General features: G+C 35.7%; 1 protein-coding gene across 1 annotated transcript; it reads right to left on the reverse strand.

Moving 5' to 3' along the window:
* Positions 1-11,953: 11,953 nt before the first annotated feature.
* Positions 11,954-44,390, reverse strand: LOC150105273 (transmembrane protein 177). The gene is made up of 4 exons (XM_090394054.1): positions 44,376-44,390; positions 30,282-30,435; positions 21,444-21,495; positions 11,954-12,838 (listed from the first exon to the last, which is right to left on the reverse strand). Exons 2-4 carry the CDS (start codon positions 30,431-30,433, stop codon positions 12,080-12,082), a joined length of 963 nt encoding a protein of 320 aa, XP_090250180.1. The 5' UTR covers positions 30,434-30,435; positions 44,376-44,390; the 3' UTR covers positions 11,954-12,079.
* Between the last annotated feature and the right edge of the window lie 27,699 nt (positions 44,391-72,089).

Here is a 72,089-nt window from a genome sequence, read left to right on the forward strand (position 1 = left end):
AGAAAATAATTTATCTTAACTAAAATATAATTACACCTTTATGGCATTCGTATAGTGAAGGTATGCAAGTTCTTTTCACTAAGCTTTGATATCTTCTAGGTCTACCTACTCACTGATGAGACCTCAAAAAAGGTTGAACCCGGTCTGGGTAGTGACCTCTCCTCATAATGTAATGACAGTATTACATCTCCTAGGAGCTGTGTTTTACATTATGAGAAAATATCAAGAATAGTGAGGGAGCTTGCTCCACCTTTACTTCGAATTGCCTTCACTGATAGTTTTTCGGCATGAAACTTATAGATCATAGTTATCGATCTTTAGTTTTGCTTACTGGTTATAAAACAACAAAGGATGTTTATCCCCTTATTTTCTAAAGTTAACTACTGTCATTATCATGTAATTTGTTTATAGTCATGCCACTGGCACCTTTAGAGATTAAAATATACAGTTGGTTGCTGCTATAGATCAAGGGATGTGAAGGATGATACAGATAGTATCCATTGGAAAATAAGTTCAACGAATAGAGGTTAGGTAATTATTTTGGGAGATTTCAGGATTGGAAGGAAGAAAGGACACATGGGAAGAAGGAAATGGAATTCATTTAGTCACTAATGGATGATTATCTAAAGCAGCATGTGATGAAAAGTACTAGGGGATTGAGAATGCAAGATCTAGTAAATGCATCAGAGAATTTGTAATAACGAACGTCACATTGCCACCAATTGGTGAGAGTGGTCATATGGTCTTGACCTAGAAGGTAGTGAAATGTGTGGTATTTTCAGTTAAGAGGGAGGTATATGTAGAATTGCAAGGCTGGTAAGTATGACAAACTGCTAAGAGCAATACTATGAGAAACTGCAGTAGCTGGATGTTGACAGTGCCAGGGAGATGGTAAAAGGACTATTCGAGGTAAGTAATAGCAGACTGCATACCTCGAGTTAGAAGGAGAAATCAAGTGGGAGTTAAATGGATGAATACCATTATTAAGCAGGAGGTACAAAAAAAAGAAAAATTTGTGGTGGAAAATAATCACCAGCAGGCACATGAGCAGTACAAAGCACATGCCAAAAAGGTGACCACTAAGGTAATTAAAGCAAAATCAGAGTATGAGAGGAAATTAGCAGCAGGCCAAAGGTAATCCCAAAGAGTTCTTTTGGTATGTTGCAAATAAAAGGAAAATTGATCATGGGAGAATAATTTTAATGAATGCCGATGGTAGGGAGGTAACTGAAGCAGATGAAATAGTTGAATTACTAAGTGAACACTTTTTAAGTGTATATCATCTAGCATCTAGGTGGAGATAAGTTGCAGTAACAAGAGAGGCCAAGGCCAAAACAGAGGTAGATGAAGTGGAGATGCATAGGATATTACAGAACCTTGATACGAATACAGTTCTGGGATTAGTTGGTATACCAACTTGAGTTTCATAAGAAGGTACTAAGGAATTGGCAGTGCCTTTGACTACATTGTTTAAGTCTCAGCTCTAGGTTAGTCCGAAGAGGATTATCATAAAGGACTTGAAGCCTCCTTTATGCAACGGAATTGTTTTTCCCCAAAATAGGGGGAAAAACAATCCCATTGCATAAAGGAGGCTTCAAGACCAAGGTAGCAAATTACCAACTGATCAGCAGTCGTGGTCAGGGTACTGGAGAAGTTGGTTAAGAGCAAAATACAGGAATGGAATGCTATATATGGGGAGAACAACATGGCTTTGTGAAGGATAGAGCATACCTCAACTGAGTTGGATAAAAGGAATCAGTTTTTATAGTGATACTGCTGAACAAAGGCTTTGACAGGATACTGCATGGAATTCTATATGGGGAGAACAACATGGCTTTGTGAAGGATAGAGCATACCTCAACTGAGTTGGATAAAAGGAATCAGTTTTTATAGTGATACTGCTGAACAAAGGCTTTGACAGGATACTGCATGGAATTCTAATCAATAAACTGCAGCATATGGGGATAGATATAAAATCTTGAAGTGGATAAGAGGGCAGAGATAGCAGACAGTTTATTCAAGAGTAAAGTCCAGTAAGCATATAACTAGTGGCACGCCAGAGCGGTCTGTTCTTGGGCCAATACTGTTGTTTACCAATGATGCAAAATTGGGTAGAGCAAATAGTCAAATAATGATAATGTTAAAATTTTGCAGGATTTAAGAGATTGGCAGCATGGGCAAAGGATAATGGATATCAGTTTAATGTGGCAAAGTGTAAGGGTATGCATTTTGGGATAAAAAAGATTACCAGCCAGGTACCATATTGATGGAACTGTACTCCAGGTAATCAATGAAGCTAGGGATTTTGGGGTGTTAGTGGACAGAGTTGAAATTCAGAGGGTATATTGCAAAAGTGGCTAAAACAGTTCATCAGATTACTTGGTTACTGAAAAACATCCTGACAGCAGAGATAAGCAGGTTATTGGACTTGAGAACCCATCTTGACTGCTATGCAGAGATCTTGTTACCTGGGATCTTGGAGATGAGGAGGCAATGGAGAGGATCCAGAGGAAAGTCACCAAGATGGGGACAGGTCTATGGAATGCACCTTATGTGGATTGGTTGAAGATTTGCGAGTTATAAAAACTGGTTGATGTGATTGAGACATACGAATTGCTTAAGTGTTTTTACAGGATCAGTACACAGGAAAATTTTCAGGACAGATCTAGGGACCATTCTTTGAAATTATACAAGAGCGTGGTTGGCAAAGATGAGGGGACTAAATTTTTTTTGCTTGGAGAGTGGTGAATGGGTGGATAAGTTGCCAGTCTGTTAGGCACCAGGACTGATAAGAGCTCAAAGCAAAGATGATAAATATTGCACAAACGTTGGATAGTGTTTGGAATAATCTTTAGTCCTTCACTGCATGGTACCTCATGGCAACTGCATGGAGTTGCCCACATAATAATAAAAGTTTTTACATGTCACTAAGATTAATGTAAAATTAGAATCAAACATTAAAAATATACAGTATATACATTTTTTTTCTTTTATACCAGTAAATTTAGCTATGCAGACAATGTAACTTCAGATTGCTGTGATTTGCTTAGAACAGTGTACTACAGTTTAAAATGCTTATAAAATTCTGTTTTGTTTTAATGAATTTTACTTAGTTAATAAAAATAACCAATACTCATCACTTAAATGTAATTTATGTTTACATAGGATATGATGTCAATTTCAACAATTCCACAGCAAGTCAATTTTAATAGTTGCCATCGTAAACTCAGCAGACAATCATTCATTCGGCAACAACTTCAAAGATATATGAAGCAAGATAGGTTTTTTTCAAATCTTTAAGCAGCTTACATTAATATTCAATGTCTTTATTGGATACAAAAAAAAGAATTTCATACCAGAACAAAATTTGAACATGGTGACAATATGTGGTTTTCAATATTCTTTTGTAAGTTTACATTTGAAACCAACAGTTTAATTTAATGGTTCCCCCATCACATGGGCTCTTTCCATGTCGCAAAAAAAGTGCCACTCTCCAAATAAACCAGTATTATTTTTTTGGTTGGTCAGGTTAAAATTTTTCTGTTCTTATACTTGCACAAGAGGTGTCCTGAAAATAATTCATCCCCCCCACCACCACCACCCGGAAAAAAAAATGAGAAACTTCTCTGTCAAATGGTTTATCAAAACTCTTTGAAAAGCACGAAATGCTACTGTGTTGTGTTTTACAGTCACTGATAACACAAAGTGTTTCTGATTTTAAACAATCATTTTCTTTTAAATAACAAAAAAAGACCAACAGGACACTATTATCACATTTATTCACACCAAGACAGATAATATGACACGAGACTGAACTGGGATAAAGAGTGGAAAGGTGGATTGACAAATAACATTTTCAATTCTGTCTTGACCTGTATCAAGATACTATTTTATGAGTCACACTCATGTTCAAACTCGCCACTATTATAAGTTTTGCTGCTACTGCAATTTCTACTGTTTGACATGAGAATTTTAGTATTTTATTGTTCATATCGACTATTTTCTTGACTATATATGAGCTATATATAATGCTCAATGAACATATTTTATCACTTGAGTTATCAAATTGCTATGCCCTTCCTGAGCATGAAATTGAGTTAACTGTAAACAGAGAAATGAAATTAGAGCTCCTCTGATTAGACATTTGGCACTTTAACATACCTTCTACATATTATAATTAACACAAAACATATTTGGATTATGAGACCACAGGTTTAATACACACATATGTACAAATTCGTTGACGAGGTTTGCTAGCAAAACTGACTAGCTTTGTCATGACTAAACGGTGAAAAAAAAACTAATAAATGCAAAAAAAAAAAAAAAACAGAAGAATATAGGAACGGTTTACAACGGTTAGACAACAAAATTGGAAGGCACCACGTGACATGGTATACATGAAGCGAGATACTTCAGTCATTATTATAAATAAGCGTTACATAGATTTTGGCGTACTGTAGTTCCGCTAAACTTAATGAGTTAATATTTTTCCATATATCCTTTAATATTATTCCTTGGTTCCTATTAAGGTTGTTTCCTATTCGTAGGACCACTGCAGCTTCTTTAAATATTCGACATCTGCTATCTTCCTCCAAATATGGCATTGAGCTGTTATCCCAATCTATAGCGTGGTTTGAAGTTAAGTGATGCACCAAACCCGAGGTGTCTGTTCTGTTATGATTAACGTCTCCGACATGTTCCTTCTGTCTAATTTCTGAGCTTCTTGAAGTTTGGCCTATGTAGGATAGTCCACACGCACAAGGTATGCTGTAAACACCTGCATATTTGAAAAAAGGTACTGTCTTTAGGGGGATCTTAAAAACTGTCTAGTGGTAGCGGTTGGTTTAAACACCACTCTGATGTTATAAGGCTTTAAAATTCTAGCTTTTTTATTGGAGACTAAACCAACATAGGGTACGACAATGGTTGATATGTACTGAGTTGCTATGTTGCTGGAGGTTGTTTTTATAGAGCATTTTATTGATTAAGTTTAGAGGATACCCATTTTGAGATAGAAATTTGGAGATGTGGGAAAGTTCTGTACGTACGTCTTCTTCGTCTGTGACTATGTTGTAGGCTCTGTTTCGTAGCATATGGATGCTGCTGCATTTTTGTGTATGATGATGATTTGAAGAATAATGGAGATACCGTCCAGTATCTGTGGGTTTCTTATATATAGTAAGTTTAATATCTTCATTCTCTAGTCTTTTGACAAGTATATCGAAAAAAGGTAATTGATGATTGCTTTATAACTCTAAAGTAAATTTGATTTTGTCATGAAGAGTTGATTTTTTTCTAAGAACTCATGTAAGCTTTCTACTTTTTCTCTCCAGATAATAAATACATCATCAACGTATTCATTATATGACTTATTAACCAGACTGTTGGTTTTGGAGTAATGTTAGCTAGAATATCATTTTCTAATTTCTCCATAAATAAGTCTGCACATGGTGGTGGTGACAGGGGACTGCCATTGGCTAGGCCTTCTAATTAAGACAGTGAGTGAAAAGTTGTATGATATCATTAGGAAAGAGTTCTTTTATAATGTCTATGACTTCTTCGACTGGTACATTTGTAAACAAGGATACAACATTAAGACTTACCATTTGTCTGTCTTGGAAAGCTTAATGTTCTTAAGTTTCTCCACAAAGTGTTGAGAGTTCCTTATGTAAGACTGATTGTCTAATTTTTCCTTTTAATAAGTTGGCGAGGTGTTTGGCTAGTAGATATGTGGGGAAGAATCTGCCATCTACAATAGGACAGAGTGGAACATCATCTTTATGTACTTTGGGTGCACCGTAAAGGCGAGATGTTATGGGATGCAAAGATTTTAATTTTCTTTTTAACTCCTGAGGCCAACCATTTATATTGCGAATCAGAAGATTGGTTTCTTTATGGTTATTCATGGTTGGATCTTTATTTAATATTTTCTACATGGACCGATCAGATAGTAAACTATTGATCTTACTAATATAATCTTTGGTGTTCAAAATGACTGTGGAGTTACCTTTGTCTGCTCTTATTATGTCCTTGTTTCTTCTTAAGTTCCAAATTGCCTTTTTATCTGAAGGGTAATATTTTGTTTTGGTGGTGTAGCTGTCGAAAGGATAATTGTACTTTGGAATCTTATATCATTAACTATTGTCTCTGTGAGTGGATGAAAACCTTTCTCAATACCACATATGATGTACATTTTTGGGATGTGGCTAGGAGCAATGGAAAAGTTAAAACCGTTTTTAAAAATTTGGGATTCTTGTTTAGAAAGGCTGTAATCTGATAGGTTGAAAATCACTTTCAGTCATCCGGGAGACTGTTACTAGAATTGCATTTTTTCTTATAAAGTTCTTCAAATTTTTTAATTTGAGAAACTTTGATATTAAAGATATTAAACTTACTATATATAAGAAACCCACAGATACTGAACAGTACCTCCACTATTCTTCAAATCATCATACACAAAAATGCAGCATCTTGAGAGTTTATTTTTCACTTGGTTAGACTATAATAAGTTTAGTTTAATCCTTTATCCAAGTGTGAGCAAACAAAGTTTGCGCCTGAAAGTATCTTCAGGACTGGGGTAAGGTAGTGCAACACCAGGCAACTCGTTGCAAAGGTGGAGAAAGCTCTCTCATCTCTCCTATCTCAGTATCTCCCATAATGCAAAGCACATCTCCTTGCGGATATGTGTAATGCTATGCATTAAGGCAAGGGCCACTACCCATACCGGTTTCGACCTTTATTGAGGTCTCGTCATTGGGAGCCAGGCCCAGTCGTGGAGATACAAAGGCAGAAACAATGAGAGGTCATCCTAACCTATAGGAGTTGCCAAAGGGTGTGCCACCTTATTATTAAATTACTCCGGATTCAGAGAAAGATGTTGAGAGTTTATTTTTCACTTGGTTAGACTATAATAAGTTTAGTTTAATCCTTTATCCAAGTGTGAGCAAACAAAGTTTGTGCCTGAAAGTATCTTCAGGACTGGGGTAAGGTAGTGCAACACCAGGAAACTCGTTGCAAAGGTGGAGAAAGCTCTCTCGTCTCACTAGCTATTATATATATTAAAAATTAAAATTTTTAATATAAATATTATATTTATATTAAAAATTAAAATTTTTAATATAAATATTATATTTATATTAAAAATGCAGCATCATCCATATGCTACGAAACAGAGCTTACAACATAGTCACAGATGAAGAAGACGTACGTACAGAACTTTCCCACATCTCCAAATTTCTATCCCAAAATGGGTATCCTCTAAACTTAATCAATAAAATGCTCTATAAAAACAACCTCCAGCAACAACATATAGCAACTCAGTACGTCAGAGTGGTGTTTAAACCAACCGCTACCACTAGACAGTTTTTAAGATCCCCTAAAGACAGTGTACCTTTTTTCAAATATGCAGGTGTTTACAGCATACCTTGTACGTGTGGACTATCCTACATAGGCCAAACTTCAAGAAGTTTAGAAATTAGACAGAAGGAACATGTCGGAGACGTTAGTCATAACAGAACAGACACCTCAGGTTTGGCATATCACTTTTCAACTTCAAACCACGCTATAGATTGGGATAACAGCTCAATGCCATATTTGGAGGAGGATTACAGATGTTGAATATTTAAAGAAACTGCAGTGGTCCTACGAACAGGAAATAACCTTAATAGGAACCAAGGAGTAATATTAAAGGATATATGTTAAAGGATATATGGAAAAATCTTATTAACTCAAAGTTTAGCGGAACTACAGTATGCCAAAAACTATGTAACGTGTATTTATAATAATGACTGAAGTATCTCGTTTCACGTATGCCATGTAACACGGTGAGAGATACTTGGTATATGCGAAGCAAGATACTTCGATATCTCGCTTCACATATACGTGACGCGGTGCCTTCCAATTTTGTTGTCTAACCGTTGTAAACCGTTACCATATTCCTCCATTTTTTTTTTTTTTTTTTGCATTTATTAGTTTTTTTCTCTGTTTAGTCTTGAGAAAGCTAGTCAGTTTTGCTAGCAAAACTAGTCGACAAATTTGTTCATATTTTTTTTTTTTTTGCATTTATTAGTTTTTTTCTCTGTTTAGTCTTGAGAAAGCTAGTCAGTTTTGCTAGCAAAACTAGTCGACGAATTTATTCATATGTGTATTAAACCTATGGTCTTATAATCCAAATATCTGTTTTGTGTTAATTATAGTTAATAAAGACCAAATATAACTTTCAACATACCACCTTCTACATGTATTTTTTCTTTTTAAGCATTTATTCATTATTTTTACCTCTCCCATTTGCTATTGTCACATGGTGTACCACACATGATCCTAACAGGTGGATGTACTAAATATACCAAAACATGCAACAGAAAAGTGCAGTTTATTTCTGAAAGGCTGTCAGAGCTAAAGTAATGAAATAACATAATGGTATCAATTTTATTTCAAACCCATTTATCAAGAGTATATATCATAAAAATTACAAATTTTTATTTCATCCTTCACGTAATGTTTAGAGGATTCAATATCAGGAAAGAATATGAAATGGGGGGAGGGGAGGGAAGAGCACACAAAACACCTAAAGTGTTTTGTGTGCTCTTCTTGAAAAAAATTGCAAATAAGAAATCAAAAAAGTACACACCTTGAGTATACCGGGATAAAAAATCAGAAATTTTCCTCTAGAAATAAGCTGCGATTATTTTTATCTGCCAAATAAAAATGGCCATAATAATTAACAGGAAACATATAAAAAAAAAAAAAAGAAAAAAGTTTTCCATTTAAATAAAGGACACAGGAACTAAATAACTCACTTTCATCAAAATACAGGAAAACTTCGCTTTACGCGGATTTGATATGCTCGGTAATTCACGATTGAGTGAAATGATACTATTTACCCCGTTTAAAGCAGGTGATTAATCAGCTAGCGCAATTATTTTATGTTATGCGAACTTTTTTGTCACCAATCTGCAGCACTTTTCAATGTAGCAAGCAGTGGCCAGCAACACTTGGCAGTTGACTCAAAGCTATTATCGCAAGTGCATGTGCAAACTCTGTTCTCTTGCTCAATCACTTTTCTATCATTTCGCTTTAATCTGGATACCTATAAGGCTTTATTATATTCTTGCTTGATTCCTATTCAGAACAGTTAAGCGAGAATGATCTCCTACAAACTAGAAGAACAGTGTGCATATGAAGAAGAAGATAAGGAGTGCACACAAGAAGAGAAAGTTACGACTAAGGAGCTAACTGCAAAAACCTAAGTTTTCAATCACATTGAGCATGCTAAGGAAATTTTGTTTGCTGCTGATCCTGATATGGAACAAAGCTTTGTAGTATACCAAAATCTTGATAAAGCGATTGCCAGCTGTCACAAATTGCATGGCAAGATAAAAAAGTCAAGCACTATTCAAACATCTTTACTTAATTTTTTTTGCAAAAAAAAGTAGCTTAATCAAATGTTTAGACATTAAATAAAAAACTTCAGCAATGAATTTTTATTAACTTTGATGATTTTATCCTTTAATATAACTTATAATTTTGTTTTTTAATTTATGCTAGCTGATGGATGAATTATAATTACTCCTATTATTTCGTGTATTCGCTTAACGCAATTTCACTTAGCACACATTAATTGATGGATTAATTAATCGCATTAAGCAAGGTTTTCCTGTACACAATTAGGAAGCTTCAGCTTAATTTTCAATATGAAGATTTCATACTGTGACCCTCTCTTAAAAAGTATCTTAAAAAAACTTCTGCACTGATTTTAATTGAAACAGCTTACTGAAGTACCAGCATCTGGATATAAATGATGCTACTGAAATGAAGACAAAAACAGGCTTGATTCTTGTAAACAACTACAAGATATTTTATTTAAGTATTAATAATTATTAATACTTAAATAAAATACTGATTATAATCAGTAAAATGTTCAAGAACTGCTAAATGAACCACTTGACAAAGAAAACAGAAAAAAAAAAGTTCAAAGATTAATGTAACTAAAACAAAACTGATGACAAATTCAGATTAATCATTGTTTCCATTATCTCTTGAAACAGATTTTCTCACATCAACAGTTTTGGTTTCAATAGAAGCACATGCCACAATTTGTGGCAAGCACTCCCTTCCCTTGTCCCTACTTGTAGCAAATATATTAATCTTATATTACTTTTGAGTTCAGAGACACTTGATCATAAAGCCTAATGCCTGCTCTGATCTGCTCTACAATAACATCTTTTCATTTATGATTTCTTTAGGGTTTATCTCTTTGTGCCATCAAAACAAAAAAAAGTGATTCTTCTAGAAGTGCAGAAAAGAAAGACCACTGAATTAGGAATGAAAGTGAAAATTATGTTTGTGTGTACAGCGATTTTTTCCAACACATGACCAAAGTGCCATACATCGGAAATCCTGACTTAGGACAAGAAATTATATTCTTGGTTTCATCCTTTATCCAAGTGTAAGCAAAATAAAGTTTGCATGTGAAGTCACTTCATGACTGGGCTTCTTGTATATAGAAGCTAATGACTTCACATCAATTGCCTTAGTATCCCACAATGCAAAGAACATATCCTTCCAGACATGTATAATGCTAAGTATTATGGGAAGGGTCACTACTCAGACCAGTTTCAATCTTTATTGAGGTCTCATCACTGGGAGCAAAACCCAGAAGTGATACCAAGGTTGAAGTAATGCATGTAAAATATTCTGGATTAGAGAATGCTGAAAGTTTTTTTGCTTGGTTATACTATAAATTAAAGATGCCAAGAAATTATACTCTTGGTTTCATCCTTTATCTTTCAATGATTTATGAAAAGATCATTGGAATGGAATGTTGTAAGTTGAGAATTATTACATAGTCCTCAACTTACAATAGGGTTCCATTAAATATCTGCTGAATTTCAATTCAGGATAGTATTAGTAATATCCTGCTCTAAAATAAAGATGTGTGCAAATTCACGTGGAAAGAAGACAAGAAAAATCTCACTGACTTTTCTTATTGTTGATAGCAATATCTTCGGGCTAGTTTAGGATACCAGCCTACAGAGAATATAAAATAAGTGATCACCATTTAGTTTTGAGCAGGATAAAAATTTAATTTTGTACTGAAAATAAAAATATTCTTGATGTTTTTTTTAAAGTTGTAAAAAAAGAATCAAAGTGAAAATAGTTTTCAGGGGTGAAATGAAGACTTAAATATACAAATATTATCAAGAGATAATGACTGAAAACAATAATGATTCAGTTAGTGAAATTGTGTTGAAAGACAGAAAAATCAGAAATGCTTCGTGGACTCAGAGGTGAGAAATCAATCAAAACCCTGCAATGGTCAAACTAATTGTAACTCATGGATCTGACAGTTGGGGTTAGAAATAAAGCAATGATCAGAGACTAGAGACCACAGATATGAGAGTTCTGAAAAATAAATTAGAAAAGTGAACGGATAGCATCAATGACAGGATCATATTAAAACTGAAGATATTAGGAATTAACTTGAGATTGTCAACACTGAGGAATGTGCTAGTATAGCTAATCTCAAATGATACAGTCAGCAGAAAGGTTAGAAAAATAGGTGTTTAATGCCAGGAAAAACCGATTATGCAGTGGAAAAAAAGTATGTAAAAGGAGGGAGATCGTATTCAAAAATAGTACAGCATCTACATTTATATGTCCTTCAAAACAATGACCCTTACATACAACTGACTTTTAGTACAGCACCATGTAATTATACTTCAATTATCAGAATAACAAAATGACTTTCTGATGCTGTCAGATGTGGAGCATTTTTTTTATTATGATTTGATTTTGTATATGAAAATATAGTAGAGACTTCAGGCTATCTTTGTTTTTTTTAATACTTCATTGACATATATCTTTTGGGTTGGGGTATCATAGAGGCCTTACTTTCAGAATGCCCCTCAATATGTTCAAAATATTTTGTTCTATAAAATATGAAAAACTCTCATAGCATCTCAAGTCATGTTTATTACCAATTCTATTTTTACAACTTTATTTCTATGTACAGTCTCATTCAGATGACAAAATATAGTGCTAGAATACACATCAAAAATTAACTACAGATACAGAGATTTTATGTTACGTGAAGTACACCTGATGGTTCTTGATTTTGTCCTCTAAGTTTATCTTTTAGCATATCAAGTCGCATACTGAATGGCAACTGTTTTGTGCGTAGAAATATTTTTATATTACCTGTGGAAGAAAAAGACTTTTCTCCGTTCTTTCCCATCAGTGTTCTTAAAGCTTTATTCCTCTCAAGTATCTGGCTATAAAATTCTATACCACCTCTTAAATATTCGGGTCCTACTTCACTGGCTTTACTATCAGCATATTTATCCCAATATAAACTTAATATATCTTTCATAGCAATAGTAAAAGTAATACCAAATGCAGCACATACAGCATACATAAACAGACGAGACCTAAGATTAGTTCGTTCAAGCACGTTATAATGTCTGTTTATCGAGTTTCCTAAGACATATGATATCATTATTGCTGCAGATGACAAAATTGAATTGATCTGCACATAAGATGTCGTTGTGTAATATATTTCACGTGCTATGGCAAACTTTTTGGCATCCTTACTTAAAACAAGAGAATTCAAAAAATTCTCTCCTTCCAAAGAACTCCATTTAATAGGGTTCCCATTAATCAACTTCATTGATGATTTATTTACATCCTTTGTATAGTCGTAAGTAAATGTTATTGGAAGTCCAACAATAGCACCCCACCTCGAGTCAGCAGAACCTGCGTGAAATGGATCAAAGCCATATACAGTAAAAAATTTTAAACAATTGCTTTCATGATTGGGAAGCTTGCAATCTTGTAACACCTAAAAAAAAAAAAAAAAAAAAAAAGGAAATAATGTAATTTACAATTTTTTCATTTCAAATTTTAAAAAGTATATAAAATACTTTGAACATTTTCCCATTGCTCTTCTTAAGAAGCAAAATACAATGCTTTAACTTATACTGTATGCCATGTTTTTTTGTAAAATCCTCCATAGTTTACAAACTGACCCTGGTCAGTAGAAGGTAACAGTAACTTTGAAATCTTCAGCAGCTTATTGTTAACTGTGGCTGAGACAAGCAGTACACCAAATCTCGTGGCAGCAAAAAAAAAAAAAAAAGACCAGCAACAGAATGCCTTGAAATGAAAAGCTTGCTAATCGCTAAGCCTTCATAGCTAATTTGATTGAAAACAATACCATATTGTCATTAATAGACTTAGCTATGAAGGTCTATTACATATGTAGCCCTACTTGCATATGCTGTTTTCCTTATAGCAAGCAGAGGCCACTGAAGTAGTGTTTGCAAACTTATATTATTATTATTATGTGACACCTCCAGGGAGTCCAAAGACTCACCGAGTTTGCTCCATTATATTTATGCGAGCACTCCTTATAAGCTCAATATGAATTTTCTATATACGATACCAGATAAATTATTCTGGTCAATGCAAAGCAATGAAGTGGAAATTATTAGTTCCAGAAATTACATAAAATACGTAAAATTATTACTTAAAAATACCGAATTACTTAAAATGATATTCAGAATATACTTTTTTATTCTTTACTTTTCAATGATGTAGTTTATTCTCTTTATATTTATCATCATCATCAAATTCCTGCCATGTACCCTCAAGGGGTGTACAGGATATGATAGTACTACATGAAAAAAATTACATCATTATTAATTTCCTATCTACAATTTTCCTCCAAATCAGTCTGTTACTTGTCAACACTCCAATATTATCAGATCTTATATTTCTATCGTCTAAGGCACCTTGTACCGTATCAATCCACCTATATCTTGGTCTTCCTCTCGGTCGTTTTCCTGCCAACCTGGCTGAGAACACTTGTTTTGCTAATCTTTCCTCGCCCATTCTGTTTAAGTGACCATACCACCTGAGATTAGCTCTGCTAACGCATTCCTGGATGCTGACAATGTCAAGTTCTTTCCTAATATCCTCGTTTTTAATATGATACTGCCATTGATGCCATCTGTTCATGCCTATAATCTTTCTCAGGACTCTCATATCTGAAGTCTCTAGTCTTTGGTCAAGTGTTTTACTTCTGACCCAGCTCTCAGATCCATAAGTTAAAACTGGTTTGAACACTGTCTTGTATACAGCTAATTTAGTGTTCCAACTAATTTCTCTCTTATTCCATATGAATTTATTCAATTGACTTCCCACCATACCAGCTTTGCTGATTCTGTTGTCTATTTCTATATTTAATTTACCATCTTCAGTAAATATCGTGCCTAAATAGCTGAAATGTTTTACTTGTTCCACAGGTTCTCCATTCACAACACAGTTGACATTTTCAACGATTCTGCCTATTTTCATTGTCTTTGTCTTTTTATTGCTGACCTTCATACCATATCTATTACAAGAGCTATTCAATTTAGTCAGAGAATCTTGCAGACTTGTAGCGGATTTATTTAGAAGTATAACATCATCCGCATAAAGCAAAGAGCTGACATTAACATCTCCAATTTTGATATCATGTTTAATACCACTTTCCTTCATAATGTGATCCATATAGATAATGAATAACAGAGGGGATAATGTACATCCTTGTCTCACACCAGATTTAACATTAAACCATCTTCCTGTACTTCCTTCAATTCTAACTGCTGACTTACAACTCAAATAAAGACTAAGTATTGCTTGATATAATGTCCCATTGACACCATATAACTGCAGCGTATTGAATAGCTTCTCTCTTGGCACCTTGTCATATGCCTTTTCCAGATCGACAAAACTTAAATACAGATCTTTTTATATTCCCATGCTTTCTCGACTATTTGTCGTAAAGTGAAGATCTGATCCTGACAGCCTCTATTTGGCCTGAATCCAGCTTGTTCTTCACCAAGCTTTTCTTCCACAATTCTTCTCAACCGTTTCTCAAGTATACTTGCATAGATCTTGCCAGGAACACTCAGTAGGGAAATACCTCTGTAATTCTCACATGCAGTTTTATTTCCCTTTTTATATATGGGTACTATGAGAGCTCTACTCCAATCATCGGGAATTCGTCCCTCTGTCCAGGCTTTCTGAACTATGCAGTGCAGCCACTGTAAGACTCTTATACCACCATACTTCAGCATTTCTGGTCGAATATCTTCTACGCCTGCTGCCTTTCCACATTTCAAGCCTTTGATGGCTTTTTCTACTTCAAGTATGGATATGTATTCCTGACTGCATGCCTGGTCAGTGTTTTTTGCCACTGTGCTGTCATCACTGCTTGTTTCATTTAGCAGTTTTTCAAAGTAATTACTCCATACTTCAAGGATATCTTTTTCTCCAGTTTTCATGTCACCTTTATCATCTCTAATTCCTTTTATAGCACTCTTTCCTCCATTCTTAAGCTTCTTCAACAACCTCCAGAATATTTTGCCACCTTCTTGATATTTATTTTCTATATTCTTGCCAAAGTCCTCCCATGACTTTTGTTTAGCTAGTTTTACAGTGTTTAGCATTCTTGCATTTGTCTCTATATTCTCCAAGAGCACAAGCTGACTTATTTGACAGGAACTTTTGGTATGCTTTCTTCTTTTCCTTCACTGCCTCTTTAACCTCCTGTGTCCACCAGGGAGTTCTGATTTTTTTATCCTTACAAACAACCTCACCACATGCCTCTCTGGCAGAATCAATCAATGTTTTCTTCAGAGTTTGCCACTGAATCTCCAAGGTTTGATTCCTGTTCTCAAACTCTTTCATTTTCCCTTCAATAATCTTTGTGTATTTTAGTCTACAGCTCACATCTGAGAGCTGCTCAACTTTTATTCGCTTTAAAACTTTCTTACATGTTATTCTTTTCAATATGAAATTCAATTTTATCCTGCTCAAGACTAAATAGTGATCACTTCCAATTTCAAATCCTCTGTACACTCTGGTGTCCTGCACCAGGGAGAAAACATCACTATCAACAATAACATAGTCAATGAGACTTTTCTTATTCCTAGCCTCTTCTCTCCATGTGAATTTGTGCACATTTTTATTATGTTTATATTTAATTATATTTAATATTTTTAAATTTATATTTAAATTTAATATTTTATATTTAATTTTTTTATAACTCTTTATATTTAATATTTTTATATTTAATAAACTCTTTATATTTAATAAACTCTTTATATTTAATAAACTCTTTATATTTAATATTTTTTAAATGCATTTCATGTAATTTCTGATCCTGAAGAGGCAGAGCACAGAATCTGCAAAACTAGTTAGCATAAGAAAAATAGCATTGGTACAAGTTTATTCCACAGATTATTAGTTCCAAATTTGCTGTACTATGAAGGAGGTGAGTCAGCAGTTCCAAAAACTGCCACTAGACTGCCATAGTATTTTTTATGTCAATTATGGAGAATATGCAAGGAAATATTTCTCCCCCCCCCTCTCCCAACATCATTCAGAATTTCAGTAAAATAATATACAGATTATATATCTGTTACATGTCTGCTCTGAAAATGTGCCTATTAGTAATTTGTGTCTCAGCATAAAGATCCATCAAGTTGATTGACTCTCACTGCAAAAACTCAGAAAAAATAAAATAAAATAAATAAAAAATTCACTGACTAGTCTTGAACTCCAGCAGCAGTTTTAATAACAAAAATTACTGCACTGCTGAATGTAATAAAATACACATTGCAGTCAGAAAGATTTTATAACTGTAGAAGAAAATGTAGACATTTCTTCCTGTTTATGCAAGAATTACCATATTTTAATTTTTCTACACTAATAAGGCCAATAATGGAATATGCAGCACCTATCTGGTCACCTTCGGCTTCATCGGTAAAGAAAAACCTAGACAAAATACAAGCAAAAGCATCCAAGATTATCATTGGTGCAGTCTCATCCACTAACAACATCAGAGCCCAACAGGAATGTGGGCTTGACCTGCTGGAGGACAGACGAAAATTTGCCACCATAAAATTCATAAATAATATCAGAAGCTACCAAAGTGATCATGTCTCCCTAAAAACCTATGAACATTGGAACCAAATTTGCAGACTTCACAGATCATCGACTTTACAATATGATGACACTATCAGGAAAGAAATAGGTCTTGATCAGCTAAATGTCCACATAAACAAAGAACCTCTATTTTCCAGTCCTTTACCTTCAAATACCTTCATAAATCTAAACCTTACCAAACTCTGTACAAAAAAAGAACCAAAAGAAATGCTTAAAGAAAAAGGCCTAAATACCATCAACCTTCTTTCATCCTCCAAACAGGTTATTTGTTATACCGATGGATCATCAGACACCAATATGATTAATGGAGGCGCTGGTGTTCTCCTTCTACTCCCGAAAGGTGAAAAACTTTCAATAAAAGTTGGATCTGGGAGAATCGCTTCCAATTTTACCAGCGAACTCTACGCAATAATTAAAGCACTAGAAGCCTACTTAAATCTATCATCATCTCAACAATCTGAAGGAATTATAATTTACAGTGACTCAAGATCAGCTATGGAGGCAATCAAAAATGGCAATACCAAGCTCACACAAGACATCCATAAACTCTTAAATCATCGAAAGTGTTTAGGTAAAAGTTGCATTCTACAATGGATTCCTGCTCATGTAGGCATTGATCACAACGAAGCAGCTGATAAATTAGCAAAAGAGGCCAGAGAACTCAACCAAGAAACTCATATGATAACTCTTGCTGATGCCAATGCACTAGCAAAAGCTAAACTAATTCCATTGAAATCAGTGATACAACATCAAATTCCCGAGATCAATGCTGACAGAAGGACCTCCACTACGATAGCAAGACTACGAACAGGACATTATAGAGGAATGAAGATCAATACAGATGATACGAGAACATATAGAAACTGCAACAACTGCCCCAATACGGAACTGACACCCACTCACATCTTTACCTGTCCAGCAATTACAGCAGCCTTGCAAGAAATAGATCCTAATCCTGAACAACAGCTCTATACAAACAAAATCACAGACATAGCCAAAGCAGTACGAGGAGCGCACGGAAACATCTAAGACTCTTCAAAGGACAAGACAACAACAACAACAACCATATTTTTTGCCTTATAAGGCATGCTTCTTTTGTATCTAAAATTTATCTGAAGATTAAGATGCGTCCAATAAGCTGAATGCATCTTATAAACTGGTGTCTTATACATGAATGTGTTTATGTATGTGCAGTTATTGTGCATCATCACTTGTTGGTAATGCATGATCAGTTGCATGGTCGTTAGTGGTTATGCATTGAACTAGTAATCAATAATTATAGTCTGCCCACAGTTGAGAGAACCTTAGCTGGTGCAGTCCCAAGAAGAGTCAATTCATGTTGAAGGGGAAAAAGGAATAAGGCGATGTATGAATTCCTTACAAACACACAAAATCACATGCTTTATACTTATACAAGCAAAATAGTTAACACTTTAAAAATTAGAATGTTCATAAAAGAAAAGCTAATTTTTCAACATATAATAATAAACACATATCGATTAACCTTATCAGAATTGATTCGCTTTCTTCTGCCTCATGCAGAAGTGTTAAGGGGGTCTCTCATCTGTAATCGAACTATATATTTACATTTATTTTTACCCAAGTATTCTATGAAGCACAGACATAGCTATATGATTGTGTTTAAGCATAGTGTGATTGAGTACACAAAAAAGAATGACAACAGGGCAGCAGAGTGGCACTTGAGACATCCACCTACAGCAAAAAATGATACCAACTTGGAGGAAAGAACAGCAGTTGATAGAAACAAATTCTGAAAAGCACTATCTCTGCAGAAAACTAGCAAAATGGTCAGAAATTGAAAATAAATTAAAAACTTGGATAAAGGATCAAAGAAGATCGGGTTGCCATGTATCTACAAAAATGATTATTCAACGAGCAAAGTTATTGGCAACAGAAAGAAATATCATCGATTTCACAGGGTTGCCATCATGGCGCTTTAGATTTATGAAGAGAAATTATTTATGTATGCATGCAAAAACATAAATATCACAAAAAATGCTGGATAAATTCAAAAATAAAATTGGAGTTTCACAGATTCATCATAAATGTTAGCTAGCTGTTCACAATTTTGAACAGATAACTAATATGGATGAAGTGACTCTGGCTTTTGATGTGCCAAGTAGGCCCAACATTATTGTTGGTAAGGTGGTTGATTAGAATTTCATTTCACAGGCTTCTTTAAATCAATGCCCAAACCAAGTGTTAGTATAATATAAGGAATGGGTGCTTTTCCTATCAATTCTGTGTAGAGTCGAGGACATGATTAGAAAGGCCAGATTCACCATAGTTATTAAATTTAATCTGTCATTTGTGTTCCTTATTTCCAGACAGGAATTGTGTGTCCAGTTTTGCCTATATATATATATATATATATATGGCAAGGTACAGGTGCATTAAGGTTGGCACTACTCATTAATCTAACTTCTACCAAATTTATCCTCCTGATCTTGGGTATTAAGTCCAATATTGCTACCTTCAGACTCATGACCATCTTCCATGAACTGCTAACCTCCTTCAACTGCAGAGTCTTATGACAAGCTTAGGAGGCAGTATAAAGCAGTACTTTACAGCTGCCTCCTAATCATGTCATAATCACTTGCGCTCTAGTTCCACATGTCTCCTTCCTTAACTGAAAATTCCACATTTGGCAGCCTCCCAAGTTAATAGTGTACAATCATTCTTCCCAGTAAGAGGCAACATGCGATGGACGGGACTCAGAATTTGAGAGTGCTGGATTTGGTAACAACATCGGAGCTTTAAGTAATTATCTCTTAGCAGGTGACTAAATTCCTTACCATTTATCTCAATATATGACCAGAAACACTCAAATATGGAGGTATAAAAGCTTTACACTGGCTATACACTGCAAAATTCAAAAAGTGTGGGTCAGATCAAATTCTGGATGATTAAAATAGTACCCACTGTAAAAAGGAAATAAAATAAATTAATAAATAAATGTGACAATTAAAATCATTTCCTTACTAGGTGCTCCAGTAAGATTTATGAAAACATGCTTGTAAATTAAAAAAATAGTAGAATAGCAAGAACATACTAGGTTTAGGCCAAACAGGAATTGTCAGGATCAGATTTTTACCTTCAGACAACATATAGTCAAGAAAACATAGGAGTATTGCAAGGATCTGTATTTAAATTTTGTACATCTGGAAAAGGCATATAATATACAAAGAGAAAAGCTGTTTGAAACTAACACTGAAATTATAATGAGCAAGGTGTAAATAAAACATCATGTGGTCTACACTTCAGTTATAAGTTGGCAGTTAGAACTGAAGGATATAGAAGAAAATAGTGTGGTGTAAAATCAGATAGAAGCCAAGGGTGCACCATCTCTAATTCAATATATCTACATGGATCACATCATGAAGAAAAGTGAAAGTGGACCTGATATCAAAATTGAAGATGTATATCTCAGCTATTTACTTTATACAGATGATGTTATAGGGAAGACTGTTGGGACAGTCTTCCCAATGCCACTTTCCCAAGTGATTATATGTTAATCCCACACAAGAGGCGCCAAGACCTATGATGCAACAGTTTCATGTGTGTAGGAAAGTGGTTAGAGAAGAAACATATTAACAAATTCCTTTCTTTTCTCTAACCACTTTCCTACACACATGAAACTGTTGCATCATAGGTCTTAGCACCTCTTGTGTGGGATTGATATACTGACTGACAAATTATGCAAAAACCTTACTTGCCCAAGAGTACATTCCCCCCCACCTTCAGTTTTGGACAAAGCCCAAAATCACAGTCGGACAAAACTAGAGAATAAGAGATAATGGTTCAGCTTTGATATTCTTCTGTGGACAGGAAGTACAAAATAAGAGTCATGAAAAGGAAATGAATTTTCTTTTCTCTTCATGTCCAAACTCTTTGCCAGAAATTTTCTGAGGAAGATTTCTTTTCTACTATTTAAATTTAATTCCTCTGCCATTATTTCCCAGGTTGTGAACAATGGCTTCTTTTATCATCCACCACATCATTCCAACTTTCATTTAAACTGCTTATGGTAATCAAAAACACTTTTATTTATTGTTTTTAACTCCATTAACCACTGTTAATGTCTCCATAAACTTACTTGCATTTTCATCTAACTCTGCATAAAACTTGGATAATGATTCATTGCTCTAACCAGTGACCATTTTGTGATGAGATGAGAAACACTTGCACTGTTAATATAATTACCTCACAAGGACTTGTGCATTAACTGTTTTACAACTGCAGCATACACCAGCACAGGCATGTTGGAACACATCTACATATATCAAAATACTTAGGCAATTCAACAACAAAGAGAAAGGGTATTCCAGGAATTTTATTGCCACACTTCATATTTATGTAGTAATCCTAACACTTCATATAAAATACTAATACCAAGTTGAAACTTATTATTTACTTAATTGGCAACTTACCTCTATAGCAAGATTATTAAGGTTTGGTGTAAGAGGTTTTTCTAATCCATCACTGAAATTAAAAGAAAACGTTAATATGATCTATTTTTCACATATATAAAAAGTCACACAAATATAAAATTTATCATCCAGTTAATGTTTGTACTAATTAATCAATATAAGTAGTACATAGTTTAGCTAAATAGCAGTTAGTTTCAAACAGCCCAACTTCATATTAACAAGCTGGAGTGACCGATTTAATGCAAATTATTTTGTATAGCAATAAAGTTAGGAACCTGTTGAATTTCTATTCGGAACATGGTCATTAGATAATATGCTTTTTATTATATACAGTAATCCCTCGATTAGGGAGTTTTCAATTAGTGCATCATTTTTTTTCGATACCCAAATTCGATTAATGCGCCTCTAAAATTCGATTGGTGCACCTATATACATCTTAAAAATAAATGTTACAGATTTTAAAAATTTTCTATCTATACCTTTTTATAGCTAAATTTTAAAAAATCACTCACCAGAATGAAATAATTTAGTTACTGATTTAAAACATTTTACAAACTTATTTTTAATGGCATACAACACTACTTCCATGTACACTATGTTCCAAATTTTTACACCCAAAATTTATGTCGTCTGCTATAGCACGCCCACAGATTCGAGACACTTCTACGCATGTCACAAAAAGGAGAATCCATTCTGATAATAGGGTAATCAATCCATCTTCTGGGATGAGTTGTTTATTATTATACATCGGAAAATTAACTTCTCTTTTATGATCATTGTAGTTTTTAAAGTGGTAACTATTTTGCTTGTATAGATAAAATTTTATAGATTTCATAGATAAAATTGGGAAATTTTATCTATAAGGCACGTGATTTCGCATGTTGGCGACCAATTCATACATCCTTCATTTCTTTCTCCCATTCAATGATAACATCCAAGAGTTGATTAAATCTCATTCTGAAGAATTGAGTGATTCCGACCTGCTAAATTTAGATGCACAGCAGGAAGATCCCGAAGAATATGAAGAAAATTTAACCACTGATAATCAGTCAAAAGAGATTTCACAGAAACAACTTGAAAATATTTTTCGTACAATCGAAGTTTTTAAGCAGCAATGCTTAGAGGCTGACCCCGATGAAGAGAAAAGCAGTAAAATGTGCAGAAGAGTAGAAGAGGCAATAAGGCCATACCATTGGTCGTATGAAAAAAAGAAACAAAATGCCTGCCAACTACGTTAGATCAATTCTTTGTTAAGAAGTAGAATAATAAATTTATATTCTGAATATGTTTTATTGTCTTTCATCTTCATGGTTTTCCTTTAACTAGACCCTGAAACATATCCTAATTCTTTTATAAAAAAAATTAAGAGTCAAAAAAGAAACCTGAGGAATGAATTCTACATTTCGCCATAGGTTATTATATTCGATTAATGCGCCTGTTTTAAAGAATGCATTAGGTGCACTAATCAAGGGATTACTATATATATTTTTTTTTTTTTTTTTTTTTTCTGATTTAATGAAGAAACATTTTCTAGTTTATATATATATATATATATTTTTTTTTCTGACTGATTTAATGAAGAAACATTTTCTAGTTTAAGTTGGCTTGTGATTGGGATCTCTGGTGATGATAACAATGTGGGTACTGTGATCTCACAAAAGAATATTCATTTTCAGATTGTATATACTGTAATTCATGACTACAATAAAGCTATCTTTATCTGCTCTACTAATGACAGGATTGTGTTTTTAAAAAAATATAGAGCTTTCATTTCAAAAACAGGAACATTTAAGTTTGGCGTTTTAGTACCAGAGATGACTAGTTATTTAAAAGCATAACTTTGTAAACTTCATCACTTCTATATTGTAGAAAAAATTACAATATCAGAAAAGTTTTGAAACCACAGATCTTCGAAAGTGTATTTATCATCCTCTGTTATTGGACAAATAGAGAGATTGCTAAACTATTATTATATATAATTCATTTATTAGTTAGTAATGTAGTTGATCTCTAAAAGCATTGTTCTAGGTTTTTTCTGATTCGCTACATAAATATGTGCTCTTAGTTCCAACATCAACAACGTTCAATTCTAATTTCAGTATGCACAATCATATACATGCTTTACCTAACTCAAATTTTTGCTTCTTCAGGCACTACTTAACTTAGTTTCAAAATTAGACCCTCTTCGACTCTTTTTGTCTCAGAGGTGGCATTTGTGTATAATTGTTCTGATATACAATGTCAGATTTCCCAACTTAGAATCTGCTCTTCTTGATTTTCTTTGACTAAAAATCTCTCGGCCTCATCCCATCAGGTTAATTTGTTTTCTCTGTTGATCCTCTAATGCTACCAACAATTCTAAACTTCTTTAATTTTCCAAATAGTGAAGTCATCTTCTTTGGAGATTTTAAAGTTCACAACTCCTCTAGGCAATTCAGACTGCAACCTACTGTTGATTTCTTCTCCCATGGGCCAATACTCATGCTGCCACTTTTATTCCCTATATTATTTGACATTATAAGAAAGCCAAGTAGGATGATCTTCATGACGTCTGTGCCTCATTTTCTTGTTGGATTATGTTTTTAATCAACTGATCCAAACATATGCACTGAACATGTGCAATTCTTACTGAAACATTTATTTTCCATTCCACTTTAAATTCTCACCTCTTATCTAAGCCTTAGTTTACCACGAAGTGTGCCAAGGCTGTACAAGAAAAGAACTACTATGTGGCATGTGGAAAAAAATTGTTCTTAAGAGTACTCCAAAATAAGCTTATTTTGTTAATAAAATATTGAGATATTGACTTCTAATTTGTATTGGTTTAATTTATGTGAGTTCAGTTTAGATGTTCAGTAAAAGTTTAGAGTACTGCTTATAATGTCATACTGTTAGCATGGCACCAGTAACAAAAAACAAGGGTGACCAATATGTCTTGTGAGGGAAGAGAGATTTTGTTCAAGTCAGTATATATGAAATGTATTCAATACAAAAGTTGAAAGATTTGTGGGAGGAAAGCAAGACTGGTGAGCAAATATGCAAGAAGTGTTTTGAGAGGGAGTACCAGTTGTGTGTGGGTGAGTAAAACACATGACAATAGATTGGAGAATATTGATAAAAGTGGAAAAATGCAAGTGTTGGAGAGACTGTTGAAAGTCCAGCAGTAGAAGACAGAACAAAAAGGATATCAAAAAAAGTAGTGTAGACCATCAATATATGCATACAGATATGTTCTTCAGTATTCTTATGTAAATTAGTGTAACCTTAGACAAACCAAATTTAATTACCAGTTTCTGTTGTCAGTGCAAAATATATTGTGCAAAGAGCACAAAATTGATTGTAACTTTTCTTTCATGTAGCAGTGCATTGTTAATGTACGTAGGCTGTAAGTAATAAGACTATATTTATACAGAAAACAGATTACCTTTAATCATCATCATTTACATGGTCTTTTTCGAAGTAACTACCGTGAGACGCGATGCATTTGTCCCAACGTTGCATCCACTTCTTAAACACATGTGAAAATCCGTTTTTTGAGAGTTCTTTCAAAACCGCCTCTGCAGCTTTTACACATGCTTTGTTGCTTTCGAAATGGCGGCCTCTTAGTGGTTTCTTGAGCTGAGGAAACAGCCAGAAATCACACGGTGCGAGATCAGGACTGTATGGAGGGTGTGGTAGGATATCTATGTTCTTCTGCAAAAGATCCACTATACAACCAGCAATATGTGGCCTTGCATTATCGTGGTGCAATAAGAAGCCATTCTTCAGCAATGGACGCTTCCTTTTGACGTGCTGTACCATTGTCTGTAAAACATCCGCATAGTATGAACCGTTTACAGTATTCCGGGTTCTACAGCGTGTTGGTAAACAATGCCTTTGTAGTCAAAAAACATTATGGTCATAACTTTACCAGCCGATTTTACAGTTTTTGCTTTCTTGGGGTTAGGCGAAGACGGATGCTTCCATTCACTGCTTTGTTATTTCATTGTAGGGTCATAGTGATACAACCAAGCTTCATCTGCTGTAATGATGCATTTTAAGAAGTTGTTGCCTTCTTGTTCCAGTCTTTCTTTCCATTCTGTGCACACATCCACTCGATGCTGCATTTGCTCCGGTGTCAAGAGTTTGGGAATCCATCGGGCGGAAACACGTTTCAGTTCCAAATGTTCAGCCATGATTGAGTGAACACTTCCCACAGAAATATTCAGGACAACATGCAGCTGGCATATTGTAATTCTGTGATCCTCCTTGATGATAATAGCTGCTGTGTTGATCATTGTCTCTGTGCCCTCACATTCAAGATCTTCCACATTTTGCCTTCCTTCCTTAAAAGTTTTATGCCAGTGAAAAACACTTGCCCTTGACATTGCTTCATCATGGAAAGCTTCACGTATCATGTTAAAAGTGTCCGATGCTGATTTTTGTAAACGCACACAAAATTTAATCGCATAACGCTGTTCCAAGGACACTTCCATTTCGACGACTGGTCGCGGCTTGTAAGCACGCCGAAACAAGCTTGTGTTTAGTCAAGTGACACTGGCACATCAGCCCGTATACGCCATCCATCAACCTCTTTTGTTAATACAGACAGCAACATTTCTTTATTCCACAGAAATTAATATTGTGATGAGTGGTTTCGCAACAGTAAAATTAGTCTTATTACTTATTGAACAGCCCTCGTATATTGTGTTTGTGTGTGGTGTAAATTTTTTTTAATGAAGTGAATTCACTTCATCGTAAGTAAGTCTACCCAAGATAAAAATTAGAGTTTAATGTTTGGATATGTTTAAAATACATAAATTAAAAGACTTGAATATTTCAGTAAATGTGCCAGTTTTTACCATTTTAAAGAAAAGCACTGTGAGGTTTATATGTAATGGTGGTAGTTGCTTTCATTTCAAAAAGAAAGGCTCTAACAAAGGCCCTTTTGTTGCCGGGCCTTTATGACTTATGTAAACAGTTACACCACCATTTAAATTTTAAATTTATAACCATATTTATTTTTAAATTTTAAAAATATAACAAGTTAAGAAAATATAAGTTCAATTACATTTTAATCATACTTTAAGAAAAATATTTAAGTATATAATTGTAACTTACAAAAATAAATATTTTTATCTATGAGTCCTTTTTTTAATTTGATTTTGATCCTGAAACCTGACATCTTTTCCTATGTACTAACATGTCAATATCTGCGTCTTCATTTCATGTTGCAATATGAGGTATTGCATTTAATCTAGAATCTTTTATCCATGAGTAGAATTTTGACTTATTAGGTTTCATAATTGAAAATAATTGCTCATACATGCATAGATGCTTCCAAAGATTGACAACATTTTTGTACAATAAATTTTATATTTGTGATATTTACTGCCGAGGTATTTATAAAAATTTGGTATGCCAATTTCATTATATTTATTTTTTAGTTCAGTATTGCACTAGAGTACAATTACTTCCATTTGTAATTCTTTGTCAACATTTTCAATTTTAATTAAAAAAGGTGAACAGAATAATAATTCATTTTCAAACTGGTTGAAATCAGAAAATCTTTTTTCAAATTCAATTTTCAATTCTTCAATTTGAGGAATGTACTTTTCAGCATCATTATTATTTCGAGAAATTGATTTAAGTGTAGGAAAGTGGGCTAAATTATTCTTTGACAACTGGGTTTGCCAAAGATAGAATTTTGCCAGATTCAATTATGACTTAATTAAATCATACATATGACATATCAACTGTTCACGTCCTTGCAGAGCAGTATTCAAAGTGTTTAAGTGGCTTGTTATATCAACTAAAAAGGTCAAGTCTTTGCACCGATCTTCATTGGTGAGCTGAGGAATCAATTTTCCTTTGGATGAAGTAAACATATCAATTTCCTTCTCTCGTTTTTCTTGAAAAGTTCTGCCTTCTTGATCTTTTTTCAACTTTAAATTCAGACATGGTTATGGGCAAAAAAAATATAAGTTATTGAGGTAACTTTTTATTAACACACTATCATATTACAATGGTAACCTGTAACTTATTGACATTGTATCACGTGGCTTAAAATGGCTGCATGACAAGTAACTTCCATTCAGTATTGCCAACATTTGATGATAGAAACATGGTACAAAGAATTGTAGTAATAAATTTTACTTTTATTTAAAGCTGTCATAAAACATTTAGAAGTGTGAATTTTTTCTGTTTTAATCCCCACAGGATGTTAGAAATATTGATTTTTAGAAAAGAAATCATTAAACATATGGGCCGGATATGAAGCCTTTGCGGGCCGTAGCTGGCCTGCAAAAGCTTCGTATCCGCCAGTTTGCAACCTTTGCTTTAAAGGTTGCAAACTTTTAAAGTTTGCAACCTTTAAATGCAGAGACTTGACCAGGGTTTTTCTGACCTAATGTCCAATCCTCACCTTTTTTGTGGTGCACCCTGTTAGGTATTTACTTGGGATTTAGCCAACCAAATTGTATTCTTATTGGCTTAAACCAAAATATAAAATGATGGTACAACATGACAGAATTTAATGCAGGATGGGATGTCACCCAGTTAAACAACGGGCCCCGTTGTTTTTGCCAGGGGATCAGGGTGAACAGAGAAAGTCAGCTGCTGCAATAAATCCTAAAACACACCCCAACTCAACATCACCAGAGTTCAAGATTGGTACTATCAACATAAGAAGCCTGATTGGCAAAGAAATGGAGCTAGCTAAGGAATTGGATAAGTACCATATCGAAATAGGGGTGACTGAAACAAAAAAAAACAAAAACTGGCGAGATCTTTCTGAGCAATAAATACAAAATATTATATTCAGGCAATGACAATCAAGGAAAAGGAGTACTCATAGTATTCAACACTAAATACGAAGCTAATCTTCTTGAATGGCAGGCAGTCTTAAGTAGAGTGAAGTGAGCAAATATCAGAATGGGGAACTGGAGACTTATTTGTGCCTATGGTTCCACAGAAGGTTCTACTAAGGTAGAAGTGGAGAAATTTTTTGAGGCTTTAGAGAAACCAACTGACACAATGAAAAACGGAAAAGTCGGTCCTTGTTGGGGATCTAAATAGCAGAGTAGGAAATGATTGTCAGACATACATGGGAAAATTTGGAGAAAAGAGCAAAGTTAATAATAATGGCAAATATCTGTTGGATTTCTGCTCAAGAGATGGACTGGTTATTACTAACACGTTCCAACATAAAAATGTACACAAATTCACATGGAGAGAAGAAGTAAGGAATAAGAAAAGTCTCATTGACCATGTTATTGTTGATAGTGATGTTTCTCCCTGGTGCATATTGCCAAAATATTCAAGTATATTAAAATTTATTTTAATTATATCCTAGTTGATGTTGTAGTTTTTTCCTTAAATTATTTAGTAAAAAATGCATAACCACGTCTAAGCCTTTCCACGGATGCCAATACATAATAGGTTTATAATCAATTTTTTCAGTAATGAATTATCATGAGTTGACAAAATTAAAATTGCAAAAAACAGAGGAAAATCATGTAAAAAACTTTATTAACATCGAATTGTTGCTTACGTATCATAGGCATCATCAGTACAAGATCACAATAAGGCAAATAACAACAGACAATTCTAAAAAGAGCCAGCCACCTGAGGAGCTAATGTAAAATAATTAAAAAGGTCAATAATTTCCTAACTTATTAAAAAATAAATTACATATATACATAGACAAAATAAAGTTAGGAAAGATTAGCAGATTTAAAAAGTACTATCTTCCATAAAGGGGATTGACATAGATCATCTATAATTTAGGACAATGGAGTAAGATTTCAGTTACATGTTTCTTTATAAAGACATTCCATGAGAAAACGACTTTTATGAAAGACTCATCTTGTTCCAATGAATTCTAAGTTTAGTGTCAATAGCATGCTCCAAAAGTCCATACTGTTCAGACTCAAGGTATTTAATATAAGACTTGGGTTCTTCTATACAAATAAATGCAGATCTTTCTGTTTGTCCATAATATGATAACCCACAAGAGCAAGGAATCTGATAGATGCTTGGATAACTAAAAGGTTGTCCTTAGGAGAATTTTCTGATAGGGAAAAAGACAACAAAAATAATCTGTGGTTTTAAAACTTTCGCTATGCATTCAGCAATCCCATGCACATAAGGATAGAAATGAGAGTTACTTCTTCTGTATTGCAAGAGATACCATAACTTAAAAGCTTTTTTTGATGAAAGAATCCTTAAAGTCATTAGACAAAAAGTGGAATTAATGTCTTAATTCTTTCTGTCAAAGTTCATCTGAAAGAACATAAAGAATGAGCACCATGTACTAAAATATTAATGTACTGAAGTCTTTTTTTTTTTTTTTTTTTTTTTATAAGATGGAAAATTATTTATCTTTTCAGTTATCTTACATTAGCTCCTCAGGTGGCTGTTTTTAGAATTGTCTGTTATTGTTTAATTGCCTTTCTGTGATCTGGTACTGACAATGCCTATGATACCTAGGCAAAAATTCTATGTTAATAAAGTTTTTATGCGAGTTTCCTCCATTTTTATAATTCTTATAATTTGCAACTATTCGTGAGTAGGACACACGAAATCATCACGAGTCCAAGAATTTTTTTTGCATTTGTTCCTGTAATTTTCTGGGCATTCACTCCATGGTCACAAAATAACCTAGAAATGTTTCAAACAAAGGACATCAGGAGTTAATTATTCTTTCAATTAAGTCTCAGCAATTTATTACTTGTATTCTATTTTATATGAAAAACTCCAATTTTTTTCCTAACAAAATGATGAATAATAAATTAAAATTAAATTGATGAATAAAGACAAATCTAATAAAATTTTATAAAACTGAAATACAAGTATTACCTATAAAATTGAACAATTTCTTTGAATTTATACAGATATGGTCCATGAATTAAACTATAACTTGAGAAACTTCCCAAAGATGCTGCTACAGCAAGACCACCAATCACTTTCCGTCCAATAGGAGTTGCAAACCATGACAGCTTAGAAGCCATTGCTAAAAAACAGATATACAAATAACAAAATATTAAAATAAACATTTCACTAATTAACAATAATACAAAAAAACAACTGTTGATAAAATAAATATTTACTTAGCTGCTAATACACTGGGACGTATACCAACCAAGAATGTTCTGAGACAAGTGGTCTGCCAGCAAGCATTAACAATCAGTTATTAATGGGAACAATTTAAAATTAATGGGCAAATGACAAGAACTGAAGTCTTAATTTGGCACCCACTATTGCCAGAAGAAATGTTGAGTTTTAAGTTGGATTTAGTCTTAAAATGACTATTTCCTCCCAGATTTCTGGTAAATTAATAGCTATGCTTACTGAGGTTTGGTGAGTGTTTCACTGTTGCTCCTGATTGTAAAAAAAGTTTCTCAGAACTTATAAATTTTGTGTAGCATGTTGGTTTTTCTTAAATTTTCTTCAGGACTGCCAGTTTTGACTTGCTATAACAATAGCAGCAAATGTATTATTGTTATCTAAGCTGGATGTCAACAGATTTTTCTGGCTTTCCAAAGTCAGTCACAAAGATACAATGAAAAGCCATCTTTCTGTGACTTTCCATAGTATGCTAGTTCACAAGTATAAGGCACAGCATACTCTCTTGGATGGAGTGTATAAAGTGATAAAGGATGGAGTTTGTCCTTAGGTGAACAGATGAGGGTTACTAGTTTGATACATGGGTGATAAATGTGGTGTGGAGTTTATTTATTGAGCACACAGGATATCTTTTCAGATGTGCCGTGGTTATGTTGGATAGTGATAGCTTCACTGCAGTTTTGTGTATTATGGGAGGGATGGAGGGACACTTAATATTTTATGGGATTATGGCTATAATCCCTGTAAAATAGGGTAAAAGCTGTACTATTGGAACAGACAGATAACCTTGCTGTAGTTACGTTTTTAGGATACCAAATTATTATTATTGCAATAACCTGGATGGAGTTAGTAGTCATCATGGAAGGCCCACTTAACTAGCAGTATGTTTATCATATTAAACCTTGAAATCATTCCCCACCAGTCCCCGGGCATTGTGAATGTCGGGGGATGGGAAATGATTCTGGCAATGCATCCACTCATCAACCACACTATTAAAAAATCTACTTCTCACACCCTTAACTACATCTTTACATAACTTCCAGGGATGGTCTCTTATTCTTCCCGTCTTACCCTCCACTCTTTTTATAATTCCTTATGTATTAATCTGGTAAAATCCCTAACTTGAAAATCACTATCACATCACTTCTTTTTCCTTCTATCCACCAAACTTTGCAATCTATATATCATCAACGACTCTGCATAACCAACTTCAGAGACCCAATACCACTTTGGTCATTCATCTTGGAATCCCATCTAGTGTTTCCAATTCACAATGAAAACTAGACAACGAAATCTGAGTACAAAAGTCCATGTAGCCTGACTAAAAGTGCCTCCATAGCACAATTGGAAGAACGACGGTACATTGCACCCTTCGATTGGAATAGACCTAAGTTCGATTCTCGTTGCGACGGGAGGAATCTTTATCTGGACAATTTCAATCAAAGGTGAGTTAGTCAATCTCATATGGAGGTAGCAGGGTTTTTCATCCCGCATACAGACAAATCGGCCCGTCAGAACACACACAATTTACAGACAAAAAATAGTAGTTGTGGTGGGCAGTAGATGGTGTTGATTCGTAGTAGAGGTTCGGTGTAGTGGTTGAGACAGTTGTAGGTGTCCTCCCGCGATGAGTCTTCAGACTCCTTGGAGGTGTCAGGAATAATAATAATAATGCCCATATACAGAGGCACCACCACAACCTCCTTATCCCTACATGTCAATTTACTTCTCATCATAGCAGAAATACACTATCTGATCAAAAGTATCCGGACACCCCTCTATAATTCGTAAACTGACGTCTAGATGTCACAACAATCTCACTTACCAGTATAAAAGGAAGTATAGAGCTATGTGTTGTTCAGTGATAAGAAGTATGAGCAAAATGGGTAGGTCAAGGCAGCTCAGTGACTTCGAACATGGACTAGTTATTGGTTGCCACATCAGTAAGAAATCTGTGAGAGATATTTCAACCCTCCTCAAGCTGCCCTAGTCAACCGTTGATGAAGTGATTATGAAGTGGAAACATGAAGGCACAACCACAACAAAACCACAGTCGGGTAGGCCGTGTTTGATGACAGAGAGAGACCATCAAGAGTCGAAGAAGGTGGTTTGTGGAAATTGCCAGACATCGAGTGAAACAATCACCAGGAATTATGCAGTGCTACAACTGTCTAGCTAGCACCATGACTGTGTGTCTAGAGTTAAGAGGAATGGGGTTCTATGGTCGAGCGGCTGTCCATAAACCAAACATTTCTCCTGTGAACGTTAAAGCACAGCCTGCAGTGGTGTAAAGAGTGACACCACTGGACACTGGAAACATGCAACTTGGAGTGATGAATCACGCTTTTCCATGTGGCTATCCGATGGGAGAGTCTGGGTGTGACAAATGCCTAGAGAACCATTAATGCATTAATGCAAGCATGTGTAATGACAACAGTGAAATTTGGAGGAGGTGGCATTATCATGTGGGGATGTTTTTCATGGAATGGACTTGGCCCTCTTGTAACACCACATGAAAATCTAAATGTGGAAGGGTACAAGGACATTTTGACCGGTTGCATACTGTCTACTCTAGAAGATAAATTCGGTGATGACTATTGTCTGACAATGCGACCTCACAGACCTTTTCATAAAGCAAAGTCTGTGAGGGAATGGTTTGTGGACAATAAAGTTCCAGAAATGGATTGGCCGGCCCAGAGCCCTGACCTACAGAACACCTTTGGGATGAATTAGAATGCTGACTTTGCTCCAGACCCCCCAACGACCCACATCACGAACTGCTCTGGCTACAGCTCTTCAGAAGGAATGGGCTGCCATTCCTCCAGAGACATTGCGACACCTAGTAGAAAGTCTCCCAGGCAGAGTTAGTGCTGTCATAGAAACAAAGGGTGGACCTACCCTGTATTCATGTCCACTACTAAGTGTGTCACAGGGAAAATCTGATTACAGTTTCAAGTAAGTGTCTGGATAATTTTGATCAGATAGTGTATGATGTGCAGTCTTTGCAATGTGCCTTCGGAACTTTAGTCCACTGCATACCATGAAACCAAAAGATGCAATCTCATCCAGTTCCTAAAGCAAAGCAACACCCAATACACTATTAAATAATCAGGTCAAAGGGCACATAGCTAATGCTTAAAAAAATACATGGTGATGTGTCATCCATTCCCATGGCTTTATTAACATCTAACCCAAGCAACACTTGATACACCTCTAATTCTATGATTAGAGGGTAGAAGGTACAACACACAATTTTTGGTACTAAAAGATAGGTTCTTTTGGGAAGTATTTAGAAATAACTAATTTTTGCATTATTATACACTGATTGGAAATAAGTCACAGACACGATAGCCTCTCTTACTCTTGATATGCAGATATGAATTACAACGTCAAATATTGCTTCATCATTTCCAATGTACTGTCAACATTTTTTTTTTTTTTTTTTTTTTTTTTTTTTTTTTTTTTTTTTTTTTACACAGCTCATCAACCCAACATATTGATGCTAGTGATTGACTATGGAGCTTTTTATGATCACACACCTTATGACCAGGGGAGAATGCTGGTCTTGAAATTCACACTTGCTCTTGTTATCATACAGGGAGTGAGAGGTGTGATTGAAATTCGATTACTGGAATAATGAATTACAGGTAACCCTCGCATAATGTGGATGTTAGTTCCACAGAAATGCCGCGTTATATAAATCACATTATGCGAGACTCAGATCACATACAAAAAGTAGGGTTATGTTCCGAAAAGGTTTTTTTTAAAAAAATTATATAAATAAATCACATTATGCGAGACTCAGATCACATACAAAAAATAGGGTTATGTTCCGAAAAGGGTTTTTTTAAAAAAAATTATATAAACAATGACATATCCAACAAAAATATATTTTTATTTAATTCAGGTAATTCATGTAAGTTAAGAAAACAAACAATGACACAAATACATAGTATAAAATTATAAAAATTACAAATTATAATTAAGCTTCATTGCACGTAATGCATAAATGTTTTAGGCAAAATAAAAATACGTGCATATTTTAATCTTTCATAGCACGAGGATTTGAGGATCGTTAATAAACATTAGTTTTGTCATGTAATCACCTGATGCATTACTACAAAACAGAGTAATTCTGTCTTTGGAAACTTTGAATCCAGGAAATGATCTTTCATTTTTCGAAATATAGTTGCGTTTTGGCATTTTTTTCCAATATAACCCGGATTCATCAGCATTGAACACTTGGTCTGCATTATAAATGTTTATAAACATTGAGTTTTTTGTTTAATAAGATTTCCATCCAAAGGAATTTTCTTTTAAGTGCATCTTCTTTCCAAATCATTAGAGATTTCTTCATTTTTCTCTTAGAAAATTGCATACACGAGCAATGAGCTTTGCACTTACCGTTGACCCAGCAATAAACACTTGATCAGATTTTATGTACATTGCGTTTGATTGTTTGAATTGTTGATTCATTTAAATTCAGTCCTTACAACAACTGGTTTTTCTCCATTTTTCAACCTATCCATGATTTTAATTTTTTTTCTTCGAGACAAATTTTCTTTTCAATATTCATTTTTTTCCCTTATGCAATTTGTGGCCATTACTATAAAAATAATTTTTTTACATAAAAAAGCATTACATATTAATTATGTATGCAACTCAACCAGAAAATAAAGTGCTCAGCTTGAGATAATACACTTATGATTTTTAATGCACTTTCCTGGCAGCAAACGAAGACAATTTTCAACAATAAACTTTATACGGCATACAATTGACATACATGCATGCTAAAGGATGTTTCCCCTAATATAAATTCACTACTTATAACTACCTGTGCGATATGGGTAGACACAAATTTACTGAAGATAAAATTTGATTTTTAAGTCACGCAGTAAAAAATATAAGAAAAGATAAAGGGTTACTAATTTCTAGACTGTTTTTGTCAAAACCGTGTATAAGTACTGCGTTGAACAAGGGTTACTACAATTTGTGGACCACGTTGTATAAGTACCACATTATACGAGGGTTACCTGTACTGACCATTTAAAACTATATATTTAGAAATTGATGTACATTTAATCATACAAATAACATTTATTTTACAAACGATATTCTATATTTTTCAATTTAGCTACTTGAATACAAATTTACTATTTCTAGATATACACAAAGCTTTTGACTCTGTATCACATGTATCATATTCCTATGACTTCTAATTTTTAATAAAAAAATTAGAAGTCATAGGAATATGAAGTACTGCCCTAAATTGGTTTCAAAAATTACTTAAATGCTAGATCACAAATTGTAAAAATAAGCAACAGCTATAGTAGCTCCAAAACAGTAGACTGCAGTGTACCACAAAGATCTGTCTTGGGATCAATTTTATTTAATATTTATATGAATGACTTCTGCAATCTTAAACTAAACAGTAAAATCAATACTTTTTGCAGATGATACAGTACTAATTTTCTCTACAGACACAGCCAAAAAAATGAAAACCATCGTGAATGCTGATCTTTTGAAAGTAACCAACTGGTTCCAGTCAAACAAACTTAGTCTGAATGTCTCAAAAACTAAATATGTAAATTTTGACTTGTGAAATACAACTGGCAAAATGAACTTCACTGCACAATTAATTTTATACGATTGGAATTGCAGGACAAATTCAAATTGCAACTGCAAGAAAATAGAAAAAGTCAGTGTAATAACTTACTTGGGATTAAAAAATTGATAGTAGTTTAAGCTGGAAACCGCATATTAAAGATGTCGTAAATAAAGTAAGGATTATGTTAAACAGACTTTACTATCTAAACAGATTCTTAAATTTAAATATGCTAAAAATATTATATTCTGCCTGGATCCAGTCAATCCCAAAGAAAGGTGATAAAAGTCAACCAACAAACTACTGTCCAACTGCTCTCACTTCTTTTCTCTCAAAAATTATGGAGAAAGTCATCAACAACCAACTCTTGAACCACCTACAGACATACCAACTAATAAGTAACCAGTAGTATGGATTCTGCTACTCACAATATACAGCTGATTTTCTTGCTTTTATCACCCACCTGTGAACTGAGGCTATGGATAAATTTGGATAACCTCATGTGGTTGTCTTCGATATTTCAAAAGCATCTGATTAGGTTGGCACAGAGGCCTACTCACCAAACTATGGTCTATTTTCCTCATTCTGCAACTGGATTACTAGCTTTCTCACTGGTCGCTCACCACAGGTCATGGTGGATGGTTTACACTCCTCAGATTTCCCCACCAATGCAGGAGTACCCCAGTGTTCTGTTCTTTCACCCACTCTCTTCCTCATGTATATAAATGATCTGCTCTCTCAGACTTCCAATCCTATCCATAGCTTTACTGATGACAGTACACTCCACTCCTCCTTTTCATTCGACAAACCTTGTAGTGTAAAGTATTAGAATCCCCAAGATCTACCATGACCAGGGACCTGAACTCATATCTCCTAGCTATATCTCAGTGGGGCAAGGACAATCTTGTAAACTTTAATGTCACCAAAACTCAGTTCTGTCTGATTTCTCGCAAGAAAGAGCACCCCCCCCCCTTAACTTCAGTAATACTGAGATATCCAAACACGATTAGATTTTTCTTCACAGACTGACCTGCACTTCTTATCTTTCCTGGCACAACCATATTTCGACTATAGCTTCTGCAGCTCCCAAAAAATTTGTACTTTTTTGCACAAAACACTATTCTACACCTTCACAGCTGCTAACTCTTTACAAAGCCCAAACCCACCCAGTCATGAAATATTGCTCCCATATTTGGGGTGGTGCACCAAAATCCTCTCTAAGACTGCTTGATTCTATCTGGAAGAGGGAAATCCAGCTAATTAATGATTCCGCTCTCAAAAACCCATTTCAATCCCCCTCTCACAAGCATTCAGTTTCTGCCTCTTCTATAGGTACTTTTATGGACAGTTTCATGGACTCTGCTGTATTGGTCACTATTATTCCTCCAATCTCCTCCAAAATTATTAGAACAAGACCACTGCTAACCAACACCCATTTACAGTCCAGCTTGAAACTTAACAAACCAACTTCACTGCCTCTGCTTCCATTCATCTACTTCTGTCCTTTGGAACAGTCTCCCCCACTCTACCTTCCTCGAAGATTACAACCCTCAACTGTTCAAGCAAAATGTGAACAGACTCCTCCTCCCTTCTATTCCTCTTGCCCACACACAGCACTATGTGCTATAGGTCTTGTGGCCTTTTCATGTGTTGATCAGATACTTAAAAAATAAATGTTTTATGACTGACAGATTATGTTTACTGGATCCAAGATGCTTTTGATTCCAATGTCATAGCAAATTTAAAAGCTATGTATCAGATATGGTAAGGTATCTATAGAATATCCCATACTTTGTACTGAATGGGTAAGCATATGAATGAATATACTTATTTACTTACTGAGAATAGAGATGCCATTATCATCAAGCATATGCTGAACAATTTGACCTCTTTCACTGATTACATGATGCTATAGAGTATTGTGTCCACCAGTCACCCATAAGAAATATAGGGAGAGGCAGTTGCAATAGAACATTGGTTCCCAACCAGGGGTATGTGCTGGGCCATTCAGGGTTACACGAAAAATAATCAGTAATGGTGGAAAAACGGATTTAAGACTGTATCTTGCATCTTTTGAGGCACTGAACAAAAGTGTCAGTATTTAAAAACAGCTATTTTAAAACAAGGGGTACAATTTATAGAAATGGGTTTAAAAGGGGTACACAAGTGGGAAAAGTTGGGAACCACTGCAATAGAAGATTATTAAGGTCAAACTGAGAACCTGGTGGCAACTATATGGAACACATGCTTACATACTACCGAGACCAATGGTTTTTAGTGTGGTGCTAGGATGGGCATGGTGCAAAGGGATATGGTAGTAAACTTCTCCTTGAGCAGGTTCATTTCCACTTCTGTCCTTATAACAACAAAATAATGCAAGGTGGGGGGGGGGGGTCCTCACTGGACTTTTAGTTATGTTTCTTGCAGTGTCTTCAGACTGTATTGCTGCAGAAAAACCTTGATATTATGACACCTGATTGTTCAGACAACTGATCATAGGAAGTAACTATACTACATGACTTCACCATCTACACAAATCCAGTTCACCATATGCACTACACTCCAACTACCAACTAGATAGTATTTTTTTTTTTTTTTTTTTTTTTTGTATGCTGTCTCTTGCTGATTTTCAGAATGAAAAGCCAAGCTATCCCTGTATGATATCAATATTTTTTGGAAGAATCATCAACAGTTCCTAAGAATATATCAATACTTTGGACATTGCAGATCTGATTTTTGAGAGGATGAGGCCATATCTTTATCTGGCTTGGACTTATCATTTGATTTTAAGACATACAGATGGCCAATGTCTATCATCTCTCCTCTGGAAAGATGTTTACAGTATCAACTGTTATGTTAGGATCTGTTGGAATGATCAGGTATCCAATTTTTCTAAGGATGTATCTGACATTTTTCTTTGTGAGATTATTTTGCCATTATTTTTCTGAATGAAGGGTTTTCATTTAGTGGGATGATTTCAGGAGCTGTCTCAGAAGTGATGCCATAACAGTTAATCCTACTGCTCCAAGGAGAAACAGTTATGATCATAATTTTCTGATATGCTGAAATTGTTGGATGGCAGACAGGCACATGTGTTTATCTCTTTTGATAACTGTCATCTTTTCAGCATATAAGGACTTCACACCAAGTGTTATAGTGGCAACCTTCTTTCCATCTTGATATGAGATATTCTGTTTTTTTTTTCCTCTCTCTATTCTTTCAGAACATGACCTCCAACCATTCCTCGTCTTGTGTCCTTTGACACTAAAAAGGTACCAACTGGGGTGATATGCAGAACTTCTACTACATAGAAATTATATTCACTGGCACGAAGGCCTTTTCATCCCCCTGCTTTATCCAAAATTCTTAATGACTTTCCAAGCCCTGCTTCAGCATAAAATGTACCAAAGTACTTGAGAAAAAAAACAGCTTACCCAAGGGGGCCTGCAACAAGAACCTTCATGTTCAGCCTTATGTGGAAGCACAAAATAAATGCAAAACAAGAAATCAGCAATAAATTAAAGATAACAAGAAATAATATTCTTGGTTTCATCCTTTATCCAAGTGTAAGCAAACAAAGTTTACACGTGAAGCATCTTCATGACCGGGCTACTTGTATATAGAGGCTAATGACTTCACGTCAATTTCCTTAGCATCGCATAATGCATGGCACATATCGTTACAGACATGTATAATGCTATACATTATGGAAAGGGCCACTACTCAAACTAGTTTCAACCTTTATTGAGGTCTCATCAGTGGGAGCCATACCCCCAAGGAGATACCAAAGTTGAAGTAATGCGGTAGTCATACTTCACATGTATAAGTAGTCAAAAGGTGTCACACCTTATTATTAAAATACTCTGAATTAGAGCTACATATGTTCAGAAACATAGATAAGATGGAAGTTTTGTCCAATAGTCCTAATAAAAGATCAGAAATGCTTGACTGCCATTTGACCTGGTGGTAAGCTTAGTACATTTGGCCCTTAAAAAAGTCTACTTCAGATTTGCCGAATATTATTTTCCAGCAGTAAGCTGACTACGAAGCTGGAGTTTTTAGCTTGGTCTATTGAGTTGTATGCCACACTGTTAGATTGGATTACATTACCATAATTTTTAATTCTCTATGGACATCTGCCAGTAATTTTTCAAAGTGTTACTGACACTTTGAAACCTTTGAATCTTTAACTAATATCAGTCAAAAGAGTTAAGACAAACAAGGAAAAGTAACAGAGATAAGATTAATGATGGTAAGAAAAGAAAGAAGTTACATGCATGGCAATTGTTTACAACCCGGTATGAATGTGATATCAAAGAAACAATTTATACCATATTCTTCCTGATGTCAAAGAATCAGAAACAACATTCAGAATTTGTAGGACTTAATTTTTCACTTTTCTCAGATCAAATTATTGGTGTATACAGCAGACAGGTCAAGGAGTATGGATCCCTGCTCTTCTTAAGAGAATATATCTTCACGTATACTAGATGGGGGCATCAGTTTATAACTGCCATTTTGACAAATTTCTTTACAGCAATGAATTTGTGTGTTGAATCAATAACATATTGATAAATAACATACAAAAAAAAAGTAAATTTTTAAAATGGTTGCACCTTTCTTTGATAGTTACCTGTTCCAATGTGAAAAACTGTAAAGCTATGATTGCACTTTCAGATGACAAGAAACTGAAAAGGCTAGGAATCAAGGGGGGTGATCATAGATAGGAGCTGAAGTTCAGAGAGCACACTGAAAAAAGTGGACAAAAATAGCTCAAAAAGATAAAGTGGATGTGGAGAATACAGTGACAAAGAGAGATAAAGAAGGATATTATTCCATTATAATGATTAATAAATGTTTTTATAAGGTTTCATACAACCACACCTAAACTACTGTGGACAGATTTCGTCATCTGAGTTTCTTGAAGATAAAGGTATGGTGAAGAGGTTCTGGAGGCAAGTGATCAAGACAGTGACAGATCTGTAGAATGCTTCCCTTTAGAGATAGTGGTTAAAGTCTGTTTGTTACAAATTTTAATGACAAGCAAAATAGAAATGACAAATATATCTAAAGGGAGTTTCACAACACTGATAAAGAGAAAATATATCAATATGTGACATGACAGAAGAGAACATCTAGAAGTTGTGTAAATGTTGACAAGGGTGCAAAGTAATGAGCTGTCAGTGAATGAGTCTAAGCAGGGGATGTATAACAGGCATTCTGTAAATTCCTGTTATACCATGAACAACAGTTGCTCTGAGTCTTCAACAGGTTTTGGAATCCAAATATTTGTATAATAACACATCACTTTTTAATGTAACCCTCAGTTTCTTTGGCAAGTGAATCAAGCCATATATTATTTTTTAATGAGTCATTTCTGAAGAAAATCTGATTACAACAGAATTACACAAGGCTTGCAATGTTGTTAAACTTCACAAAAGATTTAATTCAACAGATTTTATCAATACATATCAATCAGTTATTGATATGTGTCCACATTGGGTGTACATGATACTATGATAGTACTGCAAAATTAAGATTACATTATTACTAGTTTCCTATCAACGATTTCTGTTAATTTAATTCAAAGTAATCTATCATTTGTCAGGTCTCTAATTTTCTCATATCTAATATTTTGGTGTGCTATGACACTACTCAATAGGTCTAGGCCTTTTTTCTACTATTCTAGCACCAAACCTGTTTTGCAAATCTTTCTCTTTTTTCAATTAAAGATGCCAAAAAATTTTATACTTGGTTTTAATACTTTTCCCAAGTAAGCAAAACACAGTTTTGAGTATTAAATATATTCATGTCTGAGCTACTTGTATACAAAGGCTAATGACTTCATATCACTTGCTTTAGTATGTATCCCATAATGCAAAGCACATCCCCCTTTCGGACATGTATGATGCAATGTATAATTGGAAGGGTCAACACGTCAATGCATTATACATTCCCGAAATGGAATGCGCTTTGCATTATGGGATACATACTAAGGCAAGTGATATGAAGTCATTAGCATCTATATACAAGACGCTCAGACATGAATATATTTCATGTGCAAAACTGTGTTTTGCTTACTTGGAAAAAGGATTAAAACCAAATATAAAATTTCTTGGTATCTTTAACGTATAACAAACCCAAGGTGAAAAACTTTCTAAATCTCTTTTTTTCAAGTCTATGGAGGTCTGATAATAATCATTATAATATTTCAATTTATAGCTTTTATAAATTCATATTTATAATCTGCTATATTGTAATATGCAGTAATAACAGTGATCACAGAACAAACATTACTTACTATTCGAATACTATAAATGCATATTTCATATGAAAAGGTATGATAATACTGTGATGCAAAAGATTTAGTTCTATGGAACAATGTTTTTGTTAACTGTTAACAAAAAAAGTAACAATTTTTTTCTTTTCTTTTGAAACATCTTATTTGGACTGAAGGGTTACCATTCATATTTGAAAAATGTAAATTTTCAGTCAAGAATGTTGTTTTACATTTGATTAAAGCAGCATGGCTTTCTGTACTTAAACAAAATTTACATCATTCAAGCTCTATAGAGAATTCTAGTTAGAGTTTACTTTGCCATATACCATTCTCTGGTGGTTAGTCAGCCACTTCCCTATCCATGCCACCAATTTCATATCCATTTCCAAGTATTCTGTCAAATTGCAAAATCCAGCAGTATCATAGTACAGTCATTTCCCTTATCCAACTTAGCTGTCACTATTATAAAATGTGAATAAATTACTAAATCACGACAATCCTATACACCTAATTCATGAATTCTACCTTGACTCAACTATTCCAACACTTGAGATATTAATTGGTCTGTAATTTATTACTTCAGTCTAGGAGCTGCCTTTATTGCAATGAAACTATCTGCCCCTCTTTCCATTCCTTTGGAACCTCACCAGAGCAAATTAATCTCAGAGGGCCTGCAAATTCTTTGGTATATTTTAATATATGCTATCCAATCAAACTGCCGTATTCACATTGATATTTCTCAATATGCTGAGCACCTCCAGTTCATCTATCTTATTTCTCACAGTGGCAACTGCAATATAATGCAGGCAGAGGTAGACCCTTACAAAGCAATCAGCAACTTAACCATTTTTTCTGCTTCTGTGACTTTCCTACCATTAGCAATGATTCAAGTTATTTTTCCTCTTACTATATAGAAAAAAAAAACTTTTAGGATTTCTTTAGCCTGTTTGGCTATTTTTTATTTTATGTGAATCCCACCCACAAAAAGTTGTACACCTAAAGTAGCCTAATACGGCTGAGTTAAGGTCTTTTTTTCCCTATCTTTATTCATTTTGTTTTCTACCTGTTCCAGAAACCCTGTTATAGAGACCACACATGAAACTTTTAGATGAAATTCATCTCCACCTAAAAATTTCCACTCAAAACATGATTTAACCTTTAGCATGTCAGAAACCCTTCTTGCCTGTCCTTTATATTGCTCATGGGCATGCTGATCACCCTTATATATATATTACCTCTACAATAATTTCTTTAACTGCAGCACCTGCTTTATGATATAATGCATTTCATTTAAATCCCATTTGGTTCATTCTATTGACCCTGGATATGCAGTCTGCTACTGCTTCCCTCAAACAACCCCTAACTATTCCCTAAGCACTATTGACATAATTCCCTTGTTATGGCATAGCTCTGTCAAACTGCCTCCTAAGTTTGTCATAATTGCTAACTTAGTGGTTCCATACATCCCTTCTTAACTGACAACTACACTATTTAAGAGCAACCCGAAAGACGGGCCTATGCTCACTTTCCGCCCAATGTATCCACATAAACAATACCTTTGAAATTTCCAGGGGAATTAAAAATCGCCAATGTTCGTCCACAAAAATACTACTTAAAGTTACACACACACGTCTCTAGTTGAATATGGATTCCACCTGTATTTAAAGCTGAAAGAAAACAGTAAACACTGATATATTAAGCTACTGTTATATAGCTCTTCTTAAAAGCAGCTTCTTTTATACTCCGCAGAATTTCTTCATAATAAAAACTAAACGTGGTCATAATAACGGCGTCTTGATACTTCCTTCTGGTTTTTTGTCATATAAAATATTTCTTATATACCTTGCTTGTATATTATTATTTATTTACACGATTTTCGAAATAGCATAACTATCCTGAGATATCACGAATAGCAAAGGAAGTTAAAAGCCGATTTACTAACCAAAGCGTTCGAACAACCACAGACCACATGGACTCCAAAATAATTACTGCAGCGCTCTCTCAGAAAAATCCGATAAAGAGTGTGTTAAATAGCAAAATGCAGAATATAAACGCAAATTGAAATAGCAGTATGGCATTTATATTCTACAATATTCTAAATACTTCTGATTCATTAACCTCATTTTTATTTCAGGTACCTCGGTTTCGCCACTACCGTACTCACTAAAGTGAGCCCTTGAGGTTAACAGTATTATTAGGATATCGAAGATTGTTAATATCCTAATAATACTGTTAACCTCAAGGGCTCACTTTAGTGAGTACGGTAGTGGCGAAACCGAGGTACCCGAAGCTGGAACATGTCTTACTTCATGTAATATACATCTGTTATATTATTACTATTATTACGGGCAACTCCAGGGAGTCATTAGACTCATCGAGGGAGGCCCCAAATCATATTCATCACAACTATTTGACATTCATACAGTACCTATCATACCTTGCCTTAAACTCATTCACTGTCACAGCATCCACCACAGACTCAGGGAGCGCATTCCACTCATTCACTACTCTAAAAGTAAAGAACCCAGCTCTAACACCTTTACTAACCACACTTTTGCCCAGTTTCCATGGATGTCCCCTAGTCCTCCCACAACCAGCCCTGTTCTCAAAAATATCTTCTGAATTAATTTTATAGAAACCCTTCAGTAATTTGAATGTCTCAATCATATCTCCCCTCCTCCGCCTATCAACCAATTTTTGCAACCCACAAATCCTCAACCTGTTCTCATACGGTTCATTCCACAGACCTGCTATCATCTTGGTCACTCGCCTCTGGATCCTCTCCACCTCCTCCCCATCAAGAAGAAACCTAGGTGACCAAATCTGAGCACAGTAGTCTAGATGGGGTCTTATCAAGGCTCGATACAGAGGAACAATAACCTGCTTGTCTCTGCTTGTCAACGTATTCTTCAGCAACCAAGTGATTTGATGAGCTGATTTGGCCACTTTTGCAATGTGTCCCCTAAATTTCAATTCCTTATCTACCAACACTCCTAAATCTCGTGCCTCATCAATTTCCTGGAGCACGGTTCCACCAATGCTGTAAACTGCCTCCAATCTTTTCACCCCAAAATGCATAACCTTACATTTTGCCACATTAAACTGACATCCATTCTCCTTAGCCCAGACCTCCAATCTATCCAAATCATCATGCAAAAATTTGACGTCATCTGCATTCACTATTGCCCTACCCAACTTCGCATCATCTGCAAACAAATGAACTGTTCCTCTCAGATCCTTTCCTATATCATTTATGAACAAATTAAACAGCAATGGTCCAAGAACAGATCCTTGTGGCACACCACTAGTCACAGGCCGTCTTGTGGACTCTACTCCTGAGTAAACCACTCTCTGATATCTCTCTGTCAACCACCCTCCTATCCATCTCACCAACCCTATGTCCATCCCCATATGCCTACAGATATTATCTGTAGACTGTTCCCTATCTTTCTTTCCTCCTTTTTTTTCCCTTCTCATTTCTTCTTGCTCCTTCTCCTAATGCTATTATAGTATTCGAGGACTATTGGTGAATCTTTCCTATTTACTGGTTCTTTTCGTTTCATTCAGTTGGAGCCTGTTTTCTCTCCCAGGTATTTGGTTGTCCCCAGTAGGCTTAATTCCTGTAAGGTTTGTGTCAAGAGCATGTGGCTGTAAAATTTTGCCAGATTATCTGAATGCATACAAATCTCAAGAAAGTGGATAGACTAGGACGTACTCCAGAAGCGAAGCGTGTAGGCTTCACCTGGCCCACGAAAAATGGACAAGGGATATCGTATAAAGAGTAGGTACGGTTAAAAAAAAAAAGATAGCTCAGAGGAGAAGAGTCAAAGTTCAAAAGAGCTTTGCATATTAGAACAGAAACCTTGAATGGAAGGAGTCGAGAGGGTGTAAACTTCATGCCGTCGATAAGGCTGGTGATACTCAGGGGGGGGGTACTTATGCACAGGCACGCGAGGCTGTAGCTAAGAGACACGAACAATTATGGCAATTTAAGAGCCCAAACAATGAGATGAGGCCTCTGACCACTCTAGCGCCTAGGGCCCCCGCTCACTTCGGAAGAAGTGTACGTACGGCCCTGGTGATACTGGATGTGCAAGGAACAAAATGATGGAAAAGACAAACAGTACCAGAGATTGGAGAAGTATACAAGTTATTTATAGAAGGATACAAGTCAATCAGGAACTTAAAAAGAAAATGTGTTCGAAATGAATAGAATAATTGCAGTACAGACCTTGGTGGTGAAATTATGATTTTAGTAAGCATATATGAACCTCAAACTAATTGAGAAGATGAAAAGGAATAATTTTGGAGTGACCTACAATGTATATAATAAGGTAGACATGAAAGGGGGAAATAGTGGCAATGGTTATGAAGCAGTGTGGTGTAACGTGAAGGTTGAGAGGAAGACATATTTATTGGATGTTGCTATAGGCCTGGGAATGTGGAAGGTGGTGATGAAGAAATGTATAAACAACTTGGATTAGTGAACAAAGGAAGGGTAATTATAATGATTTTAATTATGGTGGTATAGATTGGAATGAAGAGATAGCATTTGGGAATAAGGAAAGTGATTTTCTCAAGTTCTTGAGAGATAACTATCTCAGGCAGCAGGTAAAGGAAGGCACGCGAGGATCAAGAGTTCTAGATCTGATAATTTATCAAAGGATGTAATGGTTAGAGGGGTTGCACATTTTACTCCAGTTGGTGAAAGTGATCATATGTGTTGTGGCTAGTCATATGCAGGCTTTTGCAAGGAAAGGATATATGTGGAATTATAAGGCTGGTGATTATCACAAGCTTAGGAGACAACTTGGAGATATAACATGGAACGAGGAGTTGAGCGGTAAGGAAATAAACGCTGCATGGGAACTTACAAAGAAATACATAACATCATCAATGTACGAATATATCCCAACGGCCAAATGACTGAATAAGGTAGGTGTAAAATGGATGAATGTGGAACTTAAGCATGAAATCTGGAAAACGAAAGTACTTTGGAGGAAGTACAACATGGAAATAAATAAGGAAATAAATATAAGGAAATAAAGTAAGGAAATAAATGCTGCATGAGAACTTACAAAGAGATACATACAGCATTAATGTACGAATGCATCCCAAAGGCCAAAAGGCTGAATAAGGTAGGTGTAATATGGATGAATGTGGAGCTTAAGCATGAAATCTGGAAAAAGAAAGTACTTTGGTGGAAGTACAACATGAATAATGGTAATCAGTCACATGAAGAATATAAAGAACAAGCCATGACAGTGACTTAGTTAGTAAGGAAAACAAAAGTAGAGTATGAGCAGAAATTGGCAAATCAGGCTAAGAAAAACCTTAGACAGTTTTTTTAGATATGTGGCAAGTAGAAGGAAGAATGATCATAGAAAGATGAAGTTAAGAGATGAAAATGGTAGAATGGTAACTGCTCAAGAAAATATTGTTGAGGTATTCAGTGATCAATTTATAAGTGTGTTGCATCCTGATCAGGGTGGAATCATGAGGAACTTAAGTGTAGAGGACATAGGAGAGGATAACTTAATTGTGAGTGAGCAGGAGGTATTTGAGGAAATAAATAACACACATAGCGATTACACACATCAGAGGTGTGTGTTTTAAATAAACATAGGACATATGAAAGGTAGCAAAATGTATAGCACATTAGTGCTATTGTGTTTGGAAAAAGGCAGAGGATAAAGAAAAATCTATTACCGTGTTTCTTGAACAGCGGAATGCTGTAATCCTTGGAGAGAATAGGGTGAGAGAGAGAGAGAAAGTCAAAAATGAGGAGGAGAACTTGGTGTGGTATTTATGTTTGAAGTCGGTCAGAAAATTGATGTTTACCTTCAGTTGATCTTATTCGTAGGCTTCGAAGAAAGTGAAGATTGGTGGTGGGTTGTTCAGAAGAACAGTGCCCATGAAAACATTTATGAAAGAGATATAATACAGAAATCAAATGTCTCTATGAAAGTGACTTTGTGAATCTTTGAAAAACGGAGTAATCAATTAATCAGAATGCCCTTCCCCTTGTATGAGCGAAGTGAGAAAAACTTGGCGACCCACTTGCACAGGATTGAAGGATATTATAATATTGTAATTTGCTGGACCAGTCTCTGTGTAGAATAAAATCAAATGTCCCAGAAACCTCAAGGGAATGACCACGTGAGCTTCTCCAAACGTTTCTATGACATGTGTCCAAAGATAAGTACTCAGGATGTCAAGGCTTGGAGATTAGCTGTGTACCAAGATGGCAGTTGAGCAAGAAATACCGTAAAGGCAATATTGTAAAAGATTGTAAAGACGTTCAAATCTTCTCCCCAAGGATGATGATGATCTACCTGTTTAATTGTGTTAATTGTTTGTTGAAATACAGGAAATCAAGCTCTAGTGACAAGTCATCGATTAGGTCAAAGTGGTAACAGAATTAAACAATAAATAGAGCAAATGAATGCAGTGAAGTGTGACAAGTAAATTTTTTTGTCAGAGAAGATCAAACAAAAGGGGACCGGGGAGAGTAGGATTCGAGGTTTGACATTTCTAATACTGTTAGAGAATGACAAACTGGTGCTGTCAGTTCTGATGTGTTAGTTACCTGATGGAAGGCACTGTGTAAAGTTCAGTTGGACAGTTGTTCAACTGAACAACTGTCCCACTAAACTTTACACACGCAATTTTTGGAAGCAGGCTACACCGTCAGACGTAGGGATTGGCTGAAATCCATTGATGATGTGCAATGAACCAAGAACGTGTGGTAATGAATGAAGGGGATGTTGGAATGCATTTTTGAAGTGGGTGGTGAATGTATAGATGCTAATCATCACAGCAACACCATCTGACGATAACCACTTATGTTCTGGTAGTAAGAACTGGTCTGGTATGGATATTGTACTCTGGAGTATGACTCGCTTATACTGCTGTTAAAAACGACTGTTGAAGTGAAATATGGAGAAAAAAATAACAAGAACCGATATGATCATGTGGTTGATTTTTTCTTACATTTTATGTTTTGGGTTATTTTTATGGAAGTGTGTTTGAAATTTTCAAAAAAATCAGTATTTGATTTTGTTATTGTGCACTGTTTTAGCGTTATCGTTCACTGTGAGTGTGCTTGGATAACTAAATAAGGAGTTAGATCATGCAATGAATTGGGAACGAATCGTGACATGCTCTCCAGTATAGTCTCGACAGCCCCCCCCCCCCGATATCCCACAGTCCGACTCCTAGACAAGAACCGACAGAATTACGTAACAGCATAAAAATTCGCTAGCTGGTCGTCAACTTTCCTGATTCGTTATTACTATCATATTTGGCCATATGAACTATGTAACGGATGACCTGCAGAACTATCTTACTACTATATTGTACAATGGGAGAGATTTGGGATCCAACAAATACAGTATTTGAAATGCCCTCCTTATTTTTGCTGCATATAAGAAGGGAGGACGAAACTGGTGCATTTGATCTGGTGATCAGTGATGACATTGGCCATATCAGGCCTTTAATTAAGCAACGTGGCAGTATTTCATCGGGCGATGAAAAACAATTCACTACTTAAAGATCTACCTGGCATTTCCTCCAACCAGGGAAGATATGCATTACTGGCGGCAATACTCAAGATTCGCCAGACCCATTTTTGGAAACATGCTACACCGCGAGATGTAGGGATTGGTTGAAATACATTGATGATGTGCAAAGAACCTAGAACATGTGGTAAAGAATGAAGGAGAAGTTGAAATGCAGTTTTGAAGTAAGTGGCGAATGCATGCTAAGTGTATTTAAAGCAAAGTATAACAAATTTCCTTGTATAACAAAGGAAAAGAGTGAATACGAATAAGTGATTACGAAATCCAAGCATGCTTGGAGGGTTGTGGGCCTTAAAGGCCTGTTAAACCCATTGAGATAGATAGATAGAATGAAAGTAGCGTAATGTCATCAGTCTTTAAGATATGTAAAAACGAAAAAAAAAAAAAACAATAATAGACATAAGCTTTCTTGCCACGTGCTTCATGAGGGATGTCAATCCTTATATTTGATGTTAATTATTGTTTGTTAGTATCTAGCTTGACATTCATTCGTACCAGAATCATATCCATTTATGATCAAAATATGTCCTTAATGTAATGCAGATCTTGTGTTCTTTTCTCTAATTTATTTATTTAGCTTACGATCCAACAGCCGTGAAGCCCTTGGACAGAACCGTGTTATTGACACTGGTTCAACATTATTGTGTTGTTCTTCTTGTGCTGCCACGCACAGCACTCTCTATCCGATTTTTTTCTCGCTTCACACACAGAATTATTTCCATGCTTCTGTAGCTGTCCATGATAAAATGACATCCGCACTGTATTCTCCACGTTTAAAATAACAGGATGGCCTGAAAGGTTCTGGGCCTCGACCATAGATGGCAACACTATCGGCATGATTTTTTTTCTCACTTGGTACTGTCATAAGCATCCATGTGAAATTGCAAGTGTTATTCTATCAAGTAGTTTGTTTTATACAGCTGTCTGAAGCAAACGTTTCGTGTATATGCCTTGAAATGGATTAAACTGAGTATCGTGGGGTCATAAAATTCTTTGTAAAAGAAGGTTTAACTCCAAAAGAAATTCATTCGCAGTTCATAAAACTTTATGGGCACTCTTCTCCTTCGTTTTCGACAATTAAGAAATGGGCTGCTGAGTTTAAACGTGGCCGTAACAGCCTCGATGATGATCCACGTGAAGGACGTGGATCATCTTCAAGGACATAACAACAGAAATCATTGATCAAGTGCACGATATGGTATTGGATGACCAGCCAGTCAAAGTGCGTGAAATTGCTGAGACTATAGCATTTTGAAAAGAACGTGTAGGATATATTTTGCAAATATTCTGAAGAATTGCAAATGAAAAAGCATTGCGCAAGATGGGTGTCGCGCAGATCAAAAACGCACTCGCATGAAAATCTCTTAACAGTGCTTGGAGCGTTTTAACAAGAATAAAACTAATTTTGTGCATCGATTTATTACTATGGATGAGCCTCAGATTCAAGATTACACACCAGAATCCTAATAGCAGTCAAAACAGGAGACAGAAGCCGATTGTTCAGCACCAAAGAAGACAAAGTCGGTTCCTTCAGCAGGAAATATCATGGCATCAGTGTTTTGGGATGCTAAAGGCATTTTGTTTATTAATTATCTTGAAAAGGGTAAAACAATAACCGATGATTATTATTCCGATCTTTTAACCAGACTAGATGAAAATATTCGTGTGAAAAGACCCAGTTTGAAGAAGAAAAAAACCATCTTTCATCAGGACAATGCACCTGCCCACAAAAATGTTTTGGCAATGGAAAAATTAAGGGATATGCACTACGAATTGTTGAAACATCCATCTTATTCCCCAGCTTTGGCTCCCTCTGACTTCCATCTCTTCCCAAAACTAAAACTCTTCCTATCTGATCAGCGTTTTTCTTCAAATCAAGAGATGATTGCAACTGTAGAGGAGTATTTTGAAGATCTTACTGAGAGCCACTACAGGGACAGGATAATGACGCTGGAGCATTGCTGGAATAAATGTAATTAGTCTTAAGGAAGATTATGTTGAAAAATAAAAATAATTTTGAAATTATAAATTCGTGTTTTCCTTGTTAGGCTGAGAACCTTTCAGAGTGATTAATTAGTGATAGTCTTGAGCTAGCTATCGCTGATTGAGTACCAGTGGAGTACTGCCCACTCAGTCTCTAAAAGTTAGATAGGGCTAAAACAGCCTCGCCTACTCCCTATACGGGAAGAAAAAGGTGTTAGCTGATTATATATATATATATATATATATATATATATATATATATATATACACACACACAGGGTGGCCATAAATTAACTTTCCCTCTTTGGAGGTATCTGTAGCTAAAATTAATACAAGCAATGAGACCACATTTTATATTGAGACTTTCGAAGGCATGGGGAAATGAATTCCTCGAAAAAAAGATTTAGTACCAAAAGTCGCCGATAGGGGGAATTTTGGCACTGGCAGGGAAGAAAACAGTCAAATATTTGCAGTAAACGAAGGTAAAAGAATTATGCAAATTGTACGGTGCGTACGTGACAGCAGCGCCACCAATTCCACTTAAAAAGGGGATTGGGAACGTTCAGGCAGTTAATGGAATGACTGACGAATTGTGCTCAACATGCATCCTACCTTGCTTCAGCATGCGTTACTTGTTAAGTTGTTTTACCTTAAACAATGCAATGCTGTTGCGGCCCTTCGGGAATTTATAAGGCTTCATAACCTGCGTACAGGTCCTATGTGAGCTATAGCACTGAGAGCTATGATTAAGAAGTTTGAAGAAATTGGATCACTAGGAGTTAGACCTGGAAGAGGACGGAAAGCAGTGCAAGAAGAGACAGTAACAGACGTTGCTACTGCGGTGTTCGACGACACAAGGACCAGTACTGGTCTACGCGCTCGTGCCATAGCTCGCAAACTTGATATGGCTTATGGTACAGTCTGGAAAATCTTACAGAAAATGCTTCACTTCTATCCGTATAAGTTCAGTCGTGTGCAAGCACTAACTACTGCAGACTATGATAAGTGCATGACCTTCGCGCTAATGTTTCTTGCCCGACTGGAGGTCGACAACGACTGCCCTTGGAGAATATTGTGGGGTGATGAGGCACATTTTTTTTTATCTGAATGGGTCGGTCAACACTCACAACTGTAGAATTTGGGCATCTGAACATCCCCAAGCGATTAAGCCAGTACCACTGCATTCTCCAAAAGTAACTGTGTGGTGTGGCTTCACAGCCGATTTCATAATAGGACCATACTTTTTTGAGCGTATTACCCCTACAGGTCCTGTAACCTGCTTCATTACTGGAGAGATTTATCGACGAATGCTGGAAAATTTTGTCATTCCTGCATTGCAGCAAAGACAATGTTTGGACTCCATAATTTTTATGCAGGATGGAGCATGGCCACACATTGAACGTTCAGTACAGCGAATTTTACGCCAGCATTTCAGTAATGAGAGGGTTATCAGTCAGTTCTTTCCGATGGCACGGCCGCCTCGATCCCCAGACATCACTTCATGTGACTTTTGGCTGTGGGGATATTTGAAATCCGTTGTGTATGCTGGTGGCGTTCCCAACTTGAATGTCCTGAAAGAGAACATGAAATGGGCTGTTATGAACATCCAATCCGACTCCTTACGCTTAGCTGTAGAGCATGGCACTCACCGGATGCAATTTGTTGTACAAAAGAAAGGTCAGCACATTGGAAATCGTGAATGTGCTCCAGGGGAACCCTGATTCTGATGAACAAAACATTATTTCCTGTGTGTTCAATTACTACATTAATTTCTGTATCTCTCGCAAATTATTGTTTTAGTTTAATTATTATTATTATTATCATTGTAACATGCCACATATCCAGCTGGAATGAGTACACGGCTGTCGCTTACACCGTTGAAATGTTTGTATTCCATTTTATCTGCCTTTAATGTAATCATCCCCTTATTTTCGGCTGCGACAGTGCCAAAATTTCCCTTATCGACGACTTTTGGTAGCAAATATTTTTTCGCCGAAATCATCTTCCCATGCCTTCAAAGGTCTCAATATAAAATTTGGTCTCATTCCGTTTATTAGTTTATTATTCGTTATATTCGTTTATTATTCGAGATATATATATATATATATATACATCGAATTTCACCAAACTTACATTCCCAACAGAAACAATTTCATTCGTTTTATTAAACTTTTTTTTTTTATTCTGGAAATTTAAATTTCATAATTTTTACTACTATGTGTATATATTGGATTCATATGATTAAAATGTATTTGGTAATTAAAAAAAACATTCACATATTTGCAATTTATTATAATGCAAATGTCAAAAAAAAAAAAAATATATATATATATATATATATATATATATATAATGAAAACCCCTGTGTAGTTCAATGAAAAAGGTGCTTACATTCTCTAGGCCTGTCCAGGTAGACTTAAGTTCAAGTCTAGTCACCAACTGGAGGAACTTTTTCTAAGACTATCTTCGACCGGTTACTGTGTTAACCGATATATAAAACACGTGCAAGCGGGTTTTTGTTCCCGGAAATTCGGATTTTTCGTCCCGTAAACTTATAGAACCCACATTATTTCAGATAGTAACATATCCTGTTAGGGTTAGGTACCACGAGATGGTTGCACTTGTTTTCCCCTCTCTTCATCGGTGCCGCCTATAATTAGTGATAAACATGGGTAAACTACTTCTGCTTGGCTACCGGTGGAGATTGAACTGCCCACTCAGTCTCCAAAAGCTAGATAGGGTTAAAAGGCCTCGCCTACTCTATAAGGAAATAAAAGGCGGTAGCTGACTTTTTTTTTCATATTTACAATGATTCATATTTGAATGAAATATTATTATAACTTCTCAAAAAAAAAACTGCCTTTTTCCTGAGAAGTAAAGGTACGCAGGAGTTATTAAAATTTTAAAAGGGATATGCGGCTACTGAAGGTTTGGGAAATTTTTCGTCTGTTGCGCTGCTCTATCGCACACTGCTACTGAAGATAGAACTAATGATGAAACTAGCAACATGAATAACACATTTTTTACCGTTCCTGAACGAATACACTACACCAACTCGCATTACATGTCGAGCAGGTTTTTATCTGTGGTAAAGATATAGTGCAGTGAATAAATATTGATGGACAAATGAATACAAAAAAAAATATATGTAAGCTACAAGTATTACTAGAAGAGCTTTCCAGATTAGAAAAAAACAACACTTAGGTCTCTTGAAGTGTAATTTTTTTAACCAAAAAACTTCACGAACTTGAAAAAGATAAAGTTACCATTCGAACAGCAAGGCCAAAAGTATCGATACATGTATAATGGCATAGTGAATCCATACTTTTAACTCCCCTCCGAATGAATACAACAATATTTTTTGTTGTTTTGTATTCATGCTATCTACATTATCAGTGCACTGTATCTTCACAGCGATGGAAAACTGGATACGCACTCAGCACAGAAGAGAACAGATTATGATTACAAATAGTGACGAGAATAGATAAAATGGAACGAATACCATCGGCCTAACAAATGCCAGTTTAGTATAGGAATACTGGACAATAGTGATATAATACATTATTTGGACTGTCATAAAATTCTTTTACAGAAGTTTCGAATTTATAATTTTATAAAGCTTTTAAAACTATCTTTTTTGATTTTCTTTTAAAGAGGGTGAGTGAGAGATAATCCCACCGGCGATCGTCGGATGATCGATCGGAGGACAAAGGCGATCGTCACTTCTTTCAAGCAGTCAGAGCAATGCGATATTTTGAGCTAAACAACAGTAATGAAATCCATGTATATAAACACGAGCCTCCGTAGCTCAGTCAGTTTTGACTAGGCAATCTGGGCGTAAAGGACCGAGAAACAAAAATAAACTTTATATACCCGTTTCAACTGATAGAGATGACATCTCATATGGAGGTGACAGATTTTCATCCCGGAAACTCGAGTTTTTTTTTTTTTTTTTTTTTGTATCATATCAAGTACAATGCATTCAGGACAGGGGCGAATTGTCCATGCTTGCTGCGCAAGCTCATTAATTGAGAAAGAAGTAATATTTATTTGTTAATAAATACATGCATTTATAAGCATTCCATTTAGGCTTTTATTTTTGTAGACAGAAGACGTCTTAAGCTTGCGAGGCAATAATTGAGCTTTGCGTTGTGTATCGAAGGCCGACGCTAGTCAAGCTACCTTGGCTTGCTCGGTTGTAGGAGCTTCCAGGTCCTCGCAGCAGCACTGTGATTTCATGCGCGCGCATAGCCATTTCACGTCGTCTCACTCTGTTGCTTAAACACAGGCCATACGCAGTCAAAGTAGCTCTAGCTAGTGAGCTTCAGCCAGCCTTTACAAGTGTGCGTGTTGCTTGGGAAAATTAAGTTAAAACCAACTTTTTATGACGATGTTATTGACAAGTTCATAAAGAAGAACCGTAGGGTAGCATTTGTATTCGAGTAGCTAAAGTGAAAAAGATAGAATATCATTTGTAAAATAAATGTTGTATTTGTATGATTAAATGTACATAAATTTCTAAATACAGTACATAGTTTTAAATGGTCAGTAATTCATTATTCCGCTAATCAGACTTCAATCACACCTCTCACTCCCTGAATGATAATAAGGGCAAACCTGAATTTCAAGACCTGTATTCGCTCCTGGCTCAGGAGAATACGTATTTACACACAAAAAAGTACATATTTAGAAACAAGGTGGTGATTTCACTTCTGCCAATGTAAGACCGCCACTCTTCTTACTTGAGGCCAGAAATGGCACTCACAAATCCTAGGCAAATATGTCTATCCATAACTCTTGGGAAAATAGTTGGCTTTTTAAAATGAATCCGATGGAATGTCATGTAATTAGTAGGATCTCCTTGCTTGACTCTGCATTAGGCATAGACGCCATCAGTAACATATATCTTAGTCATCTAGATCTGGCCTGTCTCATCCCCATAGTGCTGGAATTTAATTCTGTGTCGATTTCAATGAAAAGAGGTAGGGAATATTTCGTATAGGCTGCATCATAAAAAGAGAAAGTCAAGTACAATTGGAATAATGATCTAAATGAGAAAATGAGGAGCCTGTGTAGCTCAGTGGATGTGGCGTTTGCACACCACCGCGCTAGGCCGCACGAAGGAAGTCTTGGTTTCGAGTCTAGTCGGCGACTAGAGGAAATTTTTCTAAGCCTTTTTTTGACCGGTTCCCGAGTTAGTCGATCTCTGGCACGGGCAAGCAGGTTTTTCCTCCCGGAAACTCGGGTTTCTCGTCCTGTAAATTCAAGAAAATCGACCGTAGAACCCACATTATTTCAGACATTAAATATATTGTGTTAGGGTTAGAGACCACGAGATGGCGGCACATTTGAGCCGCCTCTCTTCACTGCGTACCGCTTAATTAGTGATAGCCTTGGGCCATCTGTCTCTGATTGGGTACCAGTGGAGATTGAACTGCCCACTCAGTCTCCAAAAGTTAGATAGGGCTAAATGGCCTCGCCTACTCCCGTATATACGGGAATAAAAAAAAAAAAAAAAAAAAAAAAAGGCGTTAGCTGATGAGAAAATGAAAGAAGTATTGCTGAGTTTGAACTACGGAAAATTGAAAACGATTCATTTAAATTTTGAGTTATTATTATTGTTATTATTATTATTTTTAAAGAGGAAATAAGGATATTTGGACATTTTTATTTACTGCTAAATTAAAAAACTAAAACAGTAAATTTTATTACTATCATAACCAGGTTGGATATTGAGGAATCCATGGTCAGATTAATGTCAGCTAAATCCTGGTGGATATCCGTGATGATTAAAGCTACGAATCCTTAATGCTTAAAAATACATTCGAAATTTAAAAAGAAATAGTAAAAATTCAATAATTCGAAAAGTATAGACAGTAGCACGATGCGGTTTTCAGAGAAATGCACAGAAAGACATGGTTTTTTTTTAATAATGAAAACTTTTATTGCCAGAATAGTTACATTTGCCAACCACAGGTGCCGCTTCAGTTATGTCCGTAGTTTGTACAGTGGAGCAGCACAGTTCGCAACGCAGCAAGGATTACAAATGTTCAATGTGACGGCCGTCATTCATTAGAATGGCCGTCAGACGTGGCACGACACTCTGCACAGCATCAAAGAGGGTTTCAGCTGTAATTCCTGTCACATGATGGCGAATAGCTTCTTTCAACATGGCCAATGACGTCGGCCGAACCTCTGTACACCTGTGACTTCAAGTAGCCCCATAACCAAAAGTCACAAGGTGTAAGGTCTGGAGACGTTGGTGGCCATTTGTATCTGAAAGAGCGACAGGACACGGTCATCGCCAAATGTCGATCGCAGCAGGTGCTGGACAGCACCTGTGATGTGCAGAGGCGCTCCATCCTGCATGAATGTTACACTATATATATATATATATATTTTTTTTTTTTTTTTTTTTTTAATGAACGAGCAACTCATGTGGTTTAAATTATTAAATGGAGAAATTAAGCAGCCAAACTGTGGTGATTTTTGAGAGTTGACTTAATAATTTTGTTCTCAATACCGAAGAACACAATTATAATTATCATTTGTCAGCATATCGATCTGAAAGTATAATCCAGGAAAGATTTAGACTGTCACATCGATAATAAATTGAATTCCTATTCGGTGAAGGAGTTCAAGACGGAGTGGAATAAAATGTGCACCATTAGCATGGAGTTGATGATGAAAATGTGTTGCCATAATGAATACTGCAACAATACTATTATATATCAGTCACTTAAAGAGATAAAGAAAAACCCAAGTATTATTAATTGGGAATTTCAATAAATATCGACTGGTAGATGAGAAAGTTAATCATACAATGGGTAATAACTTTTCGGAGCAATTTCGAGATAGTTATTTAAAGCAACATGAACACTGCTTGGAAAATCAATGTACACCCCTATGGGCAAGGTGCATCAGGCCATATAACCAGTCGCGGGTTTGTAGCAGGTATAAGTTTCAGGAACATGATGCTCCCAAGTCAGTGTGGCAACTGTGCCCGGGTGAAATGGCTATGAGAAGAGAACTGATGGAGTTTGAAACAGGAGTGGTGATAGAGCCTCGTCAATATTGAGCTGTGAAGACTCCCTGTGCAGTCTGGGATACAAGATTTATTTTGTGTTTTTTGTGTGTGTTTTTCCTTAGAAAATTGGTTTTATAATATATTAGAACGATTTTCGTGTTTTTAGAGTATTTTGTGTGTCTTTATAACATATTTTATTGGAGCTGTCGCCGCTAGAGGGATTCGTAGTGTGTAGCGTTCGTGAAAGCTCCGGATAAGATAAGTATTATTTTCAGTTATCGTTGATAAATTTATTTAATATTGGTAGTTTTGTTTGCCTTGCGTCTCTTAGTGCATCTTTTTGTGTGTTTTTGGTGTGTTATAATTTATAATTTGATAAAATACGTTGCAAGTAAGTATGGCTCAGTACGAAGGAAAATGGCAGACAGTAATGATGGTTCGCCATCTTTATCAAAGAACGGTAGTATAAAAGAGATGATTCAGTGTACTAGCTGCGAAATGTACGCTTTGCGGAGTGTGGTTAGATGATAATAAAGGAGTGAATGTGTGTAGAAAATGTAGGGAGAATGAGAAATTGAAGAGTATTTCGGATCCTGAGTGTGATATTTTTGTCAAACTTCAGAATAAAGAAAATAGGGATATGACAAGAAACGGCGAGATTGTACCAGAGAATTGTGAGAGTGTGAATGTAGAAAGTGTGAATGATAGTTTTAATGGTTTTACTGAGAATAAAAAAGATGAGAGAGTCGCAATGAGTGAGATCGCGTTGTTGAATGGTGCGATACAAAGGGCAAAACAGTAGCTAGAGCATATGAGCAAAAGTCGACTGAATGAACCAGCCAATAATAAAAAGTATGACAGGAAAAATAGACGTATGAGTGTGAACATGAACAAAATGAAGGATAGAGTGCTATATGGAGACTCGTTAGTACGAGGTGTGATAGTAGAGGATTTGACAAAATCGTACCAACCTGGTGTGATCATAAAGGATGTAACTAAATCTATTAGAGAGCAAAAGGAAAGGGTGAAAGAAATGATTGTTGTGGCAGGTACGAATGATTTGAAAGGAGACAAAATGGAAATGATAGAAGACCTGAATGAATTGTTTGAGGTAGCAAAAGAAAAGAGTGAGAGAGTTAGAATGATTAGTCTTTTGCCACGATATGACAGTGAAATGTTTAAAAGGAGGGCCATAATTGCGAATGACTTTATGCGTGGGTTATGTATGACGAGTGGTGTGGAATTTGTGGACGTGTGGAGTGAGTTCGATGGGCGAAAGGAACTATATAAGATAGATAGCTTGCATTTGAATGGTTACGGTGTAAGAAGACTTGAGAAAGTGTTGCTGAATGTGGTGGATGTGCAAATTCAGGGAAACTAGATTTATTAAGGGGGGGGGTAGATATACAGTCCTTAGGGAGGCAGTTGAATGTAAGAATGAATATAATATGCCCGAGCAAATAAGGACAACAAATCAGAGTGGGATAGTTAATATAAGGCATCAAGGTAGGGTTGGGGCTAATGGGGGTCTTAAATTCATGTACACTAATGCTAGGAGTATTAGGAACAAGAAGGAAGAGTTTTTGGCCATGGTTGGCACTTCCAGACCACAGGTTATGGGTATTAGTGAAACATGGCTGACTGTAGATGATATAACTAGTGGGATTGAATGTGATGGGTATAGTGTGTTCAGGAATGACAGGGAGAATAAAATGGGGGGAGGAGTTTTGTTGATGATAGCTGATGAGCTGCAGCCAAGGAGAATAAAAGTTGAATTGCAGGATAGAGAAAAGAGCACATTTGAGGCCATTTGGTGTGAGATTGTGGCTAGCAGAACTAAATATACAATTGGGTGCTGCTATAGACCAGGTGATGGAAAAGATGGTGGTGACAGTATGCACAAAAAAATAGAAGAAATGAGTGGAAGGAGGGCGATTATTATGGGAGATTTCAACTATGGTCGCATTGATTGGAGTGAGGACAGGACACAGGGGAGGAAGGAATTGGATTTTATGCGGTTATTAAGGGATAACTATCTGCGACAGCATGTAATGGAAAATACTAGAGATCAGAGAGTGCTTGACCTAGTAATTACATCTGAGGATTTGGCTGTAACAAATATGACCACATTGCCACCAATCGGTGAGAGTGATCATAGGGTCTTGACTTGGGAGGTGGCTAAAGGTGTAGAATTTTCAATTAAGACAGGGTATATGTGGAATTATCGGGCTGGAAAGTATGCCAAGCTTAGGAGTTTGATTGGTTCAGTGCCATGGCATGAACAACTGCAAGGACTAGAAGTCGATAGTGCATGGGAGGTAGTTAAGAAGTGTTTGCATGAAGCAATGGCTGACTGTATACCTAGAGTCCGAATAATAAATCAACTAGGGGTTAAATGGATGAATAACACCATTAAGCTTGAGCTGCAAAAAAAGAAACTATGGAGGGAATTTAAAGAGAAAGGTGACCGGCAGGCACACGAATGGTATAAAGCGCAGGCCAGAAGGGTAACGAGTGTGGTAAGAAAAGCAAAAAAGGATTACTAAAGAACATTGGCCATGCAGGCTAAAGAGAATCCCAAACAGTTTTTTAGATTTGTAGCAAGTAAAAGGAAAAATGTACATGGCAGAATGATTTTAAAGAATGCCGATGGTAGGGAGGTAACTGAATCAGTTGATATAGTTCAGTTACTGAGTGAGCACTTTGCAAGAATATATCATCCAGGTGGTGACATTGCAGAAACGAATGTACCAGTAGATTATACGGGAATTGTGGTGAATGAAGTGGAGGCGAGTAGTCTATTGCATAACCTCAATGTCAATACATCTGTGGGATTGGATGGTATACCGCTCGTGTTGTACGAGAAGCAGCTAAAGAATTGTCAGTACCCTTGACCATTTTGTTTAATTTGAGTCTCGGGTCTGGGTTAGTCCCGAGGGGGTGGAAAGAGGGGAAAATAGTTCCACTGCATAAAAGTGGTCCCAAGACTGCTGTTGTAAATTACCGACCGATTAGCATATCAGGAATTATTGTCAAGGTCTTAGAGAAATTAGTCAAGAAAAGAATACAGGATTGGATAGATGAAAATGGAATATTGTATGGGGGACAACATGGTTTTGTGAAGGGTAGATCATGCCTCAGTAACTTGCTCACGTTTTATAACACAGTGACGGCTGAACTGGATAGGGGTAATGGGTTTACAGTAATACTACTGGACCTTGCCAAGGCTTTTGATAGGATACCACATAGAACCCTAATCAGTAAACTGGAGCAGATGGGGATAGATATAATGTTGGTGAGATGGATAGGAGGGTGGTTGAAGGAGAGATATCAGAGAGTGGTTTATTCAGGAGTGGAGTCTAAAAGACGGCTTGTGACTAGTGGAGTGCTGCAGGGCTCTGTTCTTGGACCACTGCTTTTCAATTTGTTCATCAATGATATAGGAAAGGATTTGAGAGGAAGTGTTCACTTGTTTGCTGATGATGCAAAGTTGAGTACAGCAATAATGAGTGCACAGGATGTCAAAATGTTACAGGATGATTTGGATAGTTTGGAGGACTGGGCTAGGAAAAATGGATGTCAATTTAATGTGCCAAAGTGTAAGGTTATGCACTTTGGGGTGAAAAGAATAGCAGCAGTATATCGCATTGGTGGAACCGTACTCCAGGAGATTGATGAGGCCAGGGATTTGGGAGTGTTGGTGGATAGGGAATTGAAGTTTAGGGGGAACATTGCAAAAGTGACTAAAACAGCTCACCAAATCACTTGGCCTCTGAAAAATACTTTAACATGCAGAGACAAACAAGTTGTATTGTTGTTCCTCTGTATCGAGCCTTGATAAGACTCCATCTGGACTACTGTGCCCAGTTATGGGCACCAGAGTTTCTTCGTGATGGGGGAGGAAGTGGAGAGGATCCAGAGACGAGTGACCAAGATGATAGCAGGTCTGTGGAATGAACCTTACGAGAATAGGTTGAAGATTTGTGGGTTGCAGAAATTGGTCGATAGGCGAAGGAGGGGTGATATGATTGAGACATTCAAATTACTGAAGGGTTTCTATAAGATTGATCCAGAAGATATTTTTGAAAATATGACTGGTGGTGGGAGGACTAGGGGCCATGAATGGAAGCTGGGCAAGAGCGTGGTTAGCAGGGGTGTTAGAGCTAGGTTTTTTACTTGGAGAGTAATGAATGAGTGGAATAAACTTCCAGGGTCTGTTGTGGGTGCTACAACCATGAATGAGTTCAAAGCAAGGTATGATAGATACTGTGTGAATGTCGAATAGTTGTTCTTGACATGATGTTAGGGCCTCCCTCGATGAGTCTGTCGACTCCTTGGAGTTGCCCGGAACAATAATAATCTCTGTTTGACAATTAATTTAAATACTTTTCTATAAATTCACGTGAACGTAATTTGAATCTTCAAACCAACCACCTCGAGGGTTCTTTGTAACCTTCGAGGTGATACACCAAAATTGTTATTCCCACCGACACAGCAGAATCCATTCCACACGTTGGACTGCTTCCTGTGTACAATTTCCTTTCTGACAAACCGTTGCAGATTTAACCAATCACTGAGTTCTGTAATATTTGCACAGAATCATTTCTGCTGCAGCACTAATATTGCTCGTTGCCATATTTTCGTCCGATTTTTCTTTCTCTCTTTGTACTTTATTAACAGATGATCAAAATGCCAAACGCCGCGTAAGTCAATCCCACAATCGCTCTTATTGAAGAAATATATTCCTCGCAAATGTAAATCCAATCATGTCGCTTGTCAATGCAGACATCACTCCATTTGCAATAATCGCGCGTCTCTTTTTTCTACTCTCTTTCTTTGCATGTACTGCTGCTAACCTTAAATAGCTCGTTACACCACCAACAATCTCTCACTTGATTCTCATTAACATGTTCAAGATTTCCTATTTTCACCAGAAAACATGTTTAATTCACGTTTACATCTTTCACTACCTTAAATCCCGTCTAGACCTCTATCTCATTTATTTTTTTTTTTTTGCTTTTGTTCTTAGATCATATCCTGAACTATTCCTTCTCTCTCATTTCCGACTACCTAATGTTCCCATTCCAACTCATTCATTTTCTGTGTGTCCCTTTATCTGATATTCGAACTGAAGCCTCTGCTATTTGGCAGTGCTTCTTTGCGATAGTATTAAGGACGTTTCCTTTCCAGATCTAAGGCAATGCAAATAGAGCATTTTTCTTAGAGATATGTTCAGTGGTGCTAATAATATATCGCACAAGAAAGCTCACATATTTAATGCAGAACCTAAACGATAAATTCTCTATTTGCATTGCCTTAAAATGTTTGCTTCAGCTTTTCAAATTAACTATCCAAATAGTTATCTCAGAATAAATATTCTTTTAAATGGAAAAATTAATAATTTTCCAAGAGTCTGTCTTTGTTGATACGAATGAGCAATATTTTAATATTTGCTCTATTCAGAGAATCCTTCAACAAACGTAAGAAAAACAGTGCAATCTTTAGGGAATCGTTTATGTTGAATTGAAAAACAGAAATGTTTGACTTCCATTGGTTTCATGTGATTGAATGGCTTTCACTAAAAGGGCATCTGACAGTCTGGTGGGCATGTTAATAAAGAAAGAACAGAAATATGATATTTAGAGAGAAACTAAATGGATTCTACCTGAATCCATTAAAGTAAATAACATTTAATTTCTTAATCCAGTAAAATACTATTCATTACGTCCTACTCTTATCGATACAAGTCCAGACAATGACAAAAGACATCACATGCTTGTTCTTTATTGTTGACTTCTAATTGACATGTTTTTCTATAGGCAGAATATCCTTTACCATGAGAGCGTTGATTACATATTCTGTTCTCTTCTATTTCAACATTTATTATTAATTATTAGCTGTATATCGAGGGACTTATTTGATTTATATGAGATTCTTTTGCATTAGATATTGCAATTTAAAACAAGAAACTCAATGAAGCACATGCACTAATTTGATTAAATCTTGCATTGATATCTTCAAACGATACAAATGTCCAAGTATGAGTCTTGTAAAAATTACAAATTCTATTTGTAATTTTTACGTATTATATATATTCATTTTATGTATTGGTCTCACTTACTGTATATATCTTCTTGAAAGACTTCAAAATCTATTCTCATTTTAATATGTTGCTTACTTGTGTGTTAATGGGGCGAAGGGTGCGTGAATGTAGAGTCGGACTGAAAGAGGATTGTGGACTGCATTCCACATCCTTAACTAGGGATGCGGAATGCAGGCATTGATATCATCACACAAAGTACGCAGCCTCTAGAGTGCCATCGCGCATCAAGTCGGAATTTCTCTTAACAGAACAACATCGTACACGAAGAAAATCAAAACACAAGAAAAAGTAAACCAAAAATTCTCTCGCCATCACGAATTTCAGAGCCAAGAAAATCCCGAACTGGAAAAGACAAAGTTCATGTCGCTCTTGAACGCCTGCCGAGTAATGAAATCGAAGGCTCTAATAACGAAGTCTCACAGCACGAAAACACAGATTATCTAAAGGATAAATTATCTAAAAAGATCATGGCCTTACTTACTCATTGCATCAACACAGGATACTTCAAATTTCAGGATACTAGCTATAAACAAAATCATGGTCTTGTAATGGGTAATCCGTTGTCTCCTGTGCTTACTAACATCTATCTAGAAGATCTTGAAGTTAAAGCCATCTCTTCCTATTCTTTAAAACCAAGAATTTGGAGAAGATATATTGCCGACATTTTCCTGATTTGGAGCCTTGGCCTTGAATCTCTCCTGAAGTTCTTTGAATATCTAAGTAGTCAACACCCAAACATAAAATTTACGCTGAGTTTGAAACTAATGGTTCTCTTCCTTTTTTGGACGTCAAACTGACCCATTCCTCAGAAAAATTAAAATCTCGATTTCCAGAAAACCTACCCACACCATCAGATATCTCCACGGTCAACCCCATCATTATCCTCCTCAAATGTTTGCAATCATTTCTAATTGATTGCAAAGAAGAGTGCGAACACGATGTCCTCTAGGACATCGTGTTCGCACTCTTCTTGATGACGAGATAGAACTTAATAAAGAACTCAATTTTCTCAGGTCTACTTTTCAACTAAATGGTTATTCTCAAAAAAACTACTGATAAATTCTTATTAAATCCCCCAGGTCGCCATAATGAAGAGACCAATAGTGTAAAAGGCAATATTTCTATACCATACACAAGCTCTGTCTCACCCAAATTAGCCAAGGTTCTTAGAAAATACAATATTAGAAACTTTATTTACTCCTCTTCCAAAACTCCGCTCCCTAGGGAGACATCCTAAACCTAGATATCATAATCTTAAATATCCTGGTGTTTACCAGATCTAGTGCAACTGTGACATTCCTTACTTTGGCCAAACAGAGAAGTTAATCGAGTTACGCATTGAGGAGCACAAGAGAGACGCCACTTACAAGAGGACGCGAGCCGGTGCTTTGTCTAGTCCTTCTATTCTCGGCCAATTCCAATGAAGAAAACCCTAGCCATACAGTCCCTGTGGGACAAGTCTAATAACATTTTCCGTTACCATGATGAAGTAGAAAGGAAGATAATAGAATTAAAGGAAATCATTCTCAACCCCCTACATCTCAACAACGACAACCTGAGTTACAACCTTTCAGACTGTCATTCTATTGCGGTCAAATAATGGCGTTCACGAGATGCTATGCGCATGCATACGCCCAACAATGAAGCCAACGAGGGAACAGTTTTGAATGCACAGACTTCAACGCTGAAATATATATACACTAATTTTCCGTGTTGTTTATAGTTATTTCCTCCATGTTTTACTGATTGTTTCTTTTTGAATGTGCACCTGACGAAGGCTTATACAAGCTGAAACTAGTTGTGTCGTACTAATAAACTTTATTTTCATTTCCCTCGGTTCTAGTCATTCAATCTTTGCCATATATATATATATATATATATATATATATATATATACATATATATATATAGCAGACTCATTTAGCTCTGCCATCAGATACTGGCGTACTCGTGAAGTCACACGCTCACACTAACAATAGAACTTTAGCCCGGAATGTAGCTTCAGTGCAAACTTAATTCCAGTTCATAGCCTATTATTGTAGTGGCACAATGTTTCTTTACGGTGTTTTTTATGTTTGCTCTTAATGTTTTTACGCCTGAAGAAGTCGGCATTCCAACGAAACACGTTGTGCGTTAAATAAAATTAATTTGTTTTTTCTAATTCTCGGAATTCAGTCAGTAAATAATAAGAACATACATACACATTATATATACATACATACATACACAAACACACACACACACACACAGGTTCTTGTTTCCATTATATTGTAAATTTATATACGTGTACGTTATTTATGTGTTTTTGTGTAGATGCTGTGCTGTATTCTATAATCTATTGTGAATAAATAAATAAATAAATAAATAAATAGATAGATAGATAGAAATTTATTGATGTAATTATTTGTCTCCAGGCTTTGCTCCCCTGGGAAAAAAAAATATTATATATATATATATATATATATATATATATATATATATATGGAGATGTATACAAATAATTGCATGAATAAATTTTTATTTAATTATTTAATGTTTTTGGGTTTTTTCTCACAAGTTTATTGTAGAATACAGTGTTGCATCAATACAGGAACACATACGTAAGGGATATAGATTTGAAATATGATGGAGGTAAGAATTAGTGTATGTAATATATACAGATATAGATAATAATAATTTTAATAATAACGTATCGTATAAGAATTGAATTCTCCGTCTATCGCTTGCAAGCGTATTGGTGATATTTTCAATAAATTTCTTTTTTATCGCAAAAAAATCTCTCTCTCTCTATATCTATCTATATATATAAAATTTAAAAAAAAGAAGCAACCTCCGACATTTCTTTAATAAGTGAAATGGAAAACGACAAATGACACCAGACGACTTCATCACTAAAACATCAAGAATTTCAGAAGAATCTTCGAAAGCACAAAAATAGACTTTGTATTTCTGTGTCTTCTAGGACGCATATATATATATATATATATATATATATATATATATATATATATATATTTGTGCTTTCGAAGATTCTTCTGAAATTCTTGATGTTTTAGTGATGAAGTCGTCTGGTGTCATTTGTCGTTTTCCATTTCACTTATTAAACAAATGTCGGAGGTTGCTTCTTTTTTTTAAATCTATCGAACCGACCTCTGCTAGCTGCAAAGTTTTTGCTCGTATCCTCTCCTTGTTTTTGAATATGATTAAAAACGCTTCTGGTCTTTTCTGTGATTATTGCCTGACTTAATGACACGTTGCGTTCGGTTTCATCATCAATCCAAACGGAAAGACGTTTCTCCATTTACTCTAAAACATTGCTTCTAGATCGGGTTGCCGTTGTTGTAGAAGACGTTGTGGTTGCTGAACACTTAATTTTGTCCGTATTTTTTAAAATCGTTCGTATAGTAGAAATAGACAAATTGCAGCGCAACGACGAATCGTCATCTTTCGCTGATTGGTTCAGGTTCTGGAATAATCGTATTATATACGAATCAAGGATAATACAGCGATAAATTGAATTAGCGTAAATTTAGCGCTTTTTTTTAGGTTTCGAGTAGAACCACGTTATATCGAATCATGGAATATTTAGCCTTTTTTTTTTTTAGGGTTTGGAAAAAACGCGTTATATCGAATCAACGTTAATTGGGGTAGTGTTAAACGGGGTCTTACTAAATATATATATATAAGAGATCTATAAGCACATCAGTGCAGTGTGTGGGATGCAGGACTGAGATAGAAATTTATTTTTTTTTTTTTTTTTTTGAAGAGCTGCAAGTTGTAATTGCTTGTAAATATTTCATGAGGAAGGCTGTTCCAGAGGCCAGAGGTGGACGGAATAAAAGAAGCAGGTTCGGTGTGATTTTTTTTGCAGTTGCAGAGTAAAGCGACGCTAGGCGGCTGCTACTCTTGTGCTAACAGGTGCAACTGAAAGTGAAGGAAATTCACTAGATTTTATCCAGGACCAGTGACCATGGAAGAATGTAGAATAGACACAGTGTTGAAACGCTGCATCTGTGAGACAGACGTTAAAGTGAGTCTGTAGGTAGACTCACTTCAATCTATGTATCATCTACTGCATAGATGATACATAGTAGTGTATCATCTATGAACCTAATTGCACACCTCTGGAGAGCATCAAGGATTTTAAGGGAAGTTTTAAGTGTACAACCCTGAAACATGTAAGCAGTATTCTCAGAATTGGCGGATTCGGGATTGTAGATAGTTGGGAGCTGGTTGTGTGGCCAGCAAGAAACCAGGCATTCTCTTTTGGACGAAAGAGAATGCCTGGTTTCTTGGATGCTGAGGAGGCTATTGCTTTTAGAGTAATATAATCGCTTTATTAAATTCAGACAAAGGAAACACTTATCCAGGTAGTTATGCGTAAAAATTATTTAATGGAGATAAACGTGAAACGGAATTAAGATGTTTGTAAGTTAGAAGTGTGCCCCGATACACCAAGCTTGGAGAGCCGCTGCCTAAGGCATTTTTCCCCACTTTCTTTCTGAATAGAAGATACTTCTCAATTCACAAATCTTTCACAAACTACGGCCTGCCTAATATCGATTTCCTAAAGGAAAATTACATTTTATCCACCTCTGTATTTTTACATGCTTACCACATACCGCGATCTCGTTCAATACGAAGAGTTTTCTGAAGCGAAATGTGTACGGTCTGAAGATGTTCGCGTGATATGCGTACCGAGGTGACGAGATAGAGACAGAGATAAAAAAAAATTCCTCCATAAAAAATGAATATTAATAATAAAATCATATTTAAAGCACGTGCATATGGTTTGTTCAAACATTCTTAATCTTATAACTGTCTCAGGTTATTTCATTTTTCTTCTTATTTTTTTTTTATCGCAAAGTTGCTACCACTGTAATTGAGAAATGGGAGATCTCGAGTGCCTCATATGCGATTAGTAGGAAATTTAACTGTGGTAGTTATCTTTTTGATTAAATATCGTTTCAGATAATGATAACGAAGGGGAAAAGTGAGCAAATGCTTTTGATGGATTTAATTTTGCTTCTTTAGCAACATTTAAAAGTTATGGAAGATCGCGTAACTTTACGAAGAGCTGAAAATACTTGGAATTACTTATATTTGAAAATAAAAATATTTTCAAAATATGAACCTCCCAATAAGAGTTGAGTGAACTAAAGTTTGGATAAGTCGTGAGCTTGCTAAAAAAACAAATTTGGACTTTGATGCTGCATCAAGCAAGGCGAGTGATATTCCGCAGGGCGAAGAAAATCATCATCAGAGTTTGCAAACACGATATGCACGGCTAGCACAAAAACATTTAGAATATAACTGTATCATGCTGACCGGTAAAAGTGGTATTCTCTTTCTAAAATCAAGGCATTTTACACACAGAAAGTTAACATTATGGTGTTTGCAGAAGAAACTGAATACTTCGAAGTTTCTTTTCATATCCAACATGGAAATTAGCAAAATATTTCCATATTAAAACAATCCATTGATAGCAAATACATTGAAGACTGTTTTCTGTTGCATACTCGTAAGCAACAGAAAACCGCGAAATGCATTCAATGCCAACATGGAATACATTCACATTCGCTGACAGATGAATACGTTAACATAAAATAACTGGGAAATAGCTGTCATCTACTTTATCGCTTGAGACTAGCTATCACAACATCGGTTGGAAAAATTCCTTCGAATTTTAGTCCAGTGGATCATAAAATTTGCCTATTTATCTGCAAAACGTTAAAATATAATGCAGTTAGTTTGCAAATTGAGATCATTTTAACGATACGTGAGCAGTTATTATTGCTTCCTCGAACTGACGGATAAACAACGTAGAGTTTTCTCTTGACAACAGTGTTTAGCCATAACTATCGTTCTTGTGGTATCTGAATGTTCATCGGATGGTGCAGGGACATAATCGCAGCATTTTGCTTCCTGCTTCAAGAGTTACAGGAGTAAGTCAAGTACTAAAAACGAACATTAATTATTCTTATTGCAACCGAAGGGCCAAACTTCAATCCCCTATAACACTGGTTCCGAGTTGATTGATCTGTCACTTTTATTCGAAAGGGATATTAAACAGGACGCAGCAAACTGAATATTTGTAGCTTTAAATCAAGTTACCCCCCCCGTCGGTTTCTTTCTCTTTTCCCCTCCTCCTCGTTTGCAATCACCTTTACAAGTACATTCTTCAGCTTAAGTATGACTGAATATGTAATAATGTTCTTATTATGTTCCTGAAATGGTCCTGAGAAATTCAGCTTGACTACATTAAAAAAAAAAAAAAATTAAAAGGAGATATAGGGGCATCTTCTCCGCAGACACTGCAATGTTACATCGTATCGTTCAACTGATTCCGGCTAAATTTGGAATATGGTTATTTCTTACGCTGTTTATTCTTCAAGAGAACTGCAATCCATTTGGACAGAAACCAGGAGGAATGTAAAGTGACGGAAAAGGGAACAGGGATAGCGTCCCTGATGGATGCCATACCTCCTTCTAACATGGCTGCTGAAAAACTAAGCCCAACTCAAGCGAACGGGGTTGAAAAGCATCCGGGATATTCGACTTCGCTGCACAATTCGCACTGTTCAATAGATTTCGACCATATATCGAATGCAGTCGCTTCTTACATTTGCCAAAGATCTGCGAAATTCAAACTAATCGGACTAGCATAAAGAAAAGAGACAGCATGGTTGAACGATAACCTCCACAGATCGTATTTTTCAACTATTTCCTACCAAATTTGAAATAAAGTCGTTTCTTAAGTTATTTAATATTCTCAGACACTGCCGGAAAATTAGAACAAAATGAAAAGAGAAATATAAAGGAGGGAGAAGAAAGCAAAATGACGTATTGTAATGTAATGGAAAAATAATTAGGTACAGTATCCAGAATATTCTTGATAGGATATAACATCAGTAGAGAATGAAATTGAAATAACTAGAACTCATCATGATTTTAATAAGGGGA

The sequence above is a fragment of the Typopeltis vanoorti genome, chromosome 6, assembly GCF_054136105.1.
Source record: "Typopeltis vanoorti isolate ZY-2024b chromosome 6, IOZ_Tvanoo_1.0, whole genome shotgun sequence".
In the NCBI taxonomy this organism is placed as follows: domain Eukaryota; kingdom Metazoa; phylum Arthropoda; class Arachnida; order Uropygi; family Thelyphonidae; genus Typopeltis; species Typopeltis vanoorti.

Excerpts from the sequence above, each read along its gene's own strand:
- LOC150105273 (XM_090394054.1), bottom strand. The coding sequence starts at position 30,433 with ATGGCTTCTAAGCTGTCATGGTTTGCAACTCCTATTGGACGGAAAGTG. Across the intron at positions 21,496-30,281 it reads GAAATTGTTCAATTTTATAG|TGATGGATTAGAAAAACCTC; the intron begins GTAATACTTGTA and ends TTTTAATTTCAG. Across the intron at positions 12,839-21,443 it reads TTAATAATCTTGCTATAGAG|GTGTTACAAGATTGCAAGCT; the intron begins GTAAGTTGCCAA and ends TTTTTTTTTTAG.